The following is a 72,089-nucleotide window of genomic DNA, read 5'->3' as shown; positions in this document are numbered from 1 at the left end:
GATAGGGACACCTGACAGGGTTGTTATCTTTCCGCATTATTGTTCTGTCTTGCCCTGGAACCATCAGCAGCCACGATAAGAAGGGAAGATGATTTTCCAGGGGTGCTGATGGGGGTGTGGCACATAAGCTTTTGCTTTACGCAGATTATATTTTATTATTTGTCCCGACCCCACAAGATCTATGCCTTGCCTCCCCCAAATTATTCATTGCTTTTCTAAATTCTCAGGATACAGAGTTCATTTGTCTAAATCCGAATCTTTGGCTTTAACAGCGTACTGCCCAGTAATGGCTTTTCATCCGCGTGCCTTCCAGTGGCCCAAACAGGGCATTAAGTATTTGGGCATTTTATTCCCAGCAAATTTGTCTGGTGGAAATGGGAGAAATGCTGTGTGCCAGCGCGTCTGTGCTGAAGGGGTCTTCCATCAGAGAGTACTAGAGCTGGCAGTGGGTGGAATCTCGGGAGGCAAACAGATCTACCTCTGCTCTGCCGAACCGAGCCCAAATCAGCTGGACCACCTAAGGGTGGAGTCTCCACTCTCCGCTGAGCATTACCTGACGTGATGCTGTGGTGTTTAGGTTGCCAGATATATGAGTGTCGTGTAGCGACCTCAGTCACCGCTGTCTCCAATGGAGATGGCGGGCAAGTTGTGACATACAAATAGCTGTTTATATACGCTAATGTCGCTGTGTTGTCTGAGCAAATCAACGTGTGCTTGCCGTGGATCAACGGCAGAAATCTGCACAGGGCAAGAAATACAGCCAGCAACTCTAGGCAGTTGATGTGCCAACCAAGCCGGGCCCCATCCAAGAGCAAGCGGCTGTGTGCCCGTTGCACACAGTGCCCTAGCCCAACTGGGAGGCATCCGTAGTAACTACGACATATCTGAACACCTGCTGTAGGGGGACTCCTGCCCATAGAAAACAGAGGTCTGTCCAAGGGCTGAGTAAGTGACGGCAGGAAGGGGTGAGGGTCACACGGTATGTGCCGTAGCGCCATGCCCATCTTGGGACTCGAGGCTAAAGCCAGTGCTGAATCCTCATATATATCAACCCGAGTGGCGCGACCGTTGCTGAGGATGCCATATGCCCCAGGAGCCACTGAAATTGCTGCTGAAACAGGGCAGAAGCCTGGCAAACTGAATCACGTAGCCGAGTCGGATGGTCCTGGCCAACCACCGCGACAGGTTGGAAAGTGTAAGCCACGCGTCCAAGCTCCGGGAGAGGGGCACTGAGTGGACGAACATGTGTGACGTACCTGGAGGTGGGTGTGCAAGTGCCCTGTGTCTGATTGCCGTGAGAACACCGGTTGAGGGCACTGGCTAAGTGACCCAGGGAGTGAGGAATCTGCTTCCTTTGTGACAACGTGGGTACCAAAGGAAGGCAAAGGAAAGGAAACAAAAGATTCTCTACCTGGCCCTCCACTGGGGAATGATATGGTCTGGATACCAGCTCTGTGGCAGATGTCTCTCTCCGTGGGTTGCCCGTCTCTGGAGCACTTGGGAGCCTTCTGGGTCCGAGAGGTGGTTTGTGAGATGAGGGACATCCAATTCCTGCAGTGAGCTCTGACGGTCAATCCCACCAGGTGGCCTCAAACTGGGCCAGCACACCTGACTGCGCTAGCTCATTTGAGTCCTCAGCGCTGGAGTCTCTGCCCAGACACGAGAGGCAGTGCCCGTGGCCGTCAGAAGCGGAGAGGTAACGACCGCATTCAGGAATGACACAAAGACGGAAGGGCATCTTAAAAAAGATGTGTCTTTAAAAAGACTTTCAATGTCAATGTGTTTACTCTTTTAGAGAAATATATATACTCTTTTAGAGGGCAGTCGAAGCGCTCAGGGGCTTAATCTACACTGTCGTGAAGAAGAAGAGAAAAGCCACTGAAATGCGCTGTATTTCCAACAGCGTATGCTCTTTAGAGATGAGTTGAACAGCAGTGGGTTTTACTCATCTCACTGAAACACAACCGCTCGGCTCCGAAGAAAAAATCAGTCTGAACAGATGCACGATTCCCTCCTTTTATACCCGTATGTCTGTTCGACAATTCTCATTGGCCTTTTCTCAAAGATAAGAGGTAACCGAGGTTCTCAAGAGAGACCCCTAGTGACACTACATCGACACAACGTCGAGTGAGTGACAGAAGGTGAACCCACATTTAAACTTGCATTTAGCCAATTATCAATGAAATCCAAATTATTTAAAGAAAGAATATTCTGTTCTACAAAGGAGCAGAAGATGGAATTGCTCTTCACATGGTGATTTTATGTTAGCTGGAATGAGGCCCTACATTCATTTATAAACTGGTCAGTCTGTAGATTGCACAGTGTGGTTGATTTTATCTATTCTGATTTCTAGCAGGGTACAAAGGTGCAAATTTTATTTGGAATATTAGCTATTTCAAATATCCCCCTTTGTAATTTATCCTAACGCTATCACTGTTCACACATGAAATTATTCACGTTTTGTATGTTTGAGTAAGCAAACGTAAGCAAATGTACATCACATTTTATGAAGAGCTTTACCCTGCCTCTAATTTAGCATAATTTCATGTATATTTGACAACTATAAGGTCAAACTGCTGAAATAAAATAGCAAATATGTTTTTGAAATCACCTCTTTTTCTCTCTTTCCCCTCTCATAACTTTGCGGGTGAAGTTTTTCCACCAGCATGATTTTTCTGCTGGTTGGCCAAGGAAGTCTTGCTGATTAAGCCATAAATAAGAAGTCTGGTGAAGAAACCAGCACACCAGCATTATTTGCATGCAAAACGCAACATATGATTGAGACAAGCAACATTGAATATGACAAGACCTGAATAAAACCCATGAGCACCTTGATGAGCCTAACCACAGAGCCACATATCTGATTGGTTCCTTTTTTGGGGGCGGGGCGGGGATTTTCTCCCCTTTTCTCCCCAATTTATCAGGGCCAATTCCCAATGCGCACTAAGTCCTCATGGTGGCGTAGTGACTCGCCTCAATCCGGGTGGCAGAGGACAAATATCAGTTGCTTCCATGTCTTAGACAGGCAATCCGCGCATCCTATCACTTGGCTTGTTGAGCGTGTTACCGCGGAGACCTAGCACGTGTGGGGCTCAAGTTATTCTCCACAGCATCCACGCACAACTCACCATGCGCCCTACTGAGAGCAAACACCACATTATAGCGACCATGAGGAGGTTAACCCAATGTGACTCTACCCACCCTAGCAACCGGGCCATTTGGTTGCTTAGGAAGCCTGACTGGAGTCACTCATTATGACTTTTATTCAAACTTTTAACTCCAGGTGTCTTCTCTTAGATGAGCACTCTCATCTCCACAGGACCTTTTGTGTGCCAGCAGTTTTCCTTTCCAATCTTAGCAAATAGGATGTAGATAAGAGTTTAGTACATAGAACAGAGAAGTCCAGAAGACACTAGTAGAGACAGGAAATGAAGAGTGGAGAAGAGAGCATGTCCTCTTGGGTGTGCTGAATAGGGTGCAGCCCCCCGCTGGGTGCAGGTGAGCACTTGAGTCAGTCTTGCACCTGCCCTCTTTGTTCCTGACTGATGGGTTAACGGCAAGAGGGATCTGTCTGCCTCGTAAAGCCAACGGGCCGAGGGGTAGTAAAGCCTGACTGCTTTCAGAGCTTTGTTTGAGGGTGTGAAAGTGTGTGTGAGGCCCTGAGAGACACAACAGATCATAAGGGAACATCTCACAATGCAGACAGACTTACAAAAACAGTTATACAAAAACAGAGTAATTAAAGCTGAGCAAATAAGTCAGAAGATGAAATTATACACATGCCGTGTGGTATTATAATTTACATGTGATATACAGTATACTGTATTAGCAGTTGAATTTTGGAATCTTAAAAACTTAAGATCTGAAGGATTATTCTTAAATGCTTGAAATTTGTTGTGAAGAGATGTTTGTTTTGTTTTGTCTTCTCTTCGGTTTTGTCTTGTTTTGTCATCTTCTCCATGTTTTGTCTTCTGTCCTGTTTTGTCTTGATTTGTTTTGTTTTGTTCTCTTCTGTTTTGTTTCTTATTTGTTTTGTTTTTGTTCTGTTCTCTTCTGTTTTGTTATTTTTCCTTCTCTTCTCTTCTGTTGTGTTTTGCTTTGTTTTCTTCTCTTCTGTTTTGTTTTATTTTGTTGTGTTGTATTTTTCTCTTCTGTTTTGTTTTGTTTTCTTCTGATTTGTTTTGTTCTCTTCTCTTCTGATTTGTTTTGTTCTCTTCCCTTCTGTTGTGTACACTTACATTTATTTTATATCCCAGTTTTAATTACTTTTAATGGCTATTATTTTAAATGTGTAAAACGTATTGTACAGTACATTTAAAGACTCACTGACCAACTCCCAGCAGTTGCTTTCAGTACAGAGAGAACTGCATTAAAGCTCTCTTCCTGCTACTGTCAGTGTCTGATTTCACACTGATTTACAGTGAATCCTTTATATTTCCCAGGGTCACATTACTACTGCCTCAGAGAAAGCACACTACACACACACCACATCACACACAGCAAAACCACTCAAATAAAAATCTAATTTATTCCTATTATGTTGGGCACAGGAAAGGAAGCCTTTCTCTTTAACTCAGTGACAGTGTCGTAACTTTTATGCTCAGTGGTTTGTACTAACATGACGAACCCTGACAGACATCAGACTCGTTGGCCATCTGAGCACTCTTGTGGGCATGAGAATGAAGGTACAAAACTAAGCACCCACATTAATTTTTTAATTTATATGATTCTCTCAGGATATCATATCTTGCCGATAAGAACTAAATAACGTGACTGAAAGGAAAGCTAAGAGAGGCTTCACAATTCGATATCTGTGCTTTTTTTTTTTTTTTTTTTGGCAAGGGCATCTTAGAAACCAATTACCACACCAGAAATAGATCATTATTTCTTCTAAGCAGAGAGGCTTGTGGGGTGGTGGGCAAAAGTGGTAGCTAAAAGGATGGGTAAGGTTTTTTTTTTTTTCAATTGAGAACAGCACAATAAAGATATAATCATCTCCCCCTCAACTTTTCCTATCCAACTTTCAGATTTAATTTGCCGTCTGTGAAGTGGTACCTAATTTACTTTCGCCTTGTCCCTTCAATGCGCCATTGTTATGGCGGTGGAGACTCAGAGTTTCCTCTCTTAGCTCACCTCGGCGTGAAATTGGTTTAATGAAGCTGAAAGGTATGAAGCTCTCACAACACGGTGGATTCCAGCGACACTGCTTCATCACCCCCTCACACCCCCAAACTCACATTACGGCCACAAGTTATAAAGCACTGCATAAAAGATCACTATCTCTCACATTACATCAGTAGATATTGCTGTCCCTTTCAGAGGGCCAACGCTCAGAGTCAAGACTGCTGAGAGAAAAGCAAAGGCTGTCGATATCTTCAGATTAACAGTTAATACGATGAATCATACAGGTTTTGGCGGTGACGATTTTTATCAAGTGATGTTCTACACCTGGACACCTCAAGAAATATTTCTGGAGAATCCCATACAATTTCCACGCATAGACCCTGTGAAATGGGTTCTCATGTTACATTTCCTACTGGGTGTGACTCTTGTGGGAATGCAACGGAAGTCCTAGGAGATTAGTTTGAGTGTGTGTGTTTGTTTGATTTTGTGTTTTATTACAGTAATATGATCCTCTCATGCCATATCATTTACAGCTCCTCGGCCCCCTTTTGGACAATCACATGAAAATGCATCTGTAACTGAATATTTTGGTCTGATCTGGTAGCTGCTGGTTTCAGTCATGTCTTAGGACCTGCAGGGAGTAGGACATTAGAACAAAAAAAAGAATTTCACAAATGCCAGAGGACTGCATAGATGTGTGTTTCTTGGGTCATGGTGGGTGGGTGTTTGTGAGGGAGGGGTTTCAAAATAATTGTAAAAACAGGCCAATGACATTTTAGCAACATAGCAAAATGATAAATACTTTTTGTAAAAAAAAATTACAAAAATATATTTTATATATATTCTTGGCTAATGTATGATATAAAGCATTGATATAAAGTATGTATTATTTAAATTCTGCTTTATATTATACTGATGTATGATAAAAAGCATGATATAAAGAGATGAAACTCTGAGGAAGGTCACTTGTCACCATCCTGCAGTACATTTTGCACATAGTGATGCATTTGCCTTTTTTCACAACATCAGTGTGCAGGTTTTTTGTATATAATTTTCTATTTTGATTTTTTGTAGCCTAAACACCTTTAAACTGTTTTATGGACTACTTTTATGGAATAAAGTGTGATGAGTGCCTTGCTACATTTCAACATAATGTATGATATATAAAAAAAGTGGTATTCTGTGATTGTTGGAGTAACCTGTATTATTCAGGCTGATTCAGTTATATTAAATACAATTTTTAATTTAAATAACACTAGAACATTTAGATTTTTTAGTGCACTTTATATGCTTACAATCTAATAATTTTGCCTTTACATAAAACTAATTTTACCTTCCATTTAGAAAATGAACGAAGTTGTATATACTGTACTGGGAATGACATGCCCTCTATGATCAATTACAAGTCACCGTTTATGTCACCAGCATCCAAACATTATCATCTATGTATCTCTGTGTGCATTTGGCTCACAACCTGTTATTCATTTCAGTACCACTATTAGCAAGTTTACAAAATTTCCATGGACTTCACAACCACTCTCATGACATTACAAGCCCCTTCCAGAGAAAGGCACTGAAAAAAGGATTCCCTAAATTGGCCCCATTATCATATCATCAGTGAGCCATTAAGATAAACAGCCTTTAAGAAAAGGAAATTGTTCAAAACACTGTTCCCTGTGTCTACATTCATTTGATGAACAAAAAATGAGAGTGATATACAGGACGTGGTGTACAGGATACACATCATTCACATTCACACATACAGTAAATTGTGCTGCTAAATGGAGCGTTTAGCCTCTGAGCTAAACACTGTTCTGTAGGGAAGGGCCGACAGTAAGATTAGCAGTGTTTCACTGCAGGAGTTCTATATTATACAGGTAATTAATCAATTATCAGCAAATACACAGAGGTCTGACAATACAGAATGGAGAAAGAGAGAATACAACTGAAATAGTTAAGAATGAAATTTCACATTTTAGAATCATAGTTAAAATTAGTCACACATTTAGAATCACTGTTTCATGTATGATGCCAGCATGTGTCAACCTATGGGAAGAATCAGTCCTCTGTTACCGTAAATGCACTTCCCTAATATTAATAGATCACCATGTCCAATTTGCTGCTTGAATATAAAAAACTCACAGAAATATCAAAACTCATTTTATAATTTCAATCCAGGGAGGATTTGACGGAGGAAGTTACAAAGTATTTGAAATCTAGATTTAGCAAAACATTTTGGATGCACCTGCTGAAAAGAGAGCTCAACTCTGGAAATCTTTCCAAGTTATGTATTTCCACTCATGTCCACCGGATGGCGCTAAAGAGCAGAACGAATGGCATCAACTTGCCTGATGAAACTTCTAGCAGTTTTAAACGACAAACACTACATTTTATAACGTTAACCCACTCTGCATATGAAGATTAGTAGTTCATTTAATGTTAAAAAAATAAGAAAAAATACACTTTTAAGTACCTGTTTAGACAGGAGTTTATCTGTGAACTGAGTTCAGCAGGCAGGAGACAAAATCCCTGTGGTTGTGGTGGTGGGAGGGTCTCTGACAAAAGTAAACAGGAAAGGAAACCCTTTACACGCAAGACAAAGTAATATCAAATGAACATTGAATATACACATATGGTTCATCTTATATCTTATATCTTTTCATCTTAACCTCAATCAGATGAAAAATACAAGGATAGACATGAAATTGGTCTTTTAATTCTTTCAAATAAATCACATTATATCAAATTAATTATTCATGAACTGGCCAAAGAATTGAAGGGGGCAATGTTACATTTGAAAACAGAAATTTTAACATTAGATTTCAATTTCAATATTGTTTTATTTAGAATTGTTCTAAAGTCTATATGGTATTTAACACAATCACATCAGAAGTAACTGTTACTAAATTACTGAAAAATTAATAGTTGTAACTTTCTTTACTTTTATTTAATGAAAAAGTAATTTAATTACAGTAATGAATTACTAAGTAATGCATTACACCCAACACTGGCCATCATAGTGACAACACTTAAAATGCCAAAGTGGTATTCAACTGATAAAAATGTATAGTCAGGACATTAATAACAATTTGAAAAAAAAATTCAGAACTTCATAAACTACTTCAAAGTGTTCTCATCGAAAAATCATCCTTGTGCAGCAATGACAGCTTTGCAGATCCTTTGTATTCTAGCTGTCAGTTTTTCCAGATACTCAGGTGACATTTCACCCCACGCTTCCATTATCACTTACCATAGATAGTCTTGTCGGCACTTCTCACGCACCTTACAGTCTAGCTGATTTCACAAATATGCAATGGATTTAAGATCATGACACTCTTTTCTGTTTTTGGATCTGTTGTCCAATGTCTGTGTTTCTTTGCCCACTCTAACCTTTTTTGTTTGTTTGTTTGTCTGTTTCTAAAGTGGCTATCCTTTGCAATTCTTCCCATAAGGCCTGCACAAAGGAAACTGGTGTTGAACGGGTAGAATTTAATGAAGCTGTCAGCTGAGGACATGCGAGGAGTCTATTTCTCAAACTAGAGACTCTGATGTACTTATCCTCTTGTTTAGTTGTACATCTGGCCTTCCACATCTCTTTCTGTCCTTGTTAGATCCAGTTTTCCATTGTCTTTGAAGACTGTAGTGTACACCTTTGTATGAAATCTTCAGGTTTTTTTGGCAATTTCAAGCATTGTATAGCCTTCATTCCTCAAAACAATGATTTACTGACGAGTTTCCAGAGAAAGCTGTTTCTTTTTTCCATTTCTGACCTAATTTTGACTGTAAGACATCACAGTTTATTGCATACTGTGGCAACTCAAATACAAACTCAAATAAAATGTTAAGCTCCATTTAATGAACCAAATACAGTAGCTTTCAACTGTGTTTGATATATGGCAAGTGATTTTCTAGTATCATTAGCAAGTTAGCATGATTACTCAAGGATAAGATGTTGGAGTGATGGCTGCTGGAAATGGGGCCTGTCTAGATTTGATCAAAAATTGCTTTTTTCAAATAGTGATGGTGCTGTTTTTTTACATCAGTAATGTCCTGACTGTACTGTGTGATCAGTTGAATGCCACTTTGCTGAATTAAAGTATTAATTTCATTCCAAAAATCTGTACATTATTCCCAACCTTTGGCCACCAGTGAATATATATACACCTCTGTATATATATATATATATATATATTAGAGCTGTTGGAAAAAATCAGCAATGGATCGTGATTCATACTCAAAGGATTCTCAATCGATTCTCAAAAGAGTCAGAATCGATTCCAAGTTCAATTTAAATCACGGCAGAGCAGTGGTGCATGCCAAAGACAGATGTGGAAACAATGACGCAAGTTAAGTGCATAAACTAAAGTCAAGTGCACAAACAAAACTGTTTGCAGACCAGCTGTATCAAACACATGACCATTTGTGCCCGAATTAAACTACAATCCCGACATTCTTTCTCAAACCCACGCACATAGCAACGGGAGAGTTTATTCGTGATAAGAAGCCAACAAACATTATGAAAGACGAGCTCGCACCCATAATTGCACTGATTTGCACACAATGGAGGAAAACACAGAAGAAAATAATGACGAGGCAGCAGTTCGGGAGATGTTGGTGATGTTTTCATTTAATTATTTTAATTAATTAATTATTATCTGCCCATGTTCACTACCACAGAGGTTGTCTCCATGTCTCTGCCCATGTTCACGAACACTGAGGTCTTTTCCCAGCCTTCCATGACTTCACCCCACAAGCCTCCCATGGCTCCGCCTTTCATGGCCATCAAGCCAGAGTTTCATGTCATGGTCGCCAAGCCAGAGTTCCACATCATGGCCACCAAGCCAGAGTTCCACGCCATGGCCGCCAAGCCAGAGTCAGCTCCAGGCCATGTCACAGCCACTGCAGAGTTAGCTCCAGGTCATGTCACAGCCACGGCAGAGACAGGTCCAGGCCATGTCTCAGCCAAGCCCCAGACTGCTCCATGTCATGTCACAGCCAAGCCCCAGACTGCTCCGTGTCATGTCACAGCCGAACCTCAGTCTGCTCCATGCCATGTCTCAGCCAAGCCCCAGACTGCTCCATGTCATGTCACAGCCAAGCCCCAGACTGCTCCGTGTCATGTCACAGCCGAACCTCAGTCTGCTCCATGCCATGTCTCAGCCAAGCCCCAGTCTGCTCCATGCCATGTCTCAGCCAAACACCAGACTGCTCCATACCATGTCACAAGCAAGTCTCCTCTCCACAGTCCAGGCCTGCCTCTGCTCCACCAGGGACCTCCATCCCTGTGGCTCCACCTTGATCCTCATCCCCATCAGCTCTACCCCTCGAGACTCTCAGGGCCAAACTTCCCATTGGCTTTGCCCTGTTCCCATGTGCCATGCCCTGTCTTGCAAGGCCATGCCCTGTCTCGCCAGGCCACGTTTCAAGGACCACCCCAGCTCCCTAATTAACTTTGCGATTATGTTTTAGGGCATCGGGAGCCGCCCCTAGAGAGGGGGAAACGTCACGTTTTTTCATGTCTTTTATTGTATAGTTTAGTTCCTGTTCCTGTCATGTCATGTGATTTCCTATTCCCTCATGTGATCTTGTCATGTGTTTCCCCTGTTCATGTGTCTTGTTTTCATTGGTTAATTAGTTGATTACTTTGTTATTAGTCTTGTCTTTCCATTGGTTAAAGTTCATTTAGTCTTGTTATCTTGTTTAAAGTTTAGTCTTGACATTGGTCATCTATGTCATGTGTTCTACCATGTCCTTGTATTTAAGCCCTCATGTTTTCCATTGTCTAGTGTCAGGTATTGTGTATGTAACTTAGTTTTTTTGATCAAGTCAAGTCAAGTCAAGTTAAGTCAATAGTCAAGTAATGTCATTTCAAGTCTAGTTTTTGTCAAGTCTAGTTCATGTTTATGTTCACGTTTTTAGTTAGGGTTTTTTGGATTAGACGTTTGATAAATAAACAACACTTGCGTTCATCTTCACATCATCGTCTCTTCGCCTGCCTGTTGCCAACAACGTTACAGATGCACACTCGACTGTGGTTAACTGCCCACAATCCACCGCAGGGAAGACATACAAGCTGGTAGTTTACTGCTTCATTAACTTCTGCAATGTTTTATTTTATGTTGAATGTATTAAATTATTTTGACAAATCATTACTTGATTAAAATAACATAAGGACATATAGAAAGCAAAGCATACAGATACATTTTAAAATGTACTATTTATTTATATTTATACAGAATTTTGCATTAAGATGAAGAATTCTTTATTTACTAAATAATTCAATGGGGTGATATTATTAACTCAGGAGATTGCACTCAGTGGAAATGATAATTATGTGGATTTATTAAATATTCGGTTATAACATGTATAGGTTATGATAACTTTGGTCAGATGAGAAATGCTACCCAGCTTTATAAAATAATGTACATTTGATCAAATGTGTTTACTCTTTATATTAACATATATATTAAAAATAGAATACAAATAGAATGAAGATTTAATGTATTCATATATTATTAAATAAGAATAACAAGTAAGGCCCAAGTATTTTAAAAGTTCATATGTGATATTTCTGCGACAGCCCCAGAGCTCTGACACTCAGTGTATAGGCCTACGTCAGCATCCGAATTCACTCACTCATTTACTTCACTCACTGCTAAGATAGGCTATAGAGCACTCACTGCCAATCACTATATAGGAAATAGTGAATCAGTGATCGATTCACACAGCCACTCTCTTCACCATACCATTGCCTCACGCCCGCACATCTCTCATGTGCACGCCCCGCGCACCTCTCTGTGCACACGTAGAAATGCTGTCTGTTCGCGCGCCAGTCATCAATCATACGTACGGCTGAGCAAAATACATTTAAACTTAACGTGGACGTTTACATGGATTTATACAGTTAATCAGCCCGAAATAGCTGCGATAGCTGCGTAAATACCGTAAATACCGCTAATGTCATGCGAGACGCGGGACAAAGCGCACTGATTTAAAAGTGTACACTTATAGGCTACACTGATGTCATAAGAGCCCAGTTACAGAATTGCCCTGAAAATGACCATCACATTATACAGAAAAGCCTGCATTATCATAAGAGCCACAACTTACCTCACAGTGCTGCCATAAATTGGAGCTTCAATTTTAATCTTGAAATATCAGCTTGTATTGGTGTTAAATGAAGGCATTGCATAACGAAACGTTTTTTTTTTTTTTTTTTTACTGTGTGGAGCGAAGAAAGTGTTCACTTTGAAGAACATGATGCTGCGTGTTGTACTCGACTTGAGTGACAGTACATGACAACAACACGCACAGCTGTGTGAACTTTCGCTGTTGTAAAAGTCCCATTCAATAATCTCTCAATAAATTACGCTTTAACTAAAATCGAAACCAGTAATGCAACGGCGGGAACGCTGCCCGTTGTAAAGAAGTAAAAGTAAAAAAATTCATAAGAAGTGACAGTAAATTGGCTGATTAAATGGCTGAAGCTTTTGGCTGATTAAATTCTGTTGTGGTGAAAATCCCAGGAGATCAGCAGTTATAGAAAGACTAAAACCAGCCCATCTGGTACCAACAATCATGCCACACTCCAAATCACTAAGGTCCCATTTTTCCCCATGATTGTATCCACTGCTGCCCCATGATTGGCTGTTTAGATAATCGCATGGATGATTGTTGGTGCCAGACTGGCTGGTTTGAGTATTTCTGTAACTGCTGCTCTCCTGGGATTTTCACACACAACAGTCTCTAGAATGAACTGTAAAATTTTGGTGAGAAGAATTGCATCTCAGAATGCTATTCTGAGATGCAAGGGGGACCTACACAATATTAGGTGGGTGGTTTTAATGTTGTGGTGGATTGGTGTGTAGCTATATATATATATATATATATATATACATATACAGGTGAAACTTCGAAAAATTTGAATATCGTGCAAAAGTTCATTCATTTCAGTAATTCAACTTAAAAGGTGAAACTAATATATTATATAGACTCATTACAAGCAAAGTAAGATATTTCAAGCCTTTATTTGATATAATTTTGATGATTATGGCTTACAGCTTATGAAAACCCCAAATTCAGAATCTCAGAAAATTAGAATATTGTGAAAAGGTTCAGTATTGTAGGCTCAAAGTGTCACACTCTAATCAGCTAAACACCTGCAAAGGGTTCCTGAGCCTTTAAATGGTCTCTCAGTCTGGTTCAGTTGAATTCACAATCATGGGGAAGACTGCTGACCTGACAGTTGTGCAGAAAACCATCATTGACACCCTCCACAAGAAGGGAAAGCCTCAAAAGGTAATTGCAAAAGAAGTTGGATGTTCTCAAAGTGCTGTATCAAAGCACATTAATAGAAAGTTAAGTGGAAGGGAAAAGTGTGGAAGAAAAAGGTGCACAAGCAGCAGGGATGACCGTAGCCTGGAGAGGATTGTCAGGAAAAGGCCATTCATATGTGTGGGGGAGATTCACAAGGAGTGGACTGAGGCTGGAGTTACTGCATCAAGAGCCACCACACACAGACGGGTCCTGGACATGGGCTTCAAATGTCAAACGTCTTACCTGGGCTAAAGAAAAAAAGAACTGGTCTGTTGCTCAGTGGTCCAAAGTCCTCTTTTCTGATGAGAGCAAATTTTGCATCTCATTTGGAAACCAAGGTTCCAGAGTCTGGAGGAAGAATGGAGAGGCACACAATCCAAGATGATTGAAGTCCAGTGTGAAGTTTCCACAGTCTGTGTTGGTTTGGGGAGCCATGTCATCGGCTGGTGTTGGTCCACTGTGCTTTATTAAGTCCAGAGTCAACGCAGCCGGACATTTTAGAGCACTTCATGCTTCCTTCAGCAGACAAGCTTTATGGAGATGCTGACTTCATTTTCCAGCAGGACTTGGCACGTGCCCACACTGCCAAAAGTACCAAAACCTGGTTCAATGACCATGGTATTACTGTGCTTGATTGGCCAGCAAACTCGCCTGACCTGAACCCCATAGATTCTCTCGCATTGCCAAGAGAAAGATGAGAGACATGAGACCAAACAATGCAGAAGAGCTGAAGGCCGCTATTGAAGCATCTTGGTCTTCCATAACACATCAGCAGTGCCACAGGCTGATAGCATCCATGCCATGCCGCATTGAGGCAGTACTTAATGCAAAAGGGGCCCAAACCAAGTACTGAGTACATATGCATGATTATACTTTTCAGAGGGCTGACATTTCTGTATTTAAAATCCTTTTTTTTTATTGATTTCATGTAATATTCTAATTTTCTGAGATTCTGAATTTGGGGTTTTCATAAGCTGTAAGCCATAATCATCAAAATTATATCAAATAAAGGCTTGAAATATCTTACTTTGCTTGTAATGAATCTATATAATATATTAGTTTCACCTTTTAAGTTGAATTACTGAAATTAATGAACTTTTGCACGATATTCTAATTTTTCGAGTTTCACCTGTATATATTCTATATATTCTGTTATATACACAATATACTGTAATATATACTACATGCTACTGTGAATTAAAAATACAGTATAATACATAAACTGTATGGCTATGTTGTAAGCTTTGTGTGTTTGTGAGTGTGGGCGGGTTTAAAAGGAATTTATTTTAGGTTACAAACCAGTAATTACAAAGGTATTGTGCTATAAATGTGGTTTACATTTGTAGTGACCCCATAAATAAAATCACTTATAAAACAAGTTTTTTTGGAAAAGGTTTTTTGTGAGGGATAGGTTTAGGGGTACCGGGGTTAGGGGATAGAATCTGTAGTTTGTACAGTATAAAAATACTTATGTCTATGGAGAGTCCACATAAGGATAGCAGCACCAACATGTGTGTGTGTGTGTGTGTGTGGTGTGTGTGTGTGTGTGGTGTGTGTGTGTGTGTGTGTTCAAAAACTGTCAATTAACTAACCAAAAAGTACCAAAAATGGTAACATAGTAATAACATGTTTTTGTTGTTGTTGTATTTGATTGTTTTGTACATGTATCATGGTAATTGTTATTCTTTTAAGCTTCTTGGAGTGCAATGTAAATGCCAGGTGCATGAATATACTTACCATTCAGTACCATGGTATATATAAAAGTACCAAAGTATTACCATTTGATACCAGTACTGAACCATGGCACCACCAAAGAGCTTTTTTGTAAGGGATAACACCATGACAGTAGCACAGAGACGTCTTTAAATAGACTATAATTGACTAGCAATCCATAAGCAGCGCACAACATCCCAAACAGTGATCTACTTAATGCACCGCTATGTTGACCCACCCCAAAGCCCCCCGCACCTGCCAGTAGCCACACACCTGGCACACAGCAGTCTCCCACAGAGAGGCCCTGTGGTTCTCCATGTTTAGACCACATGGGCTCAAGCTAACACACACTCTCACACACACCCACAGGCAGCACAAATCCCCCTGAGACAGCCTGCCATGAGCTAATGAGGAATTAAAGAGGACTAGGACAGCTTTACTGGGGTTTACCTCACGGGAATGACTCACAGGAAGACCCAGAGGCCACAAAATGCATACAGACACACTCACTCACTCACACACCTAGGCTCTCACAGACAAACGTAAACACATACATGTATGCTCACACACATGGCAAAAATACAGTTACTTACCCACACTCTTACCCACCCATGAAATAAAATATTATTGCTTATAGACATAACTTTGATCATATTGCAGCTTTGCACACCAATACAAACATACAAAACTGAATGCAAACAAATCTGACTGACACACCCATTGCATGAAAACAACATACTGTACCATTTTCCCGAAATGTGTATGGTTAAAGAACCACTTCTACACAAAAAAAGAAAAGTTAAATAAAATAAACATGAGGAGATGTGTGCTGTGGTTTAAATACAGTAGTTGTTGAGCTCTGTATCCTGTAACTGTAACTAAAAGATTTATATGCATTTGTTGTAATTTATGGAAGTATTTCTAAAGATTAGATCTGGTAATGCTCAGGCACTTATTCTTTATTAATTACAACTTGATACAATGGCAAAAAATGAACAGGATAGAACCTAAAAATATCAACGTTTCATACAGCAGAAATTAGACACTGCTCAGTAATAACATAATGATTTATATAATTTTATTTGACAGAATGGAATGTTTTAGATTGAGAAAAACCAACTAATACCAAGAAACAACACATAATCAAAATAACCAATTGCTGATACCTACTAATGTGTGTGCCGTTTTATTGTTGTTTGTTTGTTTGTTTATTTGTGTTTTTTGATTTTCACCAAAAATATTGTTACTTCCTGGAGGATGATGTCATGCTTTTATTATTTAAAGGGATACTACAAAAGACTAACAAGAAGGAAAGTAAAATTGACAACATAGCTAAAACCTATAGAAGGATTACCAATTAAAACAACATTACCAAGATAATGTTTCATTTGAAATGTTTGGATTAGAGAAGAAGAAGAAAAATGAAGGAACTAACAACTGTAATATTTCTTAATAAATTGTAAAATGACAACATACACTCAACCCAAATTAAATAAATTTTAAGTAAAATGAACCCTGTGATCACTTAATTGTGATATTGTGACTATTTAATATTTTATCCAGCATATTAAGACATAATATGATGACATGAACATTGTACTTCATAGCAGGAATGATTTATAAATGTGTCTTTCATAATAATAAAGGTTGGCTATGAATTTGGTTATTTTCTTCACAGAACATTACCAGAACATCACTGAACCTTTTGCTTTAAAAGTTTTCATGCTGTGTCTTATCAAAAATGTAAGTAAAATGTAATGGTAGCATCAGCATGGACAGACATCAGTTGCTATGAGACTTAAAACCCTCTATGATGGTTTGAGGAACCCCCCACACACACACTCTCTCTCTCTCTCTCTCTCTCTCTCTCTCTCTCTTTCTCTGCCTGTGTGTTTGTGAGTGAGAGAGAGAGAGAGAGAGAGAGAGAGAGAGAGAACACCCAAAACAGGTATGTAACACACATTTACCATGCCAGCTCTCCTCACGCACCACTCATTACGTTATGTGCCATGACGTTTGAGGGAGGAGGGTGAGAAGTGTTGATAGGAAGATTTTTTAAAATCAAAACTTTGACAGGAACATGTGATCCGGCTGTCAATCCACTTTCATTCATCTGATATATTTGAAAGAACAGCGTGGGGAAAGGGGCTTTGTCAGGCATTTGGGGGAATGGAAATGGGTGTGTATTTTTACTAGAGAGAGCGATAGTAAGAGCTTAAAAATAGTTCACCTGACAGTCACTATGTTGTAGTTGGATATCTGCATTCTTGTCTGATGTATGATATATACTAGTATGCACAAACAGGTCTATGTAAGATAGACAGCCTGGGAATCATTTATGGTAGTTTACGTATTGCTGTTGTGTGCAAACAGGTCTGCGGGAAATTGACAGCTTGGCAATCATGCATGTTTTCAGAAGCATGTATAGGTGGGTGATTATTTGTGTTTGAGACACGAGTGCATGACTGAGTTGTTTTGAACATGCATTCTAAATAATTATGCATCTATTAGAGTGCATTATAAAATATAAATCCAAATGTGTGTTTATGTGTGTATCAAGCCATATCTTTAGGATGAGGTGGATAACAATTGGGAACATGACTGGCATGTCTGTCAGGCCTCCACCTATTGAAATATAAGGGAATCAACCCACACCAAGACAGAGCGAGAGCCTTTGGCAGTCCAAATACACAAACCTTTAGATTCACTGGCTGCATTCTAGGGCAACCTGCCTGTTCCTGATAGCTTCTTTCTGTATGAAAAACTAAGCACACCTTGAATGAACAGTGAAAATCTCAACAGTAACCAGTAACACTTCAAATAACTGACTTTGATCTTGCTGCTATTTTTGGTTTGATATTTATACATCAATTTGAGATAGAAAAGGAGTGAAAGAAAAAGAAAAGAGTGAATGAAAGAAAGAAAGGAAAGAAAGAAAAATAAAGAAAGAAAAGAGAAAGATAGAATAAAAAAGAAAGATAAAGAAAACAGAAAGATAGAAAGAAAAGAGAAACAGAAATAATGAGAAAGAAAAGAGACAGACAGAAAGACAAAAAGACGGATAGATAGATAGATAGATAGATAGATAGATAGATAGATAGATAGATAGATAGATAGATAGATAGATAGATAGATAGATAGATAGATAGATAGATAGATAGATAGATAGATAGATAGATAGATCATGTTAAGCCACTGTAATGTGCAAGAAAATGTGCAATTCTTAAAAGCGGAATGATGTCAATTTGTCCTTTCATTAATGGTGTTTTCACATATACTGCGCACAGACCTTTCATGTGAAATAGATGCGTAATCTCTGTGTTTGTCATGTCTGCGCTCTGCTTCATGTATTCTAGGTGCAGTCTAACAAAGGGAGAAAAACATCAGCATTCAGGGTCTATTATTTTGGCCATAATGGTCCGGTACGTTCCTCCTCCTCCTCCTTCCTCAAACAGACAGCAGAGAGAAAGTGTGGATTAAAAAAGAAAACACAAGACAGAGAGAGAAGAGTAGGAGAAATGTTGTTGTGGTGGCCCAGATTTGCTCAGCTGTGTGGCATGTTAGCTCCACCCAAGAACCAAAGCTCAACAAGACCTCTTCATCTCTCTCTCTCTCTCTATCTCTCTTTCATGCTTATTTACAGTTGATATCGCCCATGAACGAGACTTGAAAGTCAGGTTTGTCCAGTGTGAGGCGAACTCAACTGTTAAGGATGACAATAAGGTGGGGAACTGCATATTACAAAAGAGAGGGGAATATGCGAGAGTATGAGACTTGCTGATTCTGAGGAGGAAGAATATTGAGGGAAGTGGTCCGAAGGATGAGCTATCAAAAACAGGCAATGGAGAGCTAGTGTGAGGCAAGAACAAGAGAAAGAGTGAGGGGGGAATGTGAGGGAATGGAGTAGTGACTTGGAAATTAAGGGGTGAATGGAGCAGGAGAATAGAGGGGTCAAAAAGGAGATGGGAGAAAGGAAAAAGAGGGGGAGAGAGGAAGCGAGAGAGACAAGGTGTGGCCTGCAGTGGCAAGAGACTGCAGGTTGTGCTCTAAAGGGCCAAAAGTTCATATTGGAGGTAAAGCAGGTGAGTAGGTAAGCCAAGCCTGCATGTGCTTGAGTCTCACGTGGATCTCCTTTGTCTCCACTGCTTCACTGTGGCCTCAGGTTTCTGCCCCCCTCCCTGCTTAAACACACACACACACACACCCTCACATAGCCAACCCAATGCCCCCTGTCCTCCACCCCAGAGTCCAAACATACAAAAACATGCACACAGACCTTTCCAATCACTTTCATGGGTATAAGACCAAATGCATAGACAGAGTTTCACAATGTGCATAATCCTGTGCAATTTCACTGTGTTCACACACTAATAATTTGTGGACCCTCTTTCTCTGTCACACTCCGAATGAGTTTTTTGCACACCCTGCCCTGTGGCATATATACTTATGTGAGATATTCAGATAATCACATCTCAGCATAATTATAAGACTCAGTTTAAACAAGTGTGTAGTAAGATGTGTGATTATGAAACACTGTTTCAGCAGGCTCTTTTCAAAGGTCAACTTACAGTGTATATAGATAGTGTATATATATATATATATTTTCTAGTGCAACTAAAAAATGATTTATCACACATACATAAATGTGTACATGTTAAACCACAGAATCATCCAAATGAGTGCTCATAGGCCAGAAATGAGCTCTCACTTACAGCCATGAATTAACAGGCTTTCCACTGTGAGGTTGACAATGCTGCCTCTGGACATGACTGTAACTCTGTAACTAACATAAAGAGAGAGATAGAGAGAGAGAGAGATAGAGAGAGAGAGAGAGAGAGAGAGAGAGAGAGAGAGAGAGAGAGAGAGAGAGAGAGAGAGAGAGAGATCATCTCTGATTTCTAAACTCAACTAATTTTAGCTATTTCTAGGTTCAACATTATCAACTAAATTATACAAGAACATTGAAAACACACATTTACACAAATTTGTCAAAACTATAGTGCCATTTGTGTCCCTATGACTTACTGTTGATTTATTTGATAGGGTACTGAACGTTTTCACATAATTTGATAGTATAGATAATAGACGTTAATTTCACAGAATTCCAAATATTTGGATCCCTGGACGACTCCTCCCTAGCCCTATTGGTAGGAAATTCTGCGGAGGAATTCGCTGACCCAATCCACTACAGGTACTCAATCTACCTGTACTGGAATAGGTGCTCCACAGGTCGGGACTCCTGCGTGGACTCCTCCTGTGTGTATTTTCCGTGGTACGGTCCCCCTTGCGAGTGGACCCGCGTCTCCCTTAGGCAGTTCCAGCTGCCCGCTGGTCGCCGTGCTGTAGCAACTCCCCCCCTCCTTGAGGCGGGATCTACCACTGCGCCATTTTTTCCACATGTGACCTGAGTGGCCCATGTGATGTATCTCGCCACTTTACCTCCCCGTTCTAGGGCAGGTGTGGTCTCCGCGTGGTCTTTTCCCAACTGGGTAAGACCCCCTTCCCACGATGCATGTAAGGGCCCCAGACTTTGGCTCTATGTAGGAAACATAGAGAGAAAAGAGGCCTGGCTAGGCTCGGCCCGTTCCCAGGTTGGCAAGTGTCGCCTTGTTTCCCTTCTTAGCGTAACCAAAAGGATTCCGACAACTTTTTATGGGGCATTGGGGAAGGGTACGTGCAGGCTGACACAACTGGTCGCCTTTGCATGTAAGAAACCTGCCCGCTCTTGTGTCAGCTGTACACGTACACAGCTCAGCGCATGGCGTGATTTGAATTGGACCCCTAGTGTCGCTTCTTCGACACAACGGCAAAGTGAGCGACAGACGGGGAGCGTCTAGGTTACAGATGTAACCTCCGTTCCCTGATGGAGGGAACGAGACGTTGTGTCATCCCGGCCACATCGCTGAGCCGAGCCACTGTAGTGGCCCGACCATTTCCGGCTCCTCAGAAAATTCCTGAATAAATGTATTTGCCCACTTTTATACCCGTATGTCCGGGGGCGGGGTATGCAAATACTGTCTGCCTAATTCCCATTGGCCTTTTTTCATAGATCAGAGGCATATTCGGCGCTCAAGAGAGACCCCTAGTGTCGCTTCTTTGACACAACGTCGAAGTGAGCAACAGACGGGGAACTCAATTCAGTGTATTACAGGAGAAATGCAGGAGAATTTGATTAAAATTGACATTAAAAATGTCATTTTTAAATATTTAATTTTCCTCTAAATATTATATTATAAAATTGTATTTTCCAATTTGCATGTCTCTATTCATCTCTACTCCATTCATTCACACAAAGTTACATTTCAACAGGTTACGAGGTGTGACATTTTTGAATTCTACATACATTTTGCTTTTATTGAAATTAAAATGTAATGCATTGTCTATGTATGTGGCAGTGGGGGCGTGGTCAAGCACCCGTCCGGGGGCTGTGCTTGCACCTGAGCCAAATTATGTCTAACACCTGTCTCTAATTTCAGTGAACATGGGGAGAGCGGCATAAAAATGGCCTCAGAACCTCCAGACGGGTGTGTGTGACACGCGTCAGTCCGGTGTTGCTGCATACAGCGCATAAGAAAAGTTTTATGTTAATTGAGAAGTTTTGTTGTGAACCAGAAAAGTTTTATGTTAATTGTGAAGATTTGCTTGTGGAGGAAAATATGAGTTGTGAGCAGTGCTGTGGCCATTAAAAGCTTACTTGTGAAGAGCTCTACGTCTTCGTTCCCTCCTTCATTCCCTGTCATCATACATCCTTACAATGTAGTTTTGTCAAGAATACTTATGAACTTATGAATAGTTCATAGAATGACCACATTGTTCAAAAAGAAGAAAGTTTACTTTACAGTATTTAACTGGTTAAATTGGCCTCGCCAGCAGTGTTGGGTAAGTTACTGTCACGATCCCCTGTTGTCTGCCCCATGTTTCACTTGTCAACTGTCTTAAAAGTACACTTCCCATAGTTCCCTGCCCTCAACACTGCTAGCAGTCACTCATTGTTCTCACCTGTGTCCTGTTTGATCATCACTCTCCCTGTGTATTTAAACCCTGTTTGTTCCCCAGTCATTGTCGATTGTTGTTTGTGGATGTCTGGATGTAGATGTTTTGCCGTGTTTACCCAGTTTGTCAATGTTACCTTTGCCCACTGTGAATGTTTCTCCTGCCTGTGTATTCTTTGGTTGTTTTCGTGTTTTGGTTTTGTTTTTCCCATCGTGGACGTTTCCTTTGTTCCAGTCTTGTTTGTTTCCACCTTTGTCAATAAAAACCCGCACTTAGATCCTCACCCCTCGTCTGCCTCCTCCTGCTTTCGTAACAGTTACACTAGAAAGTAATTAATTACTATCTACTAATTACAATTTCTAAAGTGTAATTATATTACTGTACTAATTACTCTGTCTGAAAAGTAATTGCATTACTTATTACTAATTACTTTCTAAAAACCCTTATCAACCTTGACCTACATCCACGAGAATGAGCCGCTGAAATAGCCACGTCCCCTCTTTCCAAAACCTCGGTCTCCAAAGATAACAAATTATCTTTATTGAGACCGACATCTTGCAGAAACGGTTGTTTAAAACAACAGCAGCAAAATAGCACCCTCAACATACAACCGTTATGAACAACATGGCGGTTATTAAAAATGGCAGTAAGTCAAGCTCGTTCTACAATATTGTGTGATAGAGCAAAATGATTGACGGGCGAAAAGGGTCAATGTCCACGGACACATTGTTGTTTGCCGTTTACAAAGTCTACAGCTGTCACAGAGACTGGCAAGATATCTCAGGACACTTCTTTAATTAAAATCTGACCTGACCAACAACCGTGTAATGTAGAACCCCTCACGTTACTCAGTTTTATATTCAAATTACAAACGATAGGGTTGAAATAATGTCAAACTTTAGGATTAGGCTAAGGGTTAGTAATAATGATAGTTTACTATAAGTACTTTGCAAGGCTCCAACCACAAACTTATGATTGGAGGGTAATAGAGGGAAAATTTGATCTTTCCTGTCTGAATATGCTGCAAAGCTCCTGGTACAAGCTCTGGTCATTTCACGACGGGACTACTATAATGCTCTGTTGGTTGGCCTCACAGCTAGCAGGATTAAGCCACTGCAGATGGTCCAGAACGCAGCAGTACATCTGGTCTTCAATCAGCCAAAGAGGGCTCACATCACCCTACACTTGGTTTCACTCCACTGGTTACCATTAGTTGACAGCATCAAATTTAATGCTTTGACTCTGGCCTTTAGGATAGCCTGTGGAACAGCACCCTCTTACTTCAAGTCAGGTCTATGTCCCAACTAGCTCTCTGCGGTCAATGACCATGCGACGCCTGGTGAACCCGACACAAAATGTTCATGAGAGTGGCTTTAAAAATTTAAAGTGACTTGTGCACTTGACTTATCTGAGGTGTGATATAGTAAACAGCAATACAAGAAAAAGGCTTGACCACTACTGGAACTCAATTTTGTAAGAGCTCATTTGGAAGTAGTGTCAAAAGTAGTGCCTTTTCTAGTGCCAACGGCAAATAACCTGACTGACAATGTTCAAGCTTTTTCGTGATCATTTCATTCTCGGTATCAGCATTGATGAGTCTAGTCTTAACCTCATCCAACTAGGCTACAATTTTCTGTTCAAGTAATCATAGTTTGCCATTTCAAGGGCTAATTCAAAATCATTAGAATGATCATCAGCTGTGCTTTTCCTGTTACTCTTATCAAGCGCAGAGAGCGACCTCAGAGCCCATCCTCACATCCTGGCCTCACACAGGCTGCCTCCACCCTACAAGTCACTGCTAACAACAGCTCAATCTATGTGTCATAAAGAAAACAATGCAGGGTAATCGTTCCACAGACAGGAGTCCAGTTAGGCCAATCAGCAGGGGAATCATCTGGAGAGCAGGGGGCTTCAGACACACTGATTGCGAGGTGATTTACCTGGAGGGATAATGACTACATGGGTCAGGCCTGCCAGGAGAGTGCTAGGCTTCAGAGGGTAACGATGGTGAGCACTGACGAGCGACATTCACGCTCACCTCTGGCCCAGCACACATACAAACCTGAGGGTGCTGGCATATTTCTTACTGAAAAATCTCCTCTCTGGTGACTGACTGATAGCCCTGAGGGGCTTACAGAAGCATATTCAAACCTCCCCTTTCATTGCACATCACAAAAGACAAGGAAAGTTACCCAGCGAGCCACTTGCTAAAACAGCCAGTACAAACAGAGGGCAAGGAGACCAGCGCTGTTTGCGGTAGATAGCCAAACAGATGGGAAGGGTGATTAAATTTTTTTTTTCAAATGTAAAGTGCATGCTTTGGTCAGTGTTTGTATGTATGTTAGGGGAGGTGGGCGGTGTAAGCATCAAGTGGACTCTGTATGGAGCCTCACTTTGATATGCTGAGTTTACATTGCATCTGAGAGGGCAGAGGAAGGGCAGAATGAGGAAGAGAGTCCATCAAAGGCTGGCCACTGGCTTTGTGAACTTTCCACCCACAGGGCAATATCAGAGCTTCCATGACTGCAGGACATTCGGATGTTAACTTGAACATCATCACTGAGAAAGGCCATCCAAGAGAAATCCAAATGACAACTTAGCTAGTATATACTTGGACTGACATAAAGAGACGGAATTTCAGTGAAAACAGTGACATGCCTTAGCCTCAATATGCCAGACAATCTCAACAAGATGCACATACAAAAATAATCTGAGAACACAGTGCTAGCTTTTTGCCAGTGGCGCAAAAAGTGGGTATGCGCTACATGCGGCGCATAGGGGCGCCGCACCATGGGGGCGCCAAAGCAATGGTAAAAAAAAAAAAAAAACGAAGTATATAAAATTTATATAAAAGTTATATAAGTTAAATATAAAAAAGTTATATAAATTTTAGAGGACTAACAGGCTAGAGTAGGCGCCGGCGCCCTCATAAGATTCCATCATAGAATTTATTTTGACAGAAGGGTAATATCGCGACGCGAGCACTGAGTGAGCAGCAGGAGTGAGTTGTCGTTAAAACTCAAAGATGGATAAAGCAAACAAGCTGTCGGGGGATAAAAACAGAAAAAGAAAGAGGGAAAAGGAGATTGCATGTCAAGGGATGCGACAGCAGCTTAATAAGTGGATAGTGAAAGGCAACAGGTAGGATTTAAAGTGTGACGTCTGTGCTTGGAAGCTTGCAAATATTCATGTTAACAGACTAGCTAGCGTTTGCTAAGTCTGGGAATGTAGCAGCCAGAATATGTAGCTAGCTAGCTTAGAATATGCAAAACCGAGGTTGCTGAGCTGAAAACTGAAAAATATAAGGTAGCATGTATGATAAATGACAAGAATCTGGAAAACAACTAATGCAATATCTCTGGTTTACCATGGAATCATGCATAGATTTGCTAGCAAACTTGGAGGCTTGCAAATATTAATGTTAACAGACTGGCAAGTGTTTGCTAACTTAATGCAAAATAATGTTGCTGATATTTACATTTAGATTTTGGTTAAACCCTATGGTAGGGTCACCTCTCTCTCTCTCTCTCTCTTTAAAAATCTGTGCTGTGTGTGTGTGTGTGTGTGTGTGTGTGTGTGTGTGTGTGTGTGTGTGTGTGTGTGTGTGTGTATATATATATATATATATATATATATATATATATATATATATCGATGCAATACTAAATAAATGGGCAAGTGAAAAGGCACGCCATGTTACAATTTAGTAGAAACTAAAGAGCTTTTGAATGTTTGGTAGCAACATTGTTACTTGAATTGGGCATCGAGAATCAGTGACTGACTAGTTCTAACTGTTTATTCTGTTTGTTAAAGTTTATTCTGTTTGTAACTTTTTATTATTTGTTAACATTGTTAATAATAATATATATATATATATATATATATATATATATATATATATATATATATATATATATATATATATATATGTTTACATATATACCGTAGGCCTACAGTGGCTGTCTGATATACTGCCAAAATTGTTGCTGCATACCCCTCTAACACTGGGTAGTTGCGCCCCTGTTGTTTGCCATTTATTAGGTGTTAGGGGTGTTAAAATCATATTTAAATATTTGGCAGATGCTTTCATTCAAAGCTACTTACAATTCATATACATATCCATATACAGTCAGTACGTTTGTAGTTACTACATGTGTAGGTTTAATTGAGCAACAGTCTTCATTTGTCTGTCCAAGTATACTTATATTTGAAGGTAAGACATCAAGTACACTAACGTTTTGTGGTCAGATTAACATGTTTACATGTTGAATAAGGAGAGCTACAATCATATTATCTTGGTCTGTTAGTTTGACTTCTCAAAAACTGGACTGGGCAATTTCAAGTCGGACTAAAGCTTTTAAATGTAATTTTTACAAACAAGTTATTGTTGTAGTCTGAATGAAATCAAACATTTAATGTGCATGTATACGTACAGACTATTTGTGTTCCCTGGAAACAAAACTCTAAAAACAAGACATGATATTATGTCGAGGTTTAAGCATTAACTGTGAAAAATGTGTAAAAGGTATGAAAAACCTCTATTTACATTTTTTATTTAGATCTGATATTGTTGCAACTGTTTTTCAAAACAGCAAATAATACATTGGATATATTTTTGACAATATGCTTTAAAACATATTACCGTTTAAAACCTTGAAACCTTGCTTAGAAGTGGGCACCTAAAGGTGGGACAGGGGTTATGGATGGGGTTTGGGGGGGCTGGGTCTATTGAGCCTGGAGCAACAGAACACCCCCCCATCCTTCGCTTCCCTTCCCCGGGCTTTGTGTGCCCCACTCCTCCCTCTTTTGTCACCCGGCTATTCCGCTTTGCTTAGCATACACAATGGGAGTTCAGTGCTTGGGCTCCTGACGCTGCATTCTGCCTGCACGCCGGGGAGCAAGCAGGGCCGAGCTGAGGGAAATGGGGGCCAGAACACTGGCTAAATGCCACCCTGGGCCTCCCTTCACCAGCCTCCTGATACTTAACAAACACACATTCACAAACACAGACACAAACACACACATATGGAGCACACAAAACGTGCCATCCGACCAGAACATGGCATTTGGCAGAAAAACAACCCTAAACAAACAAGTGTTTACACTATGCCGTCTCTCTCTGGCTCTGTGCTGGAATGGCTCAACTGGAGCATAACTGAGCCTGGCTACATATGTGTGCTCTTTATCTCTCCAGTGGGCCGCTGTGCACCAGGTCCACATGGAATTTTAAGACCTGGCCCTCAGAGACTTTAGTCAGAATATTAATCCACAATGTGGAGTTGCAAGTGTTCATTTGAAACAATTAAAGTATTTTATGCCCCCTTGACAAATAAATCCAAGAAGACATGTGTTGGTGTTATATACGATTATCAATGGACTTCGGATTCCAAAGTAATTTCGCAACTTCTATAAGCAACTTTGGTTGTTGATTGGTTGTTCTAACACCATCCTACCCATTTAAGAGAGGTTACACAAGTCAAATCAGAATTGTCAACTTCATATTCATCTTTAGAAACAGGAAACAAAGAAACACTATCTATAATCATGGGGTGCTGAAACACTGAATTGGTATTTGATCTGTTTGCTAAAACCTTTAGTTTTGTCCAATACTTAAATGGCAGAGTTTTTGCCACATGATGGAGTGACTACAGGTGCATCCTCGCCAGTCTGTCCCAAACATATGCATCTGGTGCATGCCTGGACCCACCAGCCTAGTAAACACACATGCCTAATTTCACATACACACATGTGCTCACACAAACATACACATGCACACAGAAACAAACACACGCAACCCCAGAGATGGATCTGTCATGAGATGGGAGTACAAGGGTGGTCTGTGTTTTTGGTGTGTAAGAGGGTGAAACAGAAGGTAAATATGTGTGTGTGTGTGTGTGTGTGTGTGTGTGTGTGTGTGTGTGTGTGTGTGTGTGTGTGTGTGTGTGTGTGTGTGTGTGTGTGTGTGTGTGTGTGTGTGTGAGCGTGTATTTATCACTTTGTGGGGACCAAATGTCCCCATAAGGATAGTAAAACCCGAAATTTTTGACCTTGTGGGGACATTTTGTCGGTCCCCATGAGGAAAACAGCTTATAAATCATACTAAATTATGTTTTTTGAAAATGTAAAAATGCAGAAAGTTTTCTGTGAAGGTTAGGTTTAGGGGTAGGGTTAGGTTTAGGGGATAGAATATAAAGTTTGTACAGTATAAAAACCATTATGTCTATGGAAAGTCCCCATAAAACATGGAAACACAACATGTGTGTGTGTGTGTGTGTGTGTGTGTGTGTGTGTGTGTGTGTGTGTGTGTGTGTGTGTGTGTTAAAGGGGGGGTTAAAGGTTGGGTTCAGTTTGAGCTTCAAAGCCCTGCTTGTTCGCCTATATTTCACACCACAGTGACATCTTAAAGACCAGACAGGCCTGGTTGCTCTACCCTCTTTTTCACATTCAGAGGGAAAAGACAGAAGCTGGGAAGACTGTAGGGAGGGGGATTTAAATATATGTAAATAGCCCCCAAAGGGGACCTGAATTTTATGGGTTCAGAATTTAGCTCAACCAAACTGAATAATCAAATGCGGGAACAAAAAAGAGCCCCCACCCCATTTGCTACCTTTAACACCTTATACACTCCCATCCACACATCTTAGTTGGGCCAGCTATCATCAGCTCATGGTCATATAGTGTAATGGGACCTAAGAACAGGCTTCCATCAGGGTCCACAAACCACACAAGTGAGAGGAGAGGAAGATGAGGAAGGATTTTGAGGAAGGTGGCAGCAGACTTCATACCTGATCAGGCAGCGCAGCCAGCTCCTGATTACAACACCATTTTCCCAGCGGGCCCTCTGCCTCATCCAGCACAGCTGAATATGAAGCAGATGGGCAGCCAATCACAGAACAGCTCCCTCTCACCTAATGACACAATTAAGGCTTGTTTGGATCAATTTTCTCAGACTTTACGGACTTTTCTAGAGAAAGCGACACAATGAGAAAACTCAGTTTTATTGCGTGGGAGGTCTAGCATGTAACAGAGCTGAAAAGTTATATTTGACAGATCATGGTATTATACTGAACTAGTGGTATGGGAACATTTTGAAAAGAAGTGTTTGTAGACTGACTGCAAACCATTTTTTATTTAGTTAGATTTAGCATGATGTAGTGTTACACATATCTTAAATAATAGTTTTAGATATTAAGCTGTAGTTACAGTATATTATCTTATGGTATGTTGATGCATAAGTTTTATAGAGACTTTTTTTTCCAACATCAAGATTTAATTTATGAATTTATATGAATGTAGAAAAGAAAGTGTACATCTAATGTCCTGTGACTGGACACAATTTTTTATAAACATTTTGCCTTAACTAAGTACAGATATTCCATGTAGCCTCAATTACTATGAGCTAAAAAGATACATGCAAAGAATTATAAAAGATTTAGCAAAATCATGTCAACTTCCCATATACCATTTCAGCTAGGGAGTAGTATATTTATAGATATATTTTTGATAATAGCCTATATGTGTCAGCTGTTATATAGTTTTCGATAGAGAAAATCAATATTAATAATAATTTAAAAAAAAAAATGTATTGTTGTTTTTAGCTTAGAGTCACTAAAAATATCAAACTCTCAATTCAAGAGTGTTCAGTGAATCACCAGCCTTACAACATTGGGTTTTCCATTAGAAGTCACTACAAGGGTTATGACACTCAGGAAGCCTTTGAGGGTCTTGAGAACAAATCCCTTGAGCTCTGTCAAACTGAATTAAATCCTCAATATGCTGCTTGTAGAGTACCAAAGGATTATTAAGAGAGTCTCTCTAATCATAAAGAGCAAATTTACAACAGGTGTACTACTTGTTGTCTAATATTATGGTCTTGAGAATTGACAGAGCAACTGAGTCATTCCTACAATTCAGTGTGTTTGAAACTTTTGAAAATTTGTATATATTGTATAAAGATCTTTATGTTTCATCATTAAAGGGACACTGTGGCAGGGCGGAGGTTGGGGCCGGGTTGTGATTATACACACCCGGCTAATTAAGCCTCCGAGAGGGATAAAGGCCGATTGCAGACTGTGGTGCGACGAGAAAGAGAGTTTATGGACATGTCTGTCATGTGTGTGTTTTTGTCTTTTGTTCAAGTTTTATATTAAACTATTATTTATATTATCAAGCCACTTCTCGCCTCCTCCTCTACACTGGTGCCGAAATCCGGGAAGGAGGAGGGATGCCTGTCACGGAGTCCTCGACACTGCCGTCCACCCTGGGGAGCGCCGCTCAGACGCGGTGAACAGCCGCCATCCGCGAGGCAAGTGGGGACTGGACTCCCCGCCCACCTGGAGCGATGGAGCTGCTGCCAGGGGTGGAGGAGAGCCCTGCCATAGACATGTTAAAGATTTGACAAGTCATACAGGTCAAAGTAAATTCAGAATTAAATGTAAAAATTCAGATATCCATCCTGTTAAGTGTATGTTCACGACAGGATGGACAATAACAGGGTAGACATACAGTGGGTGATATTAGAACTACATGGTCTACAAATGATATATAGCTAACTTATTTGTAAACTTGTACTGATTAGCTTATGTCTATTAACATAATTATATTTAAATTTTTAAATTACATTAATTTCCTCTAAATCTTCCCATAACATAACAGACATGTTAAAAGACTGTTCCAGGTTCAGTACAAGTTAAACTAAATCGACAGCATTTGTGGCATAATGTTGATTAACACAAAAAATAATTTCAACTTGTCCCTCCTTTTCTTAAAAAAGAAAAGAAATCAAAGTTACAGTAAGGCACTCACAATAGAAGTGAATAGGCCAATTTTTTAAGGGTTTAGAGGACGAAATGTGAAGCTTATAAATTTATAAAAGCACTTTATTACATTACTTTAAGCACATTAATTCTTCTGTTAAAACTTGTGTATAATTTGCTGTAAAGTTTTTAAATTGTCATTTCAGTCATTTTAAGATTTAAAGTTGTGTTGACTACATTGTTATGGCAACAGAATGGTAAAATTGGCTATAAATTTATATAGAAACGGTTTGTAAGCGATTTTATCACACTTAACCCTTAAACGCAAACCTTGAGCCTTTAGAGAACCAGGACCTCATTCAACCCCCTGTACCTCACTTTGACTTTCTGTGCAACAATGAACTATCAACAATGGTGAATTAGAAGTATCCCATATGTGTATACACATCCATAATATACATGTTATTTCTTACTCAAGGTGGTACTAATGTTTCAGAGATTGACTTGATATACATTTGACATTGCTATTTGATGAAGAAAATTTTGAAGTAAACTATAGCAAGCAGGCTACAACACATGAAAAGTATGATATGACTATTGTCATTTGGGTGTGCTAATGAAATATTACAAGTTGTGCATCTAATTAGACTCCACAAGTGCCTGCGAAAATACACATAAAATACATATAAGCTACACATAGGTGTGTAGATTATGTTTTATATCTAGCTCAATGTGTTTGACAGCCAGTTGCATCATGTTCTTGATTTGTCCTGATTTGTTGCATTATCTCTTTAATATAATATTAAATAAAACATCAAAATATATAAAAAATATATTTTATTGTTTTCAAATTGTCTTGAAAATACTTTTAAAAATGTGATACTATCTGGACATTTTGTACATTCATTTTTGATAGTAATAAGTGCCAGTCACTTAAGACCCGAATATGTAAGAGTGTTGGTGAAATTTCCATGCATTTAAGGGTTAAATCCTGTTAACACATTATTTTTTACATCTTGGGGCTATACCTTCATGTTTATGAAATTGCCCCATTCACTTTCATTGTTGGAACCCATATTTTCCTGTTTTTTAAAGGAGGGGCAAGTCAAATTAAAGGTTTGTGGTTATCAATATTATACCACAAATGTTGTCGATTGAGCTTAACTTGTATTGAATCTGGAATATTCTTTATGCTTGACCAAATGACCAACATCACCATAAAAAAAAGAAAAGAAGAAAACTTACATACTTAAAATAACCCCAAAACTATTTTGCCTAATGGCTGATGTCCACCTCTAAAGTGTGACATAATTTCATTACATAGATTTTCAATTAAAAGTCACAGTATCTTGACATAAATGTATGGACAATAAGGTCAAGGGACACAGACAAAACCTCCATTATGAGTGTTAAAGTTACACATTTACCACAAATGAACAGGCCTACATGCTATTGAGAGAATGAAATTCGAAACACTTCCTGTAATTATATGGGGTAACAAATTTAGAAATCCACTAATTTCACACTTGTTTTTGTCAAAGATTTTTAACTTGCAACTCTGGGGACATAAAGAAATGACGCAAGTGCAATTCAAATTATTTCAATTATTTAAAATGTAACTTTTAGGCCGATAGCAGTGTGTAACATTATAATTACTTTTTATTCTTTTTAACAAGCCAATTAAAAATGTAATCAGTTGAATTTAAACATTTTTCACTGGGGACATAAAAGGGACAGAATTAAGGGAATGACTCCACTGCCTGTTGCTACCAACCAGAAAGAGAGTGAAAGAGAATGGCAGGAGTTTTTTTTTTAGCTCCGCAGGCCATCAGAACAACACATATATGCCCTGGCACAGCTGTGCTCATTGAAGTTTGTGCTAAAATTCTGAGGATCATACACACAGGCATGCACACACACAAACACACACAACTTTAGGCAAATTCTCAGTCTCTTTCTTTCTTTAATTCCCTTCTTCTCACACACATCATCACACATTGAAAACTTCACTGCATCAGTGTAAAAGAGGGGGCGGCGACTGGGCCTCACACAAATCCCTGAGCCACCTTAAATCCCCAACTTTGACCCACCTGTCAGTCACTGAGGTGGATGCTACTGAGCTTGGGTGGGCAGCACAGCTCTCACACACAGAGAGTCTTTTACATCTCAGCGGACTTAAGCAAAATACTAGCGACTCCCAATCAAGAGATGTCTAAACACCCATCACTATCCGGCATCTGCATTTACAGTGTATTTAGAATAGTCTATTAATAATTTATGGAAAAACCGTGAAGCACTCTGTTTTTGATTGAGGATGGATAGTTTGACGAACACGTAGGGTTAGCACTTGATTCCACTAGCTGATACCTCAGAAACAACTTACATTTTGACTATTTGAGAGGCATTAAAGGTCTGGAAGATTTTCAGATACCACCGTTAGACTGATAAAAAAAAAGCCAATCTTGAGCTGGGGCACATTAGATTCCACTGTGACACTACTGAGCTCGACTGTGAAACTTCTTAAAATATACCAGGTTTTGATTTCATTTGGTTTTAGGTTAACACTTTACAATAATGCTATATTCATTAACATTAATAAACTAAATGAGTTAATCCAATCTAACAATGAACCATATTTTTTTAGCAGTTAAGAATCTTGGTTAATGTGAATTTCAACATATACTAATACATTTTTTTTTACAATTAGACGTTTGTGTTAACATCAGTTAATGCATTATAAACAAACAGAAGCAACTGTATTTTTTATAAATTAACTTGAACCAAAATTAATAAATGCTGTAAAAAAAATTGTTCATAATTAATTCATGATACATTATTAATTTACTATGTTATGTACTATAATGTTAAAAAATATAACCTTATTGTAAAGTGTTACCAATTTTTGATAATATATTTGTTAATTAAGTTAAGATATATTCATTGTATATCTTTTACTTCATGGCAAATAAAGCTTTACAATTCTAACACAAAAAATGTGTTATATTTAAAGTGGTTGGAACCTGGAATTGCTGGATCAGAAGCATTTATAAATGCCCGCAGTGTATGCCTGAGGTAAAACCATAACACACGTCAGGCATGTTGAGTAAAGACAATAAACATCCAACTTTATTCAGTGTTCACATGCAAAGACACAGTCTCCAGTATAATTATGACAGCTGGCATACACGTCCATACCAGCTCTATGTAATTTGCAGCGAGCACACCTGTTGAGACATGAATAACAAGATGCTCAGGTAAGATTACCCAATAAACAACCACACAATAAAAGGACCTTAAACCTTTGATTTTTATACTGTCACTTTGACACGAAGAGTTCTCAGCACACTTTTATCCAAGCAGAGCAAATAGGTGCCACATCAGGTAAAGATGGGAGAAAAGAAATCGCAGAAAAGGAAAAGCACTAAAAAGACTACTTCAATTTACATGAAAACTTAAGAAAAGTGATTTTTATGACTCATTCTGTCACTAAATCACTTCTTTCCCCTTTTTCACCCATCGCCTTGGCTATTATATCACCATCTTGACCCGCTGACCCAAGGCCTGGGCTGTAAAAAAGCCCCCTGTGGGTCACAGGCCTGATTGGAGCATTTGAATATGAAATGGGCTCGGCTGGGCATGGAAACAGCTCGGCACTGCGAGAGCCACGCTGACCCCCAGGAGAGGGGCCCACCGATCAACGGCTCTGAGGACTGGGAGTTCTCACTCTCTCTCTCGTTCTCTTTCCACTTTCCTCACTCTCCCTCTTTTTCAGACTCTCTAAGTATGGATTTACATGGCCCATGAGGAGGGAGAGAGGAGAGAGGGATGAAGGGAGGGAGAGTAAGAGAGCATTTGAATAAGAGAGGAGGCAATTCCTGTTAGCATGACAAAGGAAGCTGCCATCATTCCTGATTGGTGTCACTGGGCAGCTCTATAGCCAGCCAGGCCCCCTGCATGGGTTGATGTGTGGAGCTCAGGCATGTTTATGCATCCGAGGTGTGATATTATCTGGGGGTTTGAAGAGAGAGATGCGAATAAAGTTTTTAGGCTCAACTTGTGGGAAAAAGTGCACATCTCCGAAGAAAATACAAGTTTACATCACACTTGTGTAAAGGTTATCACCTTAACCCTTAGTTAAAAAACTATGTGTTTCCCATGAAACAGGGCGTTTTAATGAGCTTTAAAATCACAGTAATGCAATATTGACAAGAAAGCCTGTAGGCACAGTCAACATCAGCATATATAGTGCTCAATGCGATGAAAGACATGGCAAAAAAGAGAGAGAAAATGCATCTCCATGCCTAATCCTGCATATTAACCTCTTGTTTTTCTACTGCCATCTCTAGATACTGCTCATTAATAGCTAATGTTTCTTCTCACCCTTACACGTAGCCAGTAGCAGTCAGTTACAGATCTTTCTACAAACTCTCTCACATGTTAATAGCCTCTAGAGTACTTCTTTGAGTGACAGGCTGAAGTGGACCAAATAATAAGGCTGCTGATATACGCAAGTGTCTTTAAAGCATTTTAAAGCATATTTCATTATGCAATTGTGATTCAAACACTAAAGATTATACATAGGGGGAACGAAAAAGAACAATACTTAAACAAGAGGACACCACACTTGGTCACTTACTATGATGTTAATTACCAAAACAAAAACAAAACTATGCACCTGTCTTTTGATAAAGATCTTGTTTTGGCTGTCTATTCCTTATGCCATTGTGCCACATTGAATTAATGGGTTAGTTCCTCTGTGTTGATCCAAAGCTGTATGACTTTTAAAACACATGTCAAGTAATTTTTTATTTGTTGTGCACTTTTCACAACACACATTGTTTCAAAGCAGCTTCACAGGAAATCATGCATTAACAGAAAATGAAGCTGTAATATCTATAATGTCTTATAGTGATCAATGTGTAATTTGATTAAATATGATATGAAATATGAAATAATTAAATAATAATTGTATTTAGAACCCCTTTGAGCAAGCTGAAGGTGACTGTGGCAAGGAACACAAAACTCCATAAGATGTTGTTAATGGAGAAAAATAACCTTGGAAGAAACCAGACTCTCTGTGGGGGCCAGTTCCCCTCTGGCTAAACAACATGAACATAATGCCAATATTATTTATTTGTGTGCAGTGCAATTCATAGTTTTAAATTTGTAAATTTATTAAGATTTAAGGTCCAGTGTTTTAAACATTTTATTTATTTTTTTACTTTAAGATTAATGACTTCCTGGATTAACTATAGAAATACACATATATGCATTGTCCTTTGTTTGTTGGCTGATGAAGGCTTTTGTTGGCAATTAAATGATTAGAGTCTATGTATTCCATTATAAGAGTGTAGTCCATCAATAGACAAAGGTGAGACAGGCAGAGATAAATGATGAGGTGAATCGCAGTTCAACCTGCAGGGCATTTCGGTGAGGTTCAGGGGGTCCATCCTAAGTCCAAGGTTCAGGCTGTGGCATATGAAGTATCCGATGTCTTACAATTGGAGTTGGCATCAGTTCATACTCTGGAGTCCAAAAAACTGAAATGATGTCTGGCTAGAGCCAGCTGTAGTTTGTCGTCATCTGTCAGCGACACGTAGCAGTGTAGTCTGACACCAAGCAGGAACGGAGCTGGATCTGGCAGGCTCTGGTAACCTCTGGATATGGATCATAGAAGATGGAAACAAATAGAATAATATTAGCATTGATTCGCAGTTATAGATCATGATGGAGGTTTCTGGTTACGGCAGACCTAACTAAAGCAGCCTAATTGTGAGTTGAAGAATAAATTAGGTGTATGCCTGGATAAATAGATCAGTCTTTAGTCTAGACTTAAACTGAGTGTGTCTGCATCCCGAATACTGTTAGGGAGACTATTCCATAGTTTATGAGCCAAAAATGAAAAGGATCTACCTCCTTTTGTGGATTTTGATATTCTTGGAATTAATAACAAGCCAGAATTTTGTGATTGTAATGAATGTGATGGAATATAGCATGTCAGAAGGTCACTTAACTACTGTGAAGCGAGACCATTAAAATCTTTGTATGTAGTTAATATTTTAGAATAGAATTTTTAAAAGGTAGACAATGTAACGACGATAAATTTGGGCTAATATGATCATATTTCTTGGTTCTAGTCAGCACTCTGGCAGCTGCATTTTGAACCAGTTTATTTATTGAACTTGCTCGACATCCTCCCAGTAATGCATTACAATAATCTAGTCTTGAGGTCATGAATGCATTAATAAATTTTTCGGCATCAGCAACAGAGAGCATGTGTCAAGGAATTGAGGATTTGAGATCGATGTGGTTCCTAATCAGTAGATGTTTGAGATTGAAACAATAATCTGTGTAAAACGCGTGGAGAAAACGAATGCACGCAATTGAGACACGAGATGTAGACAAGTGGAAAAAAAAACCGAGGGAAATGGGTGCACGTGGTATAATATGCACAGATGAAACAGTAGAAAAGCGGAAAAACAAAGGCAGTGGTAAAATGGCAAAGAATAAAACAATGAACATATAAAAATAAGAATAATATATCTTTGTTTGACTAAAGGCAGACACATTCAGAAAGCTGTTTTGAAAACAAAGTTTATTTTCACAATTTATTTTTGTGGCACTAGTGGTGTAGAAATAACATACTTCAGCTTTAAATGGACAAAACCTACTGCCTAACCTAAACCAAACCATTAGTGTCATAAAAAGCAATGTGAAATGATAGACTAAACTAAATTAAAGTAAGCCTAAATCCTACACCTAAACCTAACTGATAGTGTCATAAAAGCTAATGTGAAAAGAATAAAACAGACATCCCTACGCTAAACCCTACACCTAAACCAAACCGACTGAGTCATAAAAGCATATGTGAGATGAAACACCTAAAAGCTGAAACAATCACATAAGATTGTGACGCTTCTATGACACTTTTGGCACATATGTTGCCTGGCACACTTTTCTAAGACTTGCACCCCAGTCTTCCGCATTCTAAGTCCAATGGGCTATCAGTTGAGCTACCACTCCACTTAAGCCAAAAGTATGTTTTGGTTTTGATGCAAATGCTTAGCGTCTGCGTACAGTCGAACACAAGCCTTTCAAAGTATACTTCATTTGACCTGTGCATGTACACAGACGCATGTATTGCGCATGTGCACTACGACTGCTATGAGATACTGGACTATTTCTCTTCAGGAGTTTAGACACATTAAGATGTACAATTTGCTATTTTCCTGAGAAATAGGTAACTGCGCTAAGATGTTTCAAAAGCTGGTCTGTTTGCTAAGTCTAAACTCAGTTCCTGCATTTGCAGTTTGGAGATTCCACCAGCAGATTGTAATAAAGTTAATATCCAAACTCTACGCCTATGTTTGTAAATAAAGTTGAACATCAAATTATGCACATGACAATCACTTTTTATAGCCATTTTATGTGACAAACAGATTTATGTTGAACTATCTTAATGTCATGGTTTCAATAAATGAATTTAATTTTTCAAAATCGACCGTTAGAATTAAAGTGCATTCTGATACAATCACTGTTAATAATTACCATTATTAATAATACTTTCATTCAGTAATTCTACATTGTCTATAATTTAATGAAGCCCACATCCAAATTCTGTCGAGAAGCACATTTTTCATGAGTATAAAAGAATGTATGTCCTTATTTCTATTCTTCTAATTCATTGCATACAGTCAGTTTACGATACCAACTACTTATGAACATGCTGTTTTTGTTTATATTGCTGGTGCTTGACAGGGAATGGACTATAACCTCCTGAGATGTTGCATCCACATGCATGACATTATGTTTTGGATCCACTATAAACTATGCACAATTTAATTTAATTTAAACTTATATAAATTCAGGAGATTATAGGCTGTCATTAAAGGGTTAAACTTTCAACGGCCCCAGTCATTTGAAAAAATAACATGGCACCAATCTCAGCTGAGTTTGTCTTTGGGGAAAAAAGTAAACAAAACTTTATCTGGTAGGAAACCTCATTAGGTTTTTACAATAAAACCTGTCACAGTCTCGGTGAATTTATCGGTTTGTACCGTTTGTTTTGTTGTTCTCTCTCTTATGTATTTCATGTGCCACCTGCATGCGGAATCAGCAAATGGAATGCTGATCATGCCACCCTTCAGCGTACTGTCAGCACCTGTCCCTGATTTGTTTGCTTCTTATTTAAATCCCACTCTGTCTTGTGTTCTTTGCTAGATTGTTGTTGTGTGTTCTGAGAAACTCACCTAGCTCTCTCTTCCTATGTCGGTCCTGTTACATATTTTCTGTGTCTGATGCCAGTTCCTGCCTGTGTCTGGATTGCGGTTACCATCCGACCTGCTTCTTCGCTCACTCTGACTCTTCACCTGAGGATTCCTCACTCATCTGCCTTCTACATTGTGTACACACACCTATGAACACACTCTTCTACAGAGGATTCCTTGCAGATCTACGCTCTACACTGCCACAATGCACACACACCTACAAACACACTCTCCATCTCCACACTGCAGTCGGTGCCGGGTTCCTCTGTCCACCAGCCCGGTTTGAGTCTTCTCTGGCCACCAGCCCTGTTAACTGTGTCTCCACGCCTGGACCGCATGTGTCTTGCCCTGACAGAACAATCTAGCTTGGATGCTCAGCAGAGAGCTTTACTGGGACAACAGCAGGACCAGATCTCTGCCTCAAACTGGGCCATGGAGAGGATGGTGTCGCCGCTCGCTGAGCTCATGTCCTTGGTCCAACAACTTCACCAGCCTCCCGAAACTGGTGCCACCCCGGAGGAACCCACACCAGCTCCAGCATTTCCCCCTAGCATAGGACACCTTGAACCCTGTCTCATCCCCCGAGATCCATACTCAAGTGAGGCAGAGTCATGTCGTACATTCCTGTCTCAGTGCTCACTGTTTTTCTCACTGCAGCCCACCTCATTCCAGCCTGAAACAGTTAAGGTGGCCTGCATCATCACGCTCCTTACCGGGAGGGCCAACGAGTGGGGAATCGCTATGTGGGACAATGGACATCCTTGCTGCTCGTCATTCCAGGCATTCTCGGCTAAGCTCCACCGGGTTTTCATCCGCTCAGTCCAGGGCCGTGAGGCAGCAAGGGTTCTGGCTGGTTTGGCCCAGGGTAACAGGTCAGTTGTGGACTATGCCATCGAGTTCCCCACCCTCACCACATCCTGTGAGTGGAATGATCGAGAGCAGTGGGACCAATTTCTGCATGGGTTGTCTGACAAAATCCAGGATGAAATTTATGCCTTAGACCGCCACTACGGTTCGATGACTTGTTGGACCTTGCCATCAGAGTTGCTTGGACCAGCGCCTTGTGCTTCATCGTAATCGGCGCCGTTCTCCACACCCCAAGCTGGCTGACCATCGGAACCGCAGTCCGAGGCTCAACCCATGCAGATCGGGAGGACTCGGTTGTCACCAGAGAAGCAGCGACTCCTCATCAAAGGGCTCTGTCTCTACTGTGCACCGCCAATTGCCCAGTAAAAGCCATCGCTCATTAGTAGGTAGGGGGCTATTGGCGAGCATAACACAACTGAGCAAAACCCCAGCATTCTCCAGCAACCCGTCTCATCAGCCCTTCTTCTTCTCCTCTTCGTGAGGAAGAAGGACGGCTCGCTTAGACCCTCTATAGATTATCGGGGGCTGAATGACATCATGATAAAGAACCGTTGCCCTTTGCCGTTGATGTCTTCAGCTTTTGTTCTCTTGCAGGGACTATCCATCTTTAGGAAGTTGGACTTGCACAATGCTTATCACCTTGTCCAGATCAGGGAGGGGGATGAGTGTAAGAAAGTGTTTAACATCCACAGAGGGCACTTTGAATATTTTGTTATGTCTTTTGGATTGATCAACACACCTGCTGTCGTCTAAGGGCTTCTCAGTGACGTGCTCAGAGACATGGTCGATTGATTCGTGTTTTTTTACTTAGATGATATTCTTATCTTCTCCCAGAATATCCAGGACCATGTTCAGCACGTCAGGAGAGTGCTTCAGTGGCTGCTAGAGAACCGTCTGTTCGTTAAGGTGGAGAAGTGTACTCAGTTCCATTTCTGGGGTTCATCGTTTCATCCTAGGGAATGCACATTGACCCTGTTAAGGTCAGATCAGTCTCTGATTGGCCAACCCCAGATTCCCACAAAGCCATGCAGAGGTTTCTGGGGTTTGCCAATTTCATCCTCTCATACCACCCGAGCTCCAAGTATGTCAAGCCCGGTGATTTTTCAAAGTCGAGGCCTCCAATATCCCACCGAACACCATTCTACCTGCCTCATGGGTGGTGGGCATGGTGTCCTGGGACTTGGAGGCTATAGTCCCTTCCGCATTGCAAAAAAACCACCTCACCTGCTGAGTGCCCAAGGGGTCTATTATTCATTCTGTGATCGGTCTGGACGCATGTACTCCAGTGCATCACTCTTCCATTGTTGCCTGCTATCCAGGGGCTGCTCGTACTCAGGTGCTCATTAGACAGTGATTCTGGTGGCCTGGTGGCAGGACGTTTGCCAGTTTGTGGCCGCTTGACCCATTTATGCGTCGAATAAGACCTCCAGTCAGCCTCCGGCCAGGATCCTCCAACTGCTGTCAGTCCCTTCTAGACCCTGGTCCCACATAGCCATGGATTTTGTTACCGGTCTCCCCCCATCCCATGGCAACATGGTCGTTATGACACTCTCCATCTCCACGCTGCAGTCAGTGCTGGGTTCCTCTCTGCCCACCAGCCCTGTTTGTATCTTCTCTGCTCCCCAGCCCTGTTTATAACTGTTTATTATTTCCTATTAAACTCTGTTAACTGTGCCACTGTGCCTGGATTTTGTGTCTCGCCCTGACAAAAACCTATTTGAGTCAAAAGAGTAGAGTCTCTAGTTTCAAACTTCCTGGCCATGCCCGTTGATTTGCACATATGACTTTTGGCTAAGCAATGCACTCTTAAAACAGGGCTCCAAGAGTTTGTGATCTGTTAATATGCCGTTTTACTCATGATTTGTTAAAGAGAATAAAATGTGTTGTTGTTGCAGCACCACTGGTCTACAAAATGTAGTTTTAGTGAAGTATTTATATGAGACCAGGCTGCTACAGACAAAAACACAGAATATTGATATCCAGCTTCTTTATTTTATCAGTTGAAACACCCCACCTATTGAAATCACATCACATGTGTGTGGTGAAAGGAAGTGGATTAAAGTGTTTCATTACTCATGAAAAAAGAACATGAATGAGAAACACATATTACATTTTACACCCCTCCGGACAATGCACACATGCCTTAATATGAGCATTTGGTGCACAAATGCACATCTCCCAGAGAACTTGCTGACTGATTATGGCAACTAATCAATAAACGAGTGAGGCACATCTGCATGAGGTCTTTTTCCCATGGGCATCAAATCAGGCTTGGAACACTTCTACAAGATCTTCACCTGAGTGAAGACATTCACTGATGATACAAAGAATAAAGCTTGGGCCTAGACCATGATAGAGGGGGAGTTTTTGGTGACTAATGTACCTATTCCAAGCATCCTCAACACCTGACATTACAAATTTGACAAGGAGCCATCACACAGGCATAACAACCTAGAACAGCATTGTTCATCTGCCAATCTCAGTTTCTTCTAGATGATCCAACCAACACTAATCAATATCTGTGGCCTAGAGGAGAGGCCTCATCTCCCCCTGTTTCATACCCCCCCCCCCCCCGCCCCATTCCCATAACTTCTGTGCCACATGTATTGTCTCTAATTTCCCAACTGTTTTCACTGTCACTGTGCATAGAGTCTTTGCATCAGTCATCACAAATCTGCCATCTGCCCACATGTTGGTCACACTCCACCCAGTTCCAACTTGGAGAGGCTGGGCAGGAGACAGGCACCCTAAAACCTGTTTACATCATGCGTCAGAGAAACTTATCGCACCTGCTCCACCCAAGAGAGCCTTGCAGACGTTAAGGGCAGGGTAGTGCCATTTTTAGGGGAATTTTCAGACACTTTTACTCAAATATAATAGTGACTAATTCTCCACAGGCTATAACTAATGTAAATCACTTCTCCAAGCGAGATATTTTCAATGAATAATCTGTAGGTATCCGAATGGATTATTGAAGTATTATAAATGTGTGGTGTTTAACATGTTTAGCACAAGAGAAAGCCTTCTTTGGCTGCTCCAAAGAAAGGTTATGATGATCAGCTGTGTGAACTTTGTTAATGGGAATTCAGGGATTTTAAATAGGTCCTGCATATTCCTGATGTTGGGAAAAACAAAACTACATTCATGCCCTAAACCTCTACCAAAATATTAGACCTGCTAAAATTTTTTAAATTACTCATATGATTTTTATCTAGTTTAATCTTACAAATGGCATAATTCTTATTTGTCCATTGTCAAGATAGAACAATTTAAATGTTGGCTAATGTAATTATTTAAATTCCTTCCTTTCTAGTTCTAAATCTAAAGCTCTAAATCTGTTTTTAGGATAAAGTAACTCAAAATGACGGAACAGATAAAATATGACATCTTTCGAGTTAGAGGGCAGGTGGCACTTGAAACATTAAGATAAAATCAGAATACATAAAACTTTTTAACAGGGATATAACTATATAATATCCCACAATGAAAGGATTATTAGTCCAAACTGCTCTGTGCTGACATCAATGCGAGTCGTTTGCACCTGGACTGCGGGGCCAAGCCTGCACTGGAGCGGCAACCACCCTTTAAACCTCCCACTCTGCATTCTTTTTGGTTTTGTAATGCTGTAGAGATCCATCTATATAATTTCCCACAAACATCAAAATGATATGAGGAAAGAAGCTGGCGATCACACATCCACCTAGACTAGATTTGTGAAGAACTTTAACTGTCAAATAATGTTTAAATGTCTTTACAAATATACTTGTAAAGAATGGCATTCACATTCCAACTGTGTGAGTATTACACCTTTTGGAGTTTTTCTGGGAAAAAAACATTAGAAGAATGACAATATGAAAAGTGAAACTAGGTAAAAAGGGCAGCAACGCTTATTTAGTACATGCACATAAAACGCAAAGAGGAAACAAATTTGACAAGAAGAGGAAGAAGTTAAGCTCATGTGTATTGTGCAGTAAAAGAACAGTAAATTTACAATACTGGCAGGAAACAATGGCCAAAGGCAAGAGAGGTGAGCCAGTCTTTTAGATAAAGTTCAGGAAAATGTACAGTTCTCTGAGGTGGGATGAGTCTGTTAGGATCAGCTCAAAGTCCTGACCCTGTAAGGATTGGATTCCATTTTCCCACAGAGGGAGCTGATCTAAAAAGAGCTTGTCAACAACATCTGCCCCAGTTCAGGGAGATTATCTCACCCCCACACCTCGACTCAGCTCTGTCCCCACAGCCCACATGAGCCTCATTCCAGTGGATAGGCCCAACAGTAGTGCCTTGAGCCAGCTTGTTAATCAATGCTATGTTTTTGGTACACATCACCACAGCAAGTCCAGTCTGGCACCATCTAAATACCACAGAGCCTGTTCGTTTATTTTTCAAACACACCCATTTTCGCAACTGACGTATAAGTTGTGTATGTATGTACATTGCAAAACACCCACATATTTGGAATGAGCAGTTCCCAATAAGAGTTGCTCTGCAGGTTCAGTGAATGAAATTCATACAGGTTTGCTGGTTCACTTTATTTGTTCTTAGCCTGGCATAAGTGTTCAAATATGTCAGGAATAATTATAACAAAATGAAAAACAAGAGAGAAAATTGTACATAGTCAGACAGAAAGTAAGAACACTTTCTCTTCAGTCTCTAATCCTATCTGTCTCTCATACAGAGCAGTCTGCATCTTGCATGGTTGCAGTGGGGTGTAATTATGTTGGTTTGGAAAAGGGGTTATACAAACAGCTCCAGTGAGGTCATAAGCAGATGGAAGTGGGGATATGCCTGCACTTGCTGAGTGGGCACAGTGCTCCACATGACTGAGCAAAAGAGAGAGAGAGAGAGAGAGAGAGAGAGAGAGAGAGAGAGAGAGGCCCAGTATGTGCTGGAAGGGACATAATGCATTCTGCCATTAGCACAGCTTCACTCATAGGAGTTGTGTTTATTCAATAAATTCCTGCTGTTTAACTGGCACATGGATATGTCAGGTGATAAAATGCCATAATGTTAAAACTTAAGGATCATATCAGCACCTTTTCCTTTATTAACCACTGCAACTTTATTCATCATTGCGTCTGACACAGATGCATGATCACCCGATAGGTAGTCTCAAGCGCACTAAAGTGATTTAAGACCCTCTCGCTGAATACAGAGATGTCCATCTAATCTATTGGCATCCGTGGAGGTGCATTGGGTAAACCTAAGCACAGCAATGAGGCAGGGATCATACCTCAGTGGACATCAGCCAAAGTATGCACTATAGTTCTAGGGAATAAATACCCAGGATGTTATGCAGCTCATCCCCTGATGTAAAATATTCAAGTGTACCAACATTGTGAACCTCTGTTGCACATTTTTGAAGTTTAGATTCGTATGTTCTGTGATGACCGAAGTTCATCTGCATTAGAACATCACGCATTTTTCACATATTATAATTTCGGTTGACTGCTTTGAGAGAAGACCTTAAAAAAATTAAAAACTATAGTAACAGCTGAATCTACATTAAGTTATTTCGAAGCATTCCGTGCAAACATATCATGCCTGGAGAATTTATTTAAAAATGTAAATGGTTGAGTGATGTTTAAAATAATAGTAATAACAAATACTGTTGGTTCACTGTAAAATTTGTTTATAAAGTGCATTCAAAAACGTTTCAAATGTTAGGCGCTCAGCAGACCAGATCATTATTGAACGTGGATGAACGAGCTTTTTCGGGAAAAGTCTAAAGGGAAAGAAGAAAAAAAATCATTCTTTAGTCCTGAATGTATATATATATATATATATACAGTTATATTCAATATATGTTACACATTACCAATATTCATAGGCTATTATATATTTTAAGGAGCAATCAGCAAATTAAATAGCAAATGTGCCACCTTTTCTCTTCTAGCTGCAACATAAAATAATTGTCCCTTGACTAACAGACAAAAAGAAAGTATAATTTGATATTCAAATACGATCCAGCAAATATTTAACCTCCGTCTGACCCTATACAATATTCAGCCACAACTAGGAACTCATAAAGCAAAAGAGACAAGAAATAATCCAGATTAATGTCTAATTATGAAGATAATTATAATAATTTATCGACAATAATTGTGACAAATTCAAGAGATTAAAAATATTAACAGTTAACCGTAATTTTCAAGTAATTTGTAGGAACTGTGAGTACCTATGACTCAATAAGTGAAAATGCTGTGGAAAATTACTCACTTTGTGCAACAACAAAACACACACACGACGGTTCACGTGAAACAATCAATAAATATATATTTATTTTATATATATATATTTGTTTATGTTTTTAGTTTTGCTTATTTTATAGGTGCCCTCTTAAGTGTATTTTCTCAAACAAGATTGTAAAAATGTGTTGTTGATAGGCTGTAATCAAGACTGAGGATAATACACCCTGATTGGCACTTTAGAAATTAGCATTCGACGTATTTGCTTAAACGTAAATTTATTAAAAACAACTAATTTATAGGCCTACTGTAATTTACAGACCAACTGTATTCTCTTAATTTATGATACAGCATTTTGGTTTTTTTTAACACACAAATATATTTGCAGATTGATGTTTAGAAAACAATCCACCATCTTGCCGTGTTGACATCTGCTAGTGACTGTTTCTTAATTAGCATGCTTTCTCTTAAATGATCAGTTTAAATGACTGCATTTAATGTAATTTATACATTGTATGTCAAGTTTTCATGGAGAATTTGTCCTCCGTCACTGGTTTCACGCATAACGATTTGAACCGTCGAACAAGTCATTCAAAAAATAAATAATTAATATCTAGTCAGGAACCTTTCAGTAAAACAAATTTATTCGTTTGGGATTAGGGTGTTCTTCAGTAGAAACGTCAGTTTAAATAAAACTCTCCGTCCCACATCATGGGTTAACCTGATACTGCCATAACATCACATAAAAGTAGATTCACAAAACAAGTGGAGCATTTCAACAAGACTTACAGAGGTTCACAAGCTTTAAAAAAAACTTACTATAAATAAAAAAAAACTTTGCGCTTGCGAACAGCACAGTCTTTCATTTCAATAAAACCTAGTTCATAAACGAAGAACAAAAAGACTACACAGATTTGGACACAGCCAACAAAACTGACATTCTAAAAATAAGTGTAAACATTTATGAGTGAACATACTCAATTTTATCTTTCATTTTTGTATTTGAAATACAGCATCTTCACGAAGCCACGTGCCTTCTTTCATAGAGACAAACTCTTGACGGCAAATAAGTCAGAAGTCCAATATTCTTCTACAGAAGTTGATTGCCATACGGCTTATGATAAAAAGCTCATCTGCAATACAATTTGTTTTGTTGGGCGCAACACTCAAGTCTCCGATATGTCGTCATAATTTGCTTTAAAACGGAAAACTCATTGAGATGAAAAATAGTGTCTTTTTTTTTTTTTTTTAAACAAAATTGAACTTCGCTTCTTTTTTGCAAATCAAAATGTTCAAGCATCCGAAGTTCTAAGTCTTTTTTCTCTCAGAGTCTTTCAAATGTGGGTTAAGGGTAGTGTTCCGTTCACGCCGGTCCCTGCGCTTTGATAGTGCGGGTGAACGCTGTGTAACCGACTGCTCTGTAGAGTGGAGTGGTCGGCGCTGTCTCCCCCGGGAGGCAAGTACATGCTTATCATATCCCTCAGGTCTCCCAAACAAGCACGCTGAGAGTGAGAGGTTATGGCCGGAGGAGGAGAGCTTGGTTCTGTCTTGCACACCGACGCCATGGAGCCCAAACCCATTGCACTGGAAGTTTGCTGCGTGAATGCTGGTGACATGCTGTACGTCGATGCAGCGTTCATGTAGGTCTGGGCCGAAGACATCATCGGGTACTGAAGTCCAGCCATGTCGTACCTGTGCATCTGCTGAATCTGGGGGCTGTTCATACTGGGGTGTTGGGGGTAGGCCAGCTGGTCCTGCATGAGAGAGTACGCGCTGTTCGTCCAGCCGTTCATGTGCGTGTATTCCATCCGCTGCCCCATCGAGACGGCGTTGTTGACAGCATTGGCACCTGGCGCCAAGAGTCCACCAGGCAAGGAGTACTTGTCTTTCTTCAACAAGGTCTTGGTCTTCCTGCGGGGCCGGTATTTGTAATCCGGATGCTCCTTCATGTGCATGGCTCGTAACCGCTTGGCCTCATCAATGAAGGGTCTCTTCTCGGCATCAGTCAAAAGTTTCCAGTCGGCACCGAGACGCTTGCTGATCTCAGAGTTGTGCATCTTAGGATTCTCTTGTGCCATCTTCCTCCGCTGACCGCGAGACCACACCATGAAAGCATTCATAGGCCGCTTCACTCGGTCCTGGTCGTTGGCACTGTTGTTTTTACCGCCCGAGCCCGTGTTGGACTGCGGAAGGGGGCTTTTTATCTCGGTTTCCATCATGTTATACATTCAAGCGACTTAGAATTGGTGACGAGCTGAAGTGAAAAGTTGAAGTTTCTTGAAGAATCTCAGTCAAAAGTTCAGTGAGCTCAAACTTTTGCAAAGTGAAAATTTCTCCACACCAGTCCAGTGTGACTTGCTCTGCTCTGCCAAGGAACTCTGCAAAGTTGTACGCCAAGATCAGCTGTTAAAAGAGGCTTTGCCATGTGATTTGGATTGACAGCATAACAATGAGCTCAGCTCGGACCAATCAGAGAGCGCCTCTCAATCCACCATCCAAGCAGCGCGCTGCCCATACAAAAATGTTTCGGGATTGAGTTTTAGTGGTATAAAATACATCACGAGCAACCACTTTGCAGTTTGATAAAAGTAGACCTAATTTCTTTGCAAATAATGTTTTAGCTCTGTCGTTATCCACTGAAAAAATTTATGGTTAACCATCTTTTTCAGTTCTACCGAAAAAAAACAGTATATTGTTTCACTAAGTTGGAAAAATAATTGAATTGGAAAAGAAAAGGCTATTGTAATAAATACATGAATAATATACAAAACTACTGTATGTAGGTCTAACATAACCGAAGAGAAAGAAGTTGTTTTTTTTATTTCAATAATCAAACATGGAGACAATAACGTCTTATTTTTTCTTAAAAGAAACATTTAAGATGTCATGAGAACGATACATTACAATATAATTAAATGTTCTGATTGTGAATGGCTCCAATTGTTGTAGGCTAAAACAAAATATTTTTGTTGTTTTTTTGAATCTTTACATTGCACCTTTAATGGTCTGACTTAAACATATTAATGAAAAGTTTTACTTGTTTATAAAATGGAATGTCAAGTCCTTAAAGTAACAATGATACCTATTTCTAACGCTACGGTTTTATTATAAATGCTAATTAATTAAGATAAACAACTGCAGTATTCACATTAATGCATAATTACTAACTGATTCTAAATTTAATCTGACACTTTAGTTTAGTTTAGTTTACAACTATAGGACTACCTACATTTATAACATTACAGTAATTTGTCATTTTTGTGATTTAAAAAGTTTTTGATTTAAAAGAGCCATCGCATGTTTTTCCCATATAGCCTACTGCCTAGTTTGAAATAAAAATGTAATACATGATCGCCCCCATGTGGTGCAGATATGTATTCATCTGCAGCAGAAAAGGGTTATGCTGAAATAACCATTTAAATTATTCTAAAACCCGACTTGTTTATGTTGTTTATTGTTATTATTAACATTAGCAATTATTGTCAAAAGTTGCAATCATTCCACCTATTATTATGACGTGCTCTACAAATGACTCAAGTCGTAGTTAAGAGAGGTTTTCTGTCTCAAGGGGAGAATTTACACCTTCAAAATGATTAGCACATCGTCCATCGAGAACAGCGTAATTTAACACATTCAACGCCACTGAACGATTAGTGTGCTGAATATTCACGAAGGGCTTTTAACACCACTCACTAACGATTCAACCATTTAAAGTAGTTTCACCATGTGTGACCGATTTGTAAGACATGCCCAACACGTCTCCGTTATTTACTTACCAAACGGTTCTTAACAAGTTAGGGTGTCGATATGCTGCTGCTACTCAGAGGTTTACTATTGTAAATGAGGGCATACATTATTCATCATATAAATGCATGATATAGCCTAAGAGATTAAACAAATAGGCCTACAATAAAAAATAAATTATGAAACATGCATGCATGGAGATATTTTAGTCGGCATTTCCTTGAAAACACCAGCTAAATGTCTTTGATTGATTAGTATGCCACACAGAGAAAGGACGATATTTTCAGGTATCAAGGTGAATATACTGTATAATTGACTTACAAAAACAAATGGTAAAAATGTATGAGTAGCCTGACCATTTTTGAGGGTGGATCTTCTTTTCCGACGCTTTCACTGGGAGGCAAAAAGTACATTTGTCATTTGTAGGAACATAATTAGTCATTTTACATTCATGTGAATAGCACTGCGCCAGCCTTTATGACAAAAGTTCTAATTAGAGACTTATTCCACGAAACCGGTGATTTATCCGAGTGGTTTCAGGGACACATCCTATTGTAATCTGCTTATGGAAATGTAAAAGACAGTGGGAAAGAGAAAACTCCCAGTTACCCGGAGCTCGGTAATGAGGGCTTCTGTTCTCCAAATTTCCCAATTAACGTAAGCCAAGGCCGAGGACCACCAGGCAAGCTTGCTAGTGTTCAACATCATTGAGCTCTGAGCCCCAAGGCCTCCGAAAATCACTCACGTGTATGATGGCCGAGAAGAGAATTTCCCATGTGGTAGGCAAGCAGAGACCCGAATGAGCATGCAAATATACATTTACAGCATACAAATGTAAGAATGTAATTATTATTTATTTAAATTATAAGACATGCGACGTGAGTTTTTATTCAAATTAAACTGCGTTTAAAATATATGGTATAGCAAACATTTGAAATTGCTCAACCTTTTTATTGAAAACACAAGATGGAAAACTGATAGCTTAATTAATATCAGTCCAGCGCTGCTTAGGTCACATGTCAGACCTGTAACATAGGCTATTTAACTCTTAATGCAACGGTAGATTTTATCAGTTGAACGTCTTAACAGCGTTTTCTGTCTCTGACAATGTATTGAGAGGCTAACAATATCCTAACAATAAATCACAACAGGGCTGTATCACCGTATGATGTCATTTTTTCGAGCTCGTGGATTCACTCGTTAATTAGCTGAAAGTGGAAGTAAATTATAGAAGAGCGCACGAGACATCAAATAATAAAAAATAGAAAACATACGTTGTTTACAAGATTAATAAGGGTACAATCAGGTGTTCTCTGCGCCATAAAGTTCAAGTTAACTTAATGTAGTGAAATAAACCTGCACGCGACACACACATTCAATTACAATAGCACGAGCCGCAATTTGAAGAGCAGCTTGTGCTGGAAACAAGCAAGACTTTTGTCAACACAGGAACATTTTGAATTTGTTATGCTTAATGTTTAGGATATATATATAGAAATGGTTAGTGGTTGGATCACATATTTTATAATATATATATATATATATATATATATATATATATATATATATATATATATATATATATATATATATATATATATATATATATATATATTATAAAATATGAGATCCAACCACTAACCATTTCTCATTTAAACGTCGTAACCTTAAGAATGAATAACTTTTTTGTTTCAGCTCAGTGGCTGCGGAAAAGGTTAAAGTTACCATGGTTAACACTAAATGATTTTTCAACTGCAGGAACAACGAAGACCGTCTCTATGGGATTTGCATGATTTTGAACAGAATATGTAAATGAATGTGCAATTTCAGCACGGTCTGTTATTCCTTTTGTGTTTAGCTGAATGGTTGCGTCCCTTCTTTGGTTCTGACACTGGTAAAATAAGACGCACTGGTCAATTAAAGAAAAACCGAGGCTTGAGACTTAACTTCTTTATGATGTCTAGCCTACGTATTGCAATTATATTTTTTCTCTACTTGAAGTGTAGCCTATGTCGGTATTTAAGAATAAGGTAATGATATGTAGCCTACTTTACAGTCAAATCAATCAAAGGAATTTAATTAAAAAAGACTAAAGAAAATAAAATCTAAAGAAAAACTTTGTTTTTGTTTCTTGTTTATTTGCGGTTAAGTCTCCGTCATGAAAAAATCGTCTATTGTACGTGCTTTTCATTAAATATAAAAAAATATTGATGCACTCTCTTTGCATAGGCTAATTTCCAACAAATGTTCAAAGAAATGAAACAAAATTGTAATTTTGTTTAATTACGTAAAATGTTGACAGCTGATATTGACAACACGGATTTGCTAACACGCATTCCTCGGAACTGGCATGACATTACACGTGTGTCCTCAGCAAGACAAACATCGTTTCGAATCTGCGCTTAAGCACTGATGTGTCACTTGTAGGATGTACAACCATAATAATATAACGGCGCAGAATGGGGGACTTAAAGCTACTGCTATATTTTCACTTAGCCGAATTTAATTTATTTTTTTGCCGTTTTTTTTTTTCTTGTGAACATAAGATTGCTGTAGTCCTTGAACAAAATTTTAAGACAGAAAATGAAAAACCGAGCTGTTAATAAATAAGGTTTCCCCATTTGGCAAGGTCAAAAAGGCAAAAAAAAAAATCTCACTGATACCATAGCTATATCTGTTTGTTTGATTTTCTTAAAGTTAAGTCAGATTTATTTACCTTTAACAGGGAAATGCAGAAGTGAACCAAAATAACTATTCTTTTTGAACATCAGTGCATTAGTCTTCCATTGTTGTCCCCAGCTTTCTGTTAAATTGATTGTAGTGGCATCTTAGGCAGTCCAAGTAAATATGAGCAATGTTACATGAAAAATCATGTAATGTAAAGGCCATTCTTTTATTTGTGATATGTGAAGCATGTAATTTATTACATCAAGGTGTTCCCATTTGTCACAGAATAAAACTACTTTAAAATGTAGAGGTATACAACACAGTGATTAAATATCAAGCCAACATTTTGAGTTGTGTGGTGAATATCTTTCCTTATCATTTTTCATAGACTTGTCTGTCTTACATACCATCTGTACCAGGGAAGTCAAGACATGACCACTAAATGGCCTTGCTTACATTTTTAAGGCAATCAGTTTGCATGCTTTAAGAAAACATACTTATTTGACTCAAGTAAACAGAACTTAAGTTTACTTGTATAGTTAACATTACTGAGAAATATAACTACTCTGTGAATTAAGTAACATTGTTTTTATTTAATTATTTAAACTGGGCTATAGCACATCTTTTACAGTATAAAGGAAATTATGACTGGTATCTAGGTTAGCCAAATGGCACATTAGATTCTCCTCAGTATTTCTTAGTGCACATAAACCTGCACTTTTGTAAAGCACAGTTGAGTAAAGAAGAATGGCTTACATTAAACAGGCTCCAAGTTGGCCAGAGTTAATACTAATCACCCTCATAGTGACTTCACACAAATCACAACTATCAACAACACACTAGTTACAGTCATGAGAATGAAAACTATATACATTTTTAAATAACAATTATTCTTTTTCTACAAAAGTTCCCTTGTTTTGACCAAACATACATAATTTATACAAGTGCAATTTTGAACTTGATAATTTTGATTTAGTAATTGCTCTCAAAGTTTAAAAAAATTATATATTTGAGTTATTACAAGAATTGTTTAATTAGGACCACTTTTTATTAATGACAACTTTAGGGTTTAGAGAGTAACTGTAACTTAATTAAAACTAGTAAGCATAGAGAAAGATTAAGCTTAAGTTGAGTAAATTCTTTTTTACGAATTTGAGATAACTAGTAGTGGTAGTTACAAAGAACATACTTGACAACAACATTTTTTAATTATTTAAAAGTAAAGTACAGAGTATATAAGAGAGGTGTGTTGCTGCTGAATAATAAAGGAAGGTTTGAGAAGCTCTTTACCCCAGTCAGTGATGAATAGGACTTCTGATCTAATGCAGCATGAAGCTAATGTGCACACATCATATGCATGGACATTATGAAAAGCAGCAAATGGTCTGAATACACAGTCCATATTTGCTCCTCAATGACAACATTTTTCTACAATATCTTTAACTTTCAGGAGGAAAACTGTTACAGAAACATTAATAAAACCACATCTGGTACATGGTGCGTTAAATGAAAATAATTTTAACTGCATTTATTCTTACCTAATGAAAGCTAATTTCAATTAAACCACTGATTTAATTTAGCAGAAAATTACTATAAATATAATTTTGATTAAATCACTGAGCAAATTCTAATAGCACAAGCAATTGTCTTTGAGCTCAGAGGTGTTATTAGCTTCAGCTAAATGTATCTGTTAAGGAATATCAATTTGATAAGGAGGCATATCTGTGTCCTGAACAGCACACTGTGATAATGTTCATATGTCTCTGGGGTCAATGCCTCCGAGACTCCACAGACAATTTAGCAGTTATTCATAGCTGAATTATTTCTCAAACAAATAAATAAATACAAATACATAAATAAAATGTAAATATATGAAAACTGTTCAAGAAAATTACGCAAAGATATATGAAATCCTGAGCAAAATAAACAGAAGCCGTTTTGTTAACTGTTGCCTTTTGTCAATCAGAATTGTCATCACAGAAATGCTATCATTGGCTGCAAGGCTAATTACAGACCCCATTATATCCCATGTATCTTTTGAATCATTTCCATGTACTACAGTTTCTCCAAAACAATAGAAACTTTCTCCTTTTTTGTTTAGCAGAGAATGCTGAGTTGTCTGATTTTGCTTTGCACCAAATGTGGCAAGCAGATGGCTTTTGTTTTAAACATAATTAAGACCCCACTAATCTAGTGCCTTTTAAAAATGAAACAGTTGCTTCATCAGACCTTCATTAGTTAAGATAATATTGTGGAAATGCACAATTACTTTGCAGGGTATATCTTTAATTAATTAAATACACCCAATTTTCTAATATGATTAATGCCACAAAGTTGTTATCTCAAAATTATTCTAAAATTAATATGTAACGATAATACTGTATGCATTATTAGCAAGAACTGAGGTTTTTGGCTGTGGCGAAAGCCTGGAGACCTAATTACGAAGGGTAATTTATTAAATCTTGGGAGAAGAAACAAACAAGTATAAATTGATATATTAATCATGGGCTTCATTACGTTAATCTGCGAGCGATTTGAGGTGAAAATGACGAATCTCTGATGAGTGCCAAGCACTTGATAATGAAGAAACTGGCCATAAATTTAGTCTGCATAAAGGTCTCATTAAAAGAAGCATAATTTAATTAAGAGTTAGCCATCGCCCTCCAAATGCATTAATTACCTTGGGTGTGATGAGATGAGTTTTGGGATTACTGATGATTTCATTACAGCCAGTGTTGCTGCTAACTGTGTCAAGGACCTGCTGTTGTTGACAGTATAATGGATTGGGTGCCTGGGGATGAAGTCGTTCACCTTGGCACAAAGAACAGAAAGGAGACATGGAGGATTATACTGGACCCTCATAGGTGGACATACCACATGAATCAAAGCACTGTCTATTATTCACATTTCACTCTAAAATTATCTAAAAATCTTGGCATGTGAAAATTTATTATACTACTGATCTCCAATTATCTGATCTGCATCTATACTGGTCTATGCTGGTATGTTTGTCATGTCACTTATTGATACAACAAGGTCTGACTCTTAACTGACACAGTTTAGAGACTTATTTGGTAATCTTTAGGTCATGGAAGTATGCAGTGTCTAACAAAGCAATCACATGAAATGACCCAGTTAAAGGTGTTTCAAGAGCAAAGTGCATTACTGCCCTTTTCCTCTGTCACGCATACTCATTTGCCACTGATATGGCAGTTTGCCATACCGCACACAAACACCCTCTTTCTTTCACTCTCTCTCTCTCTTTCTCTCTCTCTCTCTCTCTCTCTCTCTCTTTCTGCTGGGGTGAAAAGGGCACAGTAGGGCCGACAGCTCAAAGCCCCGAAAACTGACATGTCAATGGCAGATCCAAGCTGTTGCAGTTGCACTGGGGGGACACATCGCAGACACTAACTGCTTCCTCTTGGTGACAGCCTGACAAAGACATTTGACTACCTTTCTGAGTTACACACATGTATAGACCACATATAGCACAGACAGAGTAATGCTCCATATCTTTAGAGGCTTGTGTCATCATTAAAAATTTGCCTAGCAATAATTCTCTTGTTTTATGATTGTAATGTCTGGGGCATTGGATATAAGCCGTAATTTCAACAACTGAGCTCATAACAGGTCCATTACAATAAAATAAAAATCTTAAGTTTGAATATCGAATCTGTTGAGTCTTTTCATCTGAACACTGAAATTCTGAAACAAATAGAACAATGGTTATAAATAAAATATAGGGAGAATTATCATTCAATTATTAATTCATGTGACCAATGCCGAATGACAACAAGTTTTTTAGCAAACAATGGCATAACAGAATGCAGAGCAAGATGATGCACAGCCAATGCCTTCATTTAATTGTTAATGACAGACTCACAACGACAGATTTGCAAACGATTTCAGTCTGTTCAGCCGCTAGACTCAGGTGCAAATTTACAACAAACCAACCCACCACCCACCCTTTTTTCACCCCTCCCTTAATGATACTCCTGCCCACAGCTGCGGTTTTCCAGAAAGACACTCACCATCGCACAGTCGTCCTTCCCTCTGTGAGTTTAAGAGGCTCACTTTGAGTACCTGCAGATTGTGTTGCTGGGAGAAGACAAGACCCTCAAGCCATGCCGCAATGAGCTGAGAAAGTGAAGGGCAGGCAAGAAGCAGTCTTCCATTCTGCAACAGCACTGAGCCGAGCCCTCCCTGCAATGGGAGCCATCACATTCTGCCAAGATTGCTTCACACAAAAGTTGACAATGCCCCAGTGAAAGCCATTGTTGATATTCAACATTTTTTAAATAGCTGAGCAGAATGGACAACATGGCAAACTACAAAACTTGGTGTGGAAAACTGACTTGGAGTTCCTGAAAAGCCTCACATATGATTGAAAAAAGACTAAGATCTATCAAAACAAAACAAAAATTTCACAGGGACATAGTAAGTTACACCTTATACCACCTAGAGCTTAACAAAAGTTGTGGATGCTAAAAAGTCCTTGTTTTTTGTATGACGAATACTTCAAATTATTGGAAGAAATAATTATTTTGCAAATGGACAAAATGTGATGGCAAAGTGCCAGCTCAAAGCAATGAAAACATGCTCCTAAATGGCTGTATTAATGAAGACCTTTCGGAACTCATCCATTTCAGACTTTAATTGTTGTTCTGATTGCCCTGATGGCTTCTGACAGTAAGTGGTGTTTTAGTTCCATCTTTGTCAAAGTGACAAGCACAGATTAATAAAGACATTTAACCCAGCTCTCACTGCCCATCTGTCAATATGTAACCTTGGACAAATGAAAGGGTCTTTTATAAACATGGGGGGAATTATTACAGATTTATCACTGAATTTGTCCAAATGGATGTGAGAGGAATAAGGGGAGAATGATTCTATGTGCCATTGGCTCTCTATGCATTATGTTTAAAGATGCATCATCAGGTTCTATACAGAGGAATAATTAATCTTTTTATTGAGGCAGGGTAAGAAGCCACTGCAACTGCAGTCTACCTGTAACCCCACCTTTAGCATTCACACCCTGCACAGGGGGGCAGTTTTGGTTTCAATAAAACTGAGAGAATATAAGTGGTGTCAAGTTTGCAATTCTTTCAGAATTTATTTGAAAATTATTTTAAAATTCCGATATGAAATGTTTCATAAATTATCTTTATGTAACACCTTAGGGTGCATTAAAAACGATGCCACCACTCAATTTATATGTAGAGCTAAGTGGAGCCTAAATTAATAAACCAAGCTATGGTATATATATATATACAATATCACACACACATATGTATAAATATTTATATTAGGGTGAGAAACAGATAAATATTTAAGTCCATTTTTGCCTAGAAATTCTCCTCCCTGCTCAGTCACTTTCTTTTTCTTTTGTTTTTGGTGATTCACATTCTTCATGCATATCGCCATCTACGGGGCAGGGAGAAGAATTTCTAGCAAAAATTGACTTACATATTGATCTATTTCTCACCCACACCTATCATAAAACTTCTGAAGACATGGATTTAACCACTGGCATCCCATGGATTAGGCTACTTTTATGCAGCCTTTATGTGCTTTTTTGAGTGTCAACATTTTGGAATCCATTCACTTGCATTGTATGTATGACCTACAGAGCTGAAATATTCCTCTAAATATCTTAATTTTTCTTCTGAAGAAAAGTCATACACATCTGGGATGGCATGAGGTTGAGTAAGTGATGAGAGAATTTTCATTTTTGAGTGAACTATTTTTTTAAGTAGCACATGGGGGGCCTCATTGTCCTCCTTTTGATATGCAATGTTCCACAATTATTTTGTTCTTGTAACTTTTAAGCCCATCAATAGTTGTGTTCTCATTCTAATGCATGATGCACAATTTTCTGAAGTTTGTGACTGGTGGGATGTTCTGTAGAACATTGACACTTTTCTATCAGGCATTAGAAAAAACATGATAATGGCCAAGCATAAATCTAAATTATTTTATCATCTATACTTTCCTGGTAAGTTATTATACAAATGAACACTCTCTCTACATCAGGGGTCAGTATTATTACAAACTAACAATATTATTAAAAATATTATTATAAAATGTATTCTATTACATTAATACTTTTAAATCTACTCTAGATATTCTAGTTATACTCTAGTCTTTATATGACATAGCCTACTAAACAGTTCTGAATTTGTTTCATGTACACTTTAAGTCCAACATTTGATATTTCCAACAACATATATTCACGTTTGACCAAACTGACTGTGTTTACATTAATGCCTCATCAAGACTGTCATTGGTGGAATTATAAAGTGTATTTGATTTATTAATATATTTTTATTTATTATTATTCTAACAAAGAATGTGACAGTATTTACATGTAACAAATACAAAATAACCAAGGCAAACATATACCAACAGCCAACATGCCAACTCTATCTCCTGTATGCATATATATTTATGTGTGTGTGTGTGTGTGTGTGTGTGTATATGTGTGTGTGTGTGTGTGTGTGTGTGTGTGTGTGTGTGTGTGTGTGTGTGTGTGTGTGTGTGTGTGTGTGTGTGTGTGTGTGTTATGTAAGTGTATCTGGGTGTTGGGGTGGAAGCACATAAACAAAAGAACATCTAGAAATGTATAACAGATATAAAAATAGTAAAAACAACAAATAATAAGGATAATAATAACAAATTAAATTCATTAAGAAAGGGGGTGGGGGTGTTGGAGGGCGAGGAAGAGAAAGAAGGAAAATAATAATAATAGTAGTAGTAATTATAATAATTAAATTAATATGAAATTATTATAAGGCTGCCTCTGATCCCTCCATGGCCAGGCCATAATTTATTCCCACGGCCATGTCACACCACAACAGGCCGTCAGGGAGGGATGTCGCCGGGCACATGGCCCAAGGCCCAGGCCCCCATCCCCCAGGACATTCCCCACATGCCTCTGTTGTTTTTCTTTTTTTTCTTTGATCATTTAGAACATTAGCTGCCTGTCAATCAAACAGCACGCAGCTACAGACGTCAGGAAATAAAAAGTAGATGTTTTATATTTCATCTAGATCAACCAACCAGTGGTTGTCTTGCTATCGCAATCGATGTAATGAACGCCCCTGTTCTAAATGTAAAACATAGGCTAAATATAGAAAATTAGTCAAAAGTTTATCATCGATATCGCAGACATCTCTCTCTTTTTTTTCCAGAAAAACATAAATATTGTTTTATTGCCCAGCACTATTGATAACATTGTCTTAATCTCTCACATCAACCCAATAATCTCAGTGATAGAAAGCTAATTTACAGGCTACATTATAGACACGCAGAATCTAGTTATCAGAAATATGAAATTTACCTCGATATGTTTCTTCAGACTAGAGGCAGGATTAATGCTGATATCTGGCTTGAGCAAGTTAAAATCACATGACACGATCAAGCACTTGACCTTTTTCACTGCGAAAATCTCTTCCAGGTGCGGCTGTTTTGTTCAGCTGTAAACTGTACTTGAGGCATTCTCCACATCCATAACAGTTTGTTGCCAGATCTGCAGCTGCCATTCAAGTTTTTTCGTGTCATTTGATTTGACATGACAGGAGTCACGAGACTCTCTCTAGCCCATCATGTTGATAGATACAAATAAAATCAGGACAGGGAAGTAGTGAACACAGACGGTGGGAAAATAGCACATTAAAAGTACAGTTACAGCACTTAAAATGTACTCAAGTAAAGGTAAAAGAATAAAAACAATTTAACTACTTAAAAAGTACAATTCTAGGGAAAAAGTTTTAATTTAATTTAATTGCAGTAACGTGAGTATTTGTAATTCATTACTTTACACCCCTGCTAGTCATCCATGATGAACCAGTACTCACTTGCTTTTGGTCTGGCTAGTGAAACACTCAAAACTTGGGTCTGCATTCTCAATCTTTGAGGTAAACCAAGAAACCAAGGTATGTGTGCCTACCTTGAAACTGCAAACCATACTGTTAACATATATTACCAGGACCCCAGGTATCCCTCAGCATTTCCTGTGTAACTTAACTATAAATTGAAGCAGACGTGCGTGGCCTTAAAGGGAATGTTCACAAAAAATAAATAATAATAATAATTGTCATAATTTCATCACCTTCAAGAAGTTCCAACCCGTATGCCATTAGGAAATGTCAGGCAGAATGATAGTCTTAGTCACCATTCACTTTCATTATAAAGATAAAAGAAACAATAAAAGTAAATGGTGACTGAGACAAAGGCTACATTCCACCTCACTTTAAACATTTACTCGCTAACTTCCCTAAGCACTTTCCTTCCACTTCGGTAAGTGAGGACGTTTCTGCTGACAGACCCTCAACCCCTTGATTGTGACAGAGGGACCAAGTCCAAAACATTTGTATGCTTCAGACAGCTCCATATCCCAAAATGCAATAAAATTGTGACATCAAAGCAGATCGCACATCACCTACTCCCACCCCACACAACGTTAGTGTATGATGGAAGGGACAGCTGCAGATAAAGCTATGTCAGTTAAGCAGTTTGGAAGAGTTATATTGAGATTAAACTGCATAATACATTTAGTTACCTAAAGCTGACTGTTTGTTACACAGACAATTTCATTTGTGTAAATTTTGTGTAAATGTATAACACACTTATTTCAAAAAGTAATAACAATTTGCAATATTATGATTATAGGGAAATTAGCATCAATTTCTTTGAAAAAACAATGTTTTTGTGTTCTAATTCTTTTGAACATTACTGTATACTCTATATATACTTTATCCAGTATAATATAATGTTAATTTACAGTAATTTGTAAAATTATTTACTCAAGTAGTTTTCAGCAAACTACTTATTTACTCTTATAGTGTCATATGATTTCCCAATACTTCTACTAATTTCTTTAGAAACAATACTTTTACTTGAGTAAATGTTTCAGTAATCTTTCCACAACTGAATTTTACCCAAAGTCTTCACAATGGAGCCAAACAAAATGGAAACCTTCACCCTTTGTTATGTATAAATTAATGAAAACTGTGATGTCCGGGTCCAAAATGACCTGTATAAAGTACAATAGATTTGCAATAGATTTACAGCACACTCATCTATTAATTATGAACATGAAAATTGGCATTACCTACATTTATTCACACTGAATACAGGCTAAAACAGTATAGCAGCATTTTAACTGTAAAGAGCGCTACCTATTTGTGAGTTGTGGTACTACATGTCTACAAGAGATATACAGCAAATCCTTAGCTGTACTTCAGTGATGTACAGTATTTCAAAAAGGTGCTACTTAGATAACTCACAAACAGTATTAGTCTGGAAGGAAAACAGAATCATGGTTTATATAAATTACAACCATAGTAATATTGCAAAAAAGATAATATTTTATTGTTAAACAAATACATTGTCAGCATTGTAATATAAATATTGTGCAGCTGAACAACTAGAAATAACTGAGTATGTGTGTGTGTGTGTGTGTGTGTGTGTGAGAGAGAGAGAGAGAGAGAGAGAGAGAGAGAGAGAGAGAGAGAGAGAAAGAGAGAGAAAGACCTCATGACACTCTTCACTTATGAAAACACATTGAAAACCAGCAGCTGTTTAATTTCTATGAATTGTGACTCCTTAAATACCTTTTACTATCATTCCAATTCAAAATCCAATTCGACACCCTGTTGGGCATGGCCAATTAAAGCTACACTGTGTAACGTTTGGCCCTCTAGCTGTTAAAAAATAAAACCGCATGCTTCTTGCAGAAGAACTTTGTTTTGGTAATGACTCTGTGCAGATGAACCTGGTTGGAGGCACCAGTGGACAAATAAATAATGACAGAAAGGAAAAGACAGACATCTGAAAACATGTCATCTGAGCAGGTAAGTGCCATATCTAGTGCTGTTGATTTGACTTATTGGAAATATTGATATTTTGAAATAAATGACGATACAAAATGTAGGTAACATTCATTAACATTAGACATAACAATTGCTAGTCTGATAAGGTCAAATGTTGTAAAGTTTTTATAACTGCAGGATATTCTGGACAAATAGACCACAGAAGTAACTAATTTATACATTGTCATTGTTACCATCCAGTGGTCAACATCATTTCAAGACTCACATGTCCTTGTCAAGCCTAGGATTAAAGTATTTATTTTTATAAATGATTGCCGTTATAAAGAGAAAAAAACACATGTGTGCTACCAAGTGAACAGATCTGCACCAATTACAGTATAATTTTGTATTTCATTACAAACACACACAGACGTGTGTGTGTGTGTACATAATTACTCAACAATACAAAAAACATATCAATAAAATACACTACCATTCAAAAGTTTGGTGTCACTTGACTGAAATGTTTCTCATGATCTTAAATACCTTTTGATCTGAAGGTGTATGCTTAAAGGTTTGAAATTAGTTTGCAGACAAAAATATAATTGTGTCAACATATTAATATATTTAATTACAAAACTAAAATTGTATTTAAAAAATTAAAAGTTTTTGAAATGGATGACTTGGACTGAATAATTAAGAAAAGCAGCCAATAAGTGCCCAGCATATAGATGGGAAGTCCTTCAATACTGTTTAAAAAGCAACCCAGTGTGATACCTCAAGAAGTTGGTTGAGAAAATGCCAAGAGTGCATGTCTGCAAATTCTAGGCAAAGGGTGACTACTTTGAAGATGCTAAAATATAACATAGTTTTGATTTATTTTGGATTTTTAGTCACTAGTAATTTTTTTAACATAATTCTCATATTTCCATTTCTAATATTCCATAGTTGTGATGACATTTTATTATTCTAAAATCTGAAAATAAATAAACATTTGAACAGTAGTGTATCTTACCTACTGAGTAAGAAAGAAGCAATATCTGGGTCACTTTTAAATCCTTTCAGATCTCTGAGTTGTCGCCACCTCTGAAATGCCAAGCCGATGTTGATTCAGGTTTTATTACGGACTCTGTTGCTTTCCCTTTTTGCTTGTAGACTCTGAACCCGGAGGTTTGCCATTTTGAATGATTCATGATAAATTTTTCCCATTCGTTGTGACAACAAACGTTCAGCTCTAAAATATAAATAATAATTACAGGTTTATCAAAGTGTGTATTTGAGTAAAGATAACATTTTTAACTCGTGAATTAAATGACATTTTGTATTCATGCGAGAAACAAGACTTTTTAAGACACGTAATTTAGACTATTGGGAAGTGTATTCTGCATCTGGTCTGTGTGCTATCAAGGGCTTATGGGGTTAATGTCAAAGTATGGGATTACTGACCCAGAAAACAGGCACAAGGCTGGCCATCTGAGCAGGAGGATGGCCACTAGAATTGCATAATTATATTGATCAGGGATAAATTATAGCCTTGAGAGCAGAGGACGGCCCAGTCTGATCTTACATGTGTGCAGGCTGATGAGGGGAACAGAGAGAGCAAGCTACAGAGAGAGTCCAAAAGAGAGATCTTCCTGGAAATCGATGTCAGTGGCACTCATCTTAAACCATTACCTGCTATCAAAGTGCTAATTTTACTCTGCACATTACACCCAATCCTACTTGTCCAACCTCCTCCATGCTGGGCTGGATGGAGAAGCCTGGTGGGAAAACGACATTCAATCTGCTGGCCACCCCATTCAGGCCAAATTGTGAAATGATAGCTTTCCACCTCTAAAGTTTGAGGAAGTGTAAGGTGGCAACACCCCTAGGCTGAGCTGGGGACTGAAAGCAGATGAAGAGTGAACAGGTAAGGAGAATATATCCATGAAACTCATGGCCAGAATCCCTTCAAGTGGAAGTGGACATTAAGAAATGACTAGAGCAAGCTTCCCTCTATCAGAATACATTTATATATATATATATATTAGAAATGTGAAAATGATGGGGCAGAATTTTCTCTAGCAAAGGAAACTTTGTACTCAATACAACCCCCACCCCGCCCCACACTCACACACACACTAATTCTCCCTACCCCACACCCGGAAAGAAGGGTGCTCTCTGTGCTAATTAAGTGCTAATGGTTGTGGCCCTGCAGAGAATACTAATTAGGATCTCTATTCTCCTGTTAGGTGAGCATGTACTTCAAACTGGTCTAATGAGGGGATGAAGGTATGTGTGTGCTGGGTTAATGGGGGGTCCACTCTCAGGTCTCAGGGCTGTGGGCTGAAGTGGGGGTGTTTCCTGTGCCTTGGCCTCTTTCTACACTTCCACATAGAACCACACAAACACAATGAGGACTAAAGTCCAGTGAAAGGAAGAAACTCCAAGGTTTCTGATGTATGTACACTCCACAATATTCTACAGTTCACACTGCTGTCTCTATTTATCCCTTGTTTCCTCTTTTTCTTTTTCCTCCATGCATTCAAAAACTTAACTATTTAGTTCACTGTCTTAAAGGAACGTTCCAAGTTCCATACAAGTGAAGCTCAGTCGACACTATTTGTGGCATAATGTTTATTACCACAAAAAAAATAAAAATAATAATATTTGGATTGGTCCCTCCTTTTCTTTAAAAAAATCAGTTACAGGTTACAGTGAGGCACTTACAATGGAAATTAATAGGCACAATTTTTGGAGGGTTGAGTGGCAGAAATGTGAAGCTTATAATTTTATAAAAGCACTTACGTTAATCGTTCTGTTAAAACTTATGTAATATTTGAGTTGTAAAGTTGTTTGTATCGTACTGGTTATGTTAGGATTTGGAAAGAACGTTACATAGAAAAGGTTATTAAGTGATTTTATCACACTAAAATCATGTTAACACACATATTGTTAAAGTATTATGGCTATACTTTTGAAACAATTAGTATTTTAACGTTTACGTATTGGCCCCAGGCACTTCCATTGTAAGTGCCTTTCTGTAACTCATATTTTTGTTTGTTTTTTAAGAAAAAGATGGACAAGTTCAAATGTTTTTTTGTGGTAATCAACATTATGTCACAAATGCTTTTCCCAAGGACAGAGCGACCTGAACATGACCTTGATAAATATTGAAAAACACTGGCACATCTTTCTCTGATGTGTAGTGACACACACTTTATGTATTCTCAATGGTAAAAGTTTTGGAGAGTTGTTCTTTGAAGTCACAAAAAGGCTCTTTGAGTCCAACATATTCTGAAGAAAACATCTGAGTGGGCATGAGTTAAATGGGTGAATCGAATATATTTTAGATTATTAATACGTCTTTACACTGTGTTCTAACAAGGTACAGCTCTACTCTCAGCTCCTCTTGTGAAAAATAATTAATGAATGTAACCAATTCAATGACAACTTAACTCGCTTCTCAGCACATTCAGAGTGAATAACTCAAGTTTTAAGAGAGCCATGAAAGCTGTCACTTAAAAACTGCTTGCCACTGAGAAAATGATTCCAGGCAGCCAAAACTTCCTGTTTATTTACAGGAAATTACTAGATAAAAAATAAAAATAAACACACATTGTGCCGAGCAGAGAGACAGCGGAGAATCTGATGGCAGTGTAATGTAAGTGGGAATATGAGAGGATGTGCATACGCGTAAACACGTAGACATGGGGGTGGTATTGGAATTACCTGGGAGAGATAATGGCAATGCATTAGATTAACTCTCTTTCCTTAAATGCGTCACATTTAAGTAATCTTGTCTCCCAAAAACATGTCAATGGCTGAAAGGCTGCCTCAGCGCTATCAGGAGCCTCTGGTCCCCCACACTGTTGCAGCAGGCAAAACGCTACCGTCGACTGTCAAAACGCAGTGCGAGATCTAGTTATAATATAATTGAATTTTCATATCAGAGGACACCAGAGTTCTAGCAGACAATAGGAGTGCTGAGTCCTCTCTGATATTGGCACAGACCCTTTGCCATGCACATGAAATCAGTATGTTAATGTTCCCTGGTTTTCTTTTTTTAAGGGCACTTGTGCCTTCGCAATGTAATACCGATGTGGTTTCAAAAAATTGCAACTTTTGATAAGTAGGCAGCTAGAAATCCTTAGACCACACCCTCCCATTGCCTTTCCCATCTGACCGACCAAGCTCCCAGATACTGCAGCACCTCCATCCTACACCCCTTTATTAAAATTGTAATTTATTTTTCTAAATAAGAATGACAGCTTGCTTTCTTTTCTCTGCAGCAGGCAGTGAATCAAGTCGCTTTAATTACTTTCGTAACTTCGCTGACCCTGGGACTGCGTGCCTTGTGCCGAGAAAATGGGCCGCCAACAAAGCTCTCCCACTGCCACGGCTGCTGTTAATTTAAATGCAGGAATTTTTCATTCTCAGGATTTTCTATGATTTTGTTAACATTTCACCTCCTATCTTTTCCACTTTCTCTATTGACCCTTGCTAGACCATTTTCCGCTCCCACCAAAAGCTGGGCACATACAGATGTTAAGTTCCTTCAAGGAGACTCAACACGCTTTGCAGGTTACTCTGATGTATACTTGTGTGTGTTTGTGTCAATTAAAGGGCATTTTTATCACTGTCCTCGGTAGTTTGTCATGACCCAGGCAGTGGCCCTCACAGCTGAAGTACAGTCTGGGCTGCTTTGCTGATATCAGCAGGAAAGAAAAAAGCACTTGATCTCTCTACAGCTTGTGACCAACAGAGGTCAGGGTCAATCTGCATTCATGGCACACATCAATGCACAATATGTCATACAGGTAACATCACAGTCTGGAAATTTTAAAAGTCCTTTTTGCTGCAAGAAAGCAGAGCTTTTTGAAACAAAAAGCAGAAGACACATAACTTGTCTGCCAAAACCATTCATATCATTTAACCCTCCTGAGCTGTTTGTCTTATTAAAGGCTTTAATATAGTGTAATCCTTGCTATCACCCTCATCTCCTGACTGGCCTCTCTTCCAGCCTGCCTGCAGACTGAGGAACCAGGCTACCCCAGTGGGCATGATTGTGGGCTGACCGTCTGATTTAATTGAATCAGTGATTATCTGTTTTATTAATAGACAATGATACAGAGTGCAAGGCCATATATCTGGAATATTAATGAGAAGCTGCAGGGGGCTTGATAAGATGAAAATAGTGTGGCTGTTGTAATAGAGTTTAAAACAATTTGTCCAGGTCGGGGTGGCCCAGCTGATTGGGGTTGTGTTAATCCGCAGTAACCCTTACACATAGCTTTTCTATGTGTGATCATCAGCCACATAAAGCCAGGCCTCCAGCACAGCTGTGAGCTTCAAACATCCATGCTGCTACTACATTCTATTGACTCATTGCATTAATTAATTAATCCCTCACTACTAAATAGGGTTAACAATTTTTACATGTATATATAAAATTTACACTACAGTTTTTAGTTTTAATATCCTGATTTTTTTTTCACAAACTCTCATAAATAAGAGAATCCAACCTTTTACCTTATTATTAATTTTAATCTTAAATAATCACGCAAAAAATATATTTTGATATCTTGATCTTATTTCTGAAGGCTTTAGCTTTTGTGTGAAAATTAAAGCATCACAACGTCCTTCACAACTTTCATTTACCATCTTTAAATCCTGATTGCAAAACATGCTATATTTTTTCTGAAAGCATAGAAAGACAGGAGATATTATGAAAATCTCTTAATTCAGAATTTCTAGATCATATGTTTATTTTACTTTAAAATTTTAGCTTGAAGGAATTCTAAAACAACTAGTTATTTCCCTACACTTCGGTGGAGTTATTTTCTCATTGTATTATTCAAGTGATGTCAACTAAGTTATGAGATCGAGCAAAGTTTCTTGTGGATTTTTTTATATGCTCAAAATTGGAATTGATAGGCAAATTAAAGTCTTATGCTGCATGTCTGCTTGAATCACCATGTGAATCCATACCGACCACTTGTTACATTGAAAAGCTTTTTAGCATGCAATAATTGTGTTTAGGCCGCTGAAATACCTTATTATAGGTTTGTCAGGGAGAGAAAGCCTTGCTCCCATGGCAACTATGAAAGCCATTTGCCTCCTTTTCAGCTGGGTAATGAACTTCTTTCCTCTTTATGTCACTCTTCCTCTCCACTCTCAACATCTCAGAAGTCCATATCCTTGAAATCATTTGTTTATTCTCCTGTGTGACACACAACAGAGCAGAAAAACCATGAAAGTAAAGTCAGCATGCATCTGAGGTTGAACAGTCTTCCATTTAAAAAAGTATGGCAACTACCGGTAGGTAGAATAAGAACTTCTGTTTGACTGGAAAGTAGGGCTATAAACCTCACCTACTCATTTATAAGTCTGAATCAAGTTTAATAGTAACACAAACATCAAATATCTGTATTTTTAATGCAGTCAAAAAGCCTTTAACTGCACATATAAAGCAACATAAACACTCACCGACCACTCTATTAGGATCACCAATGGATGATCTTTGGTGCCTGATGGGCTGTTTTAGGTATTTCTGTAACTGCTGATCTCCTGGGATTTTCACAAACAACAGTTTCTAGAGTTTACTCAGAATGGTGCCAAAAACAAAAAACATCCAGTGAGTGGCAGTTCTGCGGATGGAAACCCCTTGTTGATGATAAATTTCAAAAGAGAACGGCCAGACTTGTTTGAGCTGACAGAATGGCTAAGGTAACTCAGATAACATCTCTGTACAATTGTAGTGAGCAGAATAACATCTCAGAATGCACAACTCGTCAAAACTTGAAGCGGATGGGCCACAACAACAGAAGACCACGTTGGGTTCCACTTCTGTCAGCCAACAACAGAAAGCTGATGCTGCAGAGGGCCTGTCATCTGTGTACCTCAGCAGATGTTTTTCCAGTCTTTAACTGTATATTTCCAGTCTTTAACTAAATAAACTGATGAATTTCAATTTCTGCTGAGGTCGAAATCATTGAGATCAAATGTATTCCCTATTCTGATGGTTGATGTGAACATTAACTGAAGCTCTTGACCTGTATCCAATAATGCAAACATGTTTTTTGTATAACATATTGCTCTGTCCAGAACCATTTCTCTGTACAGTGCATTCAGAAAGTATTCAGACATAAGTATTCTTCATTTTTCTTCATGTTGCAGCCGTATGCTAAAATGCTTTAAATTATTTTTTTTCCACATTAATCTACACTCCATACCCCATAATAAAAAACCAAAAAACATATTTTTGATAACTTTGCAAATGTATTAAAAAGAAAAACTGAAATGTCAAATTGACTTAAGTATTCAGACCCTTTGCTATTACACTTGAAATTTAGTTTCAATGTGCATCCCATTTCTCTGGATCATCTTTAAGATGTTTCTACACTTTGATTAGAGTCCACCTGTGGCAAATTCAATTGATTGGACATGATTTGGAAAGGCACACAACTGTCTATATCAGGTCTCACAGCTGAAAATGCATATCAGAGCAAAAACCAAGCCTTGAGGTCAAAGGAACTGCCTGCAGAGCTTGGAGACAGGATTGTATTGAGGCACATATCTGGGGAATGCTACAAAAAATTCCAGCTGCATTGAAAGTTCCCAAGAGCATATTGGCCTCCATAATTCTTAAGTGGAAGAAGTTTGGAACAACCAGGACTTTTCCTAGATCTGGCAACATGGCCAAACTGAGCAATCAGGGGAGAAGGTAAGAGAGCTGATCAAGAACACGATGGTTACTCTGGTTGAGCTCCAAAGATCATGTATGGAGATGGGAGAAACTTGCATCAACCATCACTGCAACACTCCATGATCTGGGCTTTATGGCAGAGTCGCCAGATGGAAGCCTCACTCAGGACCTCAGACTGGGCCAAAGGTTCACTTTCCAACAGGACAATTACCCTAAGAACACAGCCAAGACAACACAAGACTGGCTTAGGGACAACTTTGTCAATGTCCTTGAGTGGCCCAGCCAGAGACTGAACTTTAGAGAGACCTGAAAATGACTGTCCACCAATGGTTCCCATCCAACTTGACAGAGCTTGAAAGGATCTCCAGTTGTGCTGCGTCATACCCTAAAGACTTGAGGCTGTAATCACTGTCAAAGGTGCTTCAACTGAGTACTGAGTTAAGGGTCTGAATACTTAAGTCAATGTGATATTTCAGGTTTTTTTAGAAGTTATCATAAATCTGTTTTTTGCTTTGTCATTATGAGGTATGGAGTGTAGATTGATGTGAAAATCTTTTTTTTAAAAAAGGGGTCTGAATATTTTCTAATAGTTGCTTTAATATATTGTGTGTGTGTGTGTGTGTGTGTGTGAGCGTGTATTTATCACTTTGTGGGGACCAAATGTCCCCATAAGGATAGTAAAACCCGAAATTTTTGACCTTGTGGGGACATTTTGTCGGTCCCCATGAGGAAAACAGCTTATAAATCATACTAAATTATGTTTTTTGAAAATGTAAAAATGCAGAAAGTTTTCTGTGAGGGTTAGGTTTAGGGGTAGGGATAGAATATAAAGTTTGTACAGTATAAAAACCATTATGTCTATGGAAAGTCCCCATAAAACATGGAAACACAACATGTGTGTGTGTGTGTGTGTGTGTGTGTGTGTGTGTGTGTATATATACACACACACAGTATATATTGCAATTTGATGGACTCACACAAGATTACCTGGTAAATCATATCAGTAGATGACTACATATCATGTGTAATGACTACTGTAGATGACTATTAATATAATGTCATCACTTGCAAGGCAGTCCATGTCCACCTCTTTCTAATAGAAAAAATAAATTAACAGCAGTACACAAGTTTTTAACTGTGCTATGGTATATAAAAATATGAAATGGTAAAGAACAATTCATCTCACTTGGTTTACTTTGAATAAAGTAAATTTTTATAAATAAAATGTTTAAACATTGCTTTGCTAATTGATTGAATCATTAATCAAGTTTGAATCGTTTTTAGTTTTTTAAAGTTATTAAAGAATTAAAGTAGTAATTAAGTAGAAGTTCATAAAGAAAACCTTTTTATTTTAGATATAAAACATTAAAATGTTGCTTTAGAAAAAAAAAGTGTATAGTAAAATTATACAAAATATTTAAAAGCCACTTACAATGGGAAAAATATTCTTGAGAAACTGTTCTAGACAGAGCAATATGTTATACACAGAAATTATTTTTAAATTTAGCATTTGCATCCGACAACAGAACAAACAGAAAACAAAATAGTATAACAAAAACAATATTTATATTATTGTTTAATTAAGCAATTTTAACACTTTTCTTGTTATAATCATTCTACTAAAAAATAACAAACAAAAAACATCTGAAAATAAATCAACCGTAAACAAGCAGACATTTATTCTGTACAGTGTTGCACTCCTCTTTTACCTCAAAGTACACACAAATATATATACTGAATACATGTGTATATAAAGGTTAATTATTGCTACTGGTGGGAAAACTATGGCTTCTCAGGCAGTTTGTTAATGTTTGGTATGTTCACTGTTGTCTTTTGTTTTGTGCTTTTATGTTGAAGCTTAGTTTAGTTCCTGTTTCCTGTTTTGGTGTTTGTAGTCCTTTGTAGTTTCTTCTACTACCTTGTCTTGTTTCACTGTTGCCCTTGTTTGTCATTTT

The 72,089-nt window shown here is 38.6% G+C and overlaps 1 protein-coding gene and 1 long non-coding RNA gene across 2 annotated transcripts; both read right to left on the bottom strand.

The window, feature by feature from the left end:
- Positions 1 to 35,708: 35,708 nt before the first annotated feature.
- Positions 35,709 to 56,808, bottom strand: LOC127659663 (uncharacterized). Its single transcript, XR_007972562.1, has 3 exons — positions 56,667 to 56,808; positions 55,316 to 55,446; positions 35,709 to 36,559 (listed from the first exon to the last, which is right to left on the bottom strand). It is a non-coding gene; the product is annotated as an uncharacterized LOC127659663 (long non-coding RNA).
- Positions 46,851 to 48,607, bottom strand: LOC127659656 (transcription factor Sox-3). Its single transcript, XM_052149575.1, has one exon. It carries the CDS (start codon positions 48,450 to 48,452, stop codon positions 47,559 to 47,561), a length of 894 nt encoding a protein of 297 aa, XP_052005535.1. The 5' UTR covers positions 48,453 to 48,607; the 3' UTR covers positions 46,851 to 47,558.
- Positions 56,809 to 72,089: the final 15,281 nt, after the last annotated feature.

This window comes from Xyrauchen texanus, chromosome 19 (assembly GCF_025860055.1).
Source record: "Xyrauchen texanus isolate HMW12.3.18 chromosome 19, RBS_HiC_50CHRs, whole genome shotgun sequence".
NCBI lineage: Eukaryota > Metazoa > Chordata > Actinopteri > Cypriniformes > Catostomidae > Xyrauchen > Xyrauchen texanus.
This window is presented reverse-complemented; position numbering and strand designations above follow the sequence as displayed.

Coding starts and splice junctions, on each gene's coding strand:
- LOC127659656 (XM_052149575.1), bottom strand. CDS start 48,452: ATGTATAACATGATGGAAACCGAGATAAAAAGCCCCCTTCCGCAGTCC.